General features: G+C 32.8%; 5 protein-coding genes and 1 long non-coding RNA gene across 8 annotated transcripts; 2 read left to right on the forward strand and 4 right to left on the reverse strand.

Moving 5' to 3' along the window:
* The first annotated feature begins 16,060 nt into the window (after nt 1-16,060).
* LOC126686624 (histone H1) lies at nt 16,061-17,459 on the forward strand. The gene is made up of 2 exons (XM_050380760.2): nt 16,061-16,425; nt 16,522-17,459. Exons 1-2 carry the CDS (start codon nt 16,219-16,221, stop codon nt 17,224-17,226), a joined length of 912 nt encoding a protein of 303 aa, XP_050236717.1. The 5' UTR covers nt 16,061-16,218; the 3' UTR covers nt 17,227-17,459.
* Nucleotides 17,460-25,359: 7,900 nt separating this feature from the next.
* On the reverse strand, nt 25,360-32,650 carry LOC126685940 (uncharacterized). The gene is made up of 4 exons (XR_007643754.2): nt 32,220-32,650; nt 31,942-32,045; nt 26,273-26,346; nt 25,360-25,615 (listed from the first exon to the last, which is right to left on the reverse strand). It is a non-coding gene; the product is annotated as an uncharacterized LOC126685940 (long non-coding RNA).
* A 7,262-nt stretch (nt 32,651-39,912) lies between these two features.
* On the forward strand, nt 39,913-45,806 carry LOC126686184 (flowering locus K homology domain-like). Its single transcript, XM_050380230.2, has 7 exons — nt 39,913-40,022; nt 40,591-41,339; nt 42,276-42,525; nt 43,372-43,520; nt 43,868-44,218; nt 44,531-44,725; nt 45,263-45,806. The coding sequence occupies exons 2-7, from the start codon at nt 40,599-40,601 to the stop codon at nt 45,281-45,283; spliced, it is 1,707 nt and encodes a 568-aa protein (XP_050236187.1). The 5' UTR covers nt 39,913-40,022; nt 40,591-40,598; the 3' UTR covers nt 45,284-45,806.
* Nucleotides 45,807-46,049: 243 nt separating this feature from the next.
* On the reverse strand, nt 46,050-49,034 carry LOC126686166 (uncharacterized). Its single transcript, XM_050380201.2, has 2 exons — nt 48,926-49,034; nt 46,050-48,553 (listed from the first exon to the last, which is right to left on the reverse strand). Exon 2 carries the CDS (start codon nt 48,514-48,516, stop codon nt 46,384-46,386), a length of 2,133 nt encoding a protein of 710 aa, XP_050236158.1. The 5' UTR covers nt 48,517-48,553; nt 48,926-49,034; the 3' UTR covers nt 46,050-46,383.
* Nucleotides 49,035-58,682: 9,648 nt separating this feature from the next.
* On the reverse strand, nt 58,683-62,441 carry LOC126653937 (fructokinase-1). Its single transcript, XM_050347940.2, has 5 exons — nt 61,954-62,441; nt 61,499-61,749; nt 61,080-61,371; nt 59,838-59,990; nt 58,683-59,429 (listed from the first exon to the last, which is right to left on the reverse strand). Exons 1-5 carry the CDS (start codon nt 62,308-62,310, stop codon nt 59,043-59,045), a joined length of 1,440 nt encoding a protein of 479 aa, XP_050203897.1. The 5' UTR covers nt 62,311-62,441; the 3' UTR covers nt 58,683-59,042.
* Nucleotides 62,442-63,917: 1,476 nt separating this feature from the next.
* Nucleotides 63,918-67,871, reverse strand: LOC126685730 (iron-sulfur protein required for NADH dehydrogenase, mitochondrial). Of its 3 annotated transcripts, none has more exons than XM_050379663.1 (9): nt 67,706-67,871; nt 67,506-67,629; nt 67,296-67,418; nt 67,114-67,211; nt 66,684-66,810; nt 65,716-65,801; nt 65,000-65,125; nt 64,551-64,770; nt 63,918-64,457 (listed from the first exon to the last, which is right to left on the reverse strand). In XM_050379663.1, exons 1-8 carry the CDS (start codon nt 67,730-67,732, stop codon nt 64,600-64,602), a joined length of 882 nt encoding a protein of 293 aa, XP_050235620.1. In that variant the 5' UTR covers nt 67,733-67,871; the 3' UTR covers nt 63,918-64,457; nt 64,551-64,599. The 3 variants fall into 3 exon arrangements, with proteins under 3 accessions (XP_050235620.1, XP_050235619.1, XP_055962397.1); XM_050379662.1 differs by having other exon boundaries at nt 64,565-64,770; nt 67,706-67,870; XM_056106422.1 differs by lacking the exon at nt 63,918-64,457 and having other exon boundaries at nt 64,461-64,770.
* Nucleotides 67,872-72,089: the final 4,218 nt, after the last annotated feature.

Consider the following 72,089-nt stretch of genomic DNA (forward strand, 5'->3'; position numbering starts at 1 on the left):
TTTGTGCAACAAACTAATAATGTGTTAGTCATGTGAAATACTTAATAAAATATTTTTTATTACAAATGTCCATTTGCTTGTTGTAAATATGACATGGTGCAACAATTGTTTGTGTGAGATAAACTCTTGATTCTTACCTGGTAAGTCTTTTTTTGTTACCGTTGCAAAACATTTCTTTCTCAGTACAATTTTAACCAATTATAAAATTGCTTCCCTAATTTAATCTAAATTTCAATGTCACTCTAAAATTACAAAATCATAATATAAAATTATTCAACTGATGGATTTTTTACCGTCAGTTAAATAATTAAATATGAAAGATTGATTTAAGTTATTTAACACCGATTATGTTTTATTTCTGCAGATAGGAAAATGTAGGCTCACAACTTCATGAAGACCATTGTGCATTGATAAAAAAAAATAGGGGTGTGGGGGATTTTCAACTGTCGATTTTCATATGCCATTAAACCTCCTGTACGGTTGATTCAATTTTATAATCTAAGAAAGTTAAGGTTTTTGAACAAAAAATAAATAAATGCAGACGAGTCCTAACAATGCCAAAAATGAACCTATTTTAAATAATGCGATCAACCATAGCATGAAAATTTTGTTGTTGTGATCAGTGAGCTTATGAAAAAAAATTATTGCCAAAATAATTAAGGTGCTTGCAATTATTTAAATGAGAAAGAGATGGAAGGATGCGGAAATATCTTGACATATGTGAAATATATACAGAGCTTGACAAGATTAAGAAAAATCAATAACAACGTATAGCGCTAATCGGCATAAAAATATATGATTACATCGTTGTTGTTTTAGCTTTTTTTATGTAATATATACATCATCAACAATGTAGAATGCTTTTAAATAACAATATACTATACATCGAATATTGTTATTTAAAAGTTCCATATGAACTCCAAAAATTAAAAGCTCCATATGAATTTATAGTCAATTTAGAAATTAAAATTTCAATATCATAACAATTTTACAAAAAAGAGTAACTAATGAGGTTCAAAAGCTTTGTTCAATGCCCATGTTAACTTGATATCAAACCGTGTTATCTCTTTGATGTTACAAATGTGACGTGGTTTTTTGTTTCCTTGCCCAAAGCATTCCTAATGGTTCGATTGCAAGTTAGTGACTTACACGATTTCCATTAAATTTGAAGGTTGTTTTGTAATATTTTCCTCACACTTGAATTTGCATTATGTTCATCCTAATTTTCCTTATTTTTAAAATAGGAAACTTAAGTATATCGATCACTTTCCAAAAATCGCAAAGTGGTGCATATTGATGCAAAAGTTATCACCATTTATATGACATTTCAACTTGCAGAACATGAAACGATATTCAAAAATAATTTATATGCCGTGTTCATAATAATTGAAAGAAGTTCATGAATGATAACTTCCATCTAATGGTGTTCCTTATATAAGGCAGGAATCAAACATCTATATCCTATTTCATCTTTGTGTCTCCTTACATTTGTAGCCAATATTATCAAACCCGGTGCGGCTATAAAATCGATGACACTGGAAAATTAAGGGTTAAAGGTTCTATCAAAATTAACCATGTTATATATATATTATGTAATAAGAAACGTATACATTAAAATCAAACTATATTGGTGGTCTTGTGTGCATCCACTCGATCCGATATAACCTGGGTTCAATTTGCAGCAATACCATTTAAATCCATTGTTAAATTGATAATGACATTGTTGGTTCCATTGTTGTAGATTGAACCGGACCGGATTTTCCAATTAGTTTACCAGTTAATTGGTCTAAATCAAAGGTTACTTGACTAGTTCGATAGAAAAATAGGTTTTCAATTATAGGGGGCTTAGTCCAATTCGAACTGATGAATGGCCGGTTCATAAATTATCCCGTCGAATCGGCCAGTCCGGTTCAGGTTTAACAACAATTGTTGTAGCCGTTTGCATATAACCACTCGCCATTATGGTTGGCTCACTATTAGATGGTATTTGTTAGGCTTGTGAAAAACCTGAATCGAACTAAAGTTTTAAACCAAAATCGAACGAAAAATTTGATGTGGCTCGGTTAATAGGTAATATAGTGTGGTTTGGTTTAGCAAAAGGGAAATATTTGGTTTTCGATGTTAGGTTTGATGTCAGGACCCAAATTATTGAGCCGAGACCGGTGCTAGGGAATGAGAGTGGTAGCTCCGAAACCCGTAGTAAGCCTAAAACCATTAACAATTTTTCGCAAATAAAAGTATAATATATAATGTATATTAAAATATTTTTGAAAAAACTCTTTCAAATAATATACTTATAGATATTAAAGTATCATATCATAGTTTACAATATAAAATACCATTTGAAGTTACAGCGTCTATCTAATACTGACAACTACTGACTACTGTAGTTTTAGGAACTCATACTTATGCAAGTCTAATGACTTCTGGCACAATGGAGATGGCTTGTCTGATCCGACTTCTAATACATGCAAACATCAGAGTGAGGGGTCAGTATTTGGAAAAATACTGAGTGAGTATGCAACTTATTATCGGTATTATCAAAATATACATCGCATACTCAAACATATATATGTATATCTATCTCGATTTAATATGAAAATAACATAATATTCACAAATAACAGATCCGACCGAAACCTTAATCTTAAACTTGTAACTTATCTTATTTCGAATATTCGAATCAAATTGATCCAAATGGTCCGACCCGGGAGTGTTCACACTCAACCACGTCAGTCGCGACCAATCTCTTAATCTCAAAGTGTGAGTCCAACTCACTGATGGGTCCAACCCACAAGATACGGGGCTCAGGTTACACCGTAACCGAGTTCTCACTCGTATCGCATTCATATCGTATGTGCATTTCGTAATCTCATAGACAATCTAGACACGCTAGACTGACTCAAATACTGGTGATCACACAACCTATTGACACCCAATAGGTAGTTGGTTTCTTCGGATCGCACACTAGATATTCATGTTCAAAACAATGAATATAACAGCATTCATATAATCAAATTCACCGAGCATAACATTTTATACGAGCAAATCATATAAATGCGATGTATTGATAATAATATTCATAATATATGAAAATAACTTTAATAATAATAATACGCGAAAGTAAATTGCCACTCACAGAACTCGCTATCCAAAACTGCATTATCGTCAGACAATCACGTAGGTTCCACGCGTCATTCAATCTCGTAGCTATTCAAGCTCGCCGTCCTGTTAGCTCGTCGATACGTCAGTCACCTATTCAAGTTACACGTAAGTTTAATCTATAAACGTAAACTCGGTGCCTAAACCCTAAGTTATAAAATTAAGTTATCCCAATTCGATCCTATTATGATTTGTAAACTTAAGAACCTTCAATCCCATTCTTACACTTGCTTAATACAATTAGTGGTGTTAAACTAATCAATTAAGCCTTGCTTAATATTCTTATTCCAAAAGCCTAGCTCAAAACGTCAAGTTCCATGTCCATTTCACGCTATCGGAAGCTATTTTTCACTCACGGGGACCCCTGGAGGTCACGGTTGAGGTAGGGCACGTCGTGCCGAACTTGGCACGTCGTGCCCATCCATTTTTAGGAAGGGCACGTCGTGCCCTTCACCATACACGTCGTGCACAGTGCTCTGCACGTCGTGCACCAACACGACGTGCTGAAATTCAGCACGTCGCCCCCCCCCCCTTCGGATGCGACTCAAACGGCTTTTCTAGACCATTTACGATGCTTCAAAACACTTAAAATCCATACTAACACATACCTAACTCCGTAATTATGGTCCAAATTATTAAAATGCATGAACCAAACCTAAAACGAACAATTTACGTGAGTTTAATACGTTTTCACCAAACTCTAACCCTATGCAGCAACTAAATCCAAATTACAGCAATCAAACCTTGATTCTTACATTGTTTTGATGCTCTAGGATGATATACAATCCTTTCCTCTTTCCAACGCAATGAGAATCGTTCAATTCCGAGTCCGAACGAAGAAATTATGCCAATCGCAAGTCCGCTCGCGTCGCGAGATTATGTCGCACGTTGTGAGACATTGTCGCACGTCGTGCGACACCTTCCAACAGCCCCAAACATCATCTCGACATACTTACGACACCCCTAACTCATTTCGACATGTTTCTATATCAATAATACACAAAATTCAACTAAATAATCATCAAAAACGTCAAAAACGACGTGGTTACGATTAGTTCGATTCGAACTCGACGTGGGCAGCCCTTTATTATTAAATTTCAGTACTCAAAATGACAAAATTACCTTGGTTTGCAGATTGAGGAATATGGAGAATCGAATTCCGAACGAATCGATATAAAGAACGCGCGATTTGGACGAGAAACGACGAAACGGCGGCGGATCAAATCGATCTTCATTTTTTTTCTTTCCTTATCTGATGCGCTTCCTTCCTACTAGATCATTCATTTCCTTCCTTATTTCATATATATATGGAAAATATACCATTTTAATCCTTGTCTTATCCATTTGCTATTAATCAACATTTAAACTTTTTTTTGTTCGATTTAATCCATCGCTTAATCACTTAACACTTTAATCATTTCATATACGCATTATTTATATCCAAATAAATAATACTAATCCAAAATTATTATTTTGCGTGAACAATCTTCTAACTTCTATTCCTGAGGCTTAATTGGCTAATTTACATTTTGGTCCTTAAACTTTTCAAAAGTTACAATTTAGCCCAAGACGCATCCGCGTCCAAATTTTAAAAGGTCTCCGATTGGCATGGATCTTTTACCATAGATACTTTAAAACATTTCACGGACCTTGGCGAAATAATTTTTCTTTTTGGGACTTAACTGGTTAAAGTACCACTTTAGTCCCTGAACTCTAGTTTGAGACTTTTCTTGACATTTTTCCTTTTAAAAATTCCAACTTTAGAATTGGAATATGATATTAAATTCCACATAATTACTTTCCCAAGACCTACTAAAAACTTATTCACTTTAATTTCTTGAAAAATATTTCCAATATCGCCACCCTGACGAATTAGGACTAGACACATGGTCCAATTAAATACTTAAATATTTTGGGGTATTACATTTGATTTGGGAGATTTCAAAACTGAATAAACTGGAAAACGAATTATAAAAAATACATAATTTTAAATAATGTAAAGTTGCTCTGTATTTTTAAACACAGTCATGTAATCCGACATGTATAAACCTTACATTTTATCTATTTCCTTCGTTAAACCCTAACTGTATATTTTTAGTTTTGTCTCAAATATTATCTCAAAAGGATTTCCACTCCCATCTTCTAGCTTTTAGCCATCTATTTCTTGTTATTTTGGGTTAATATAAAAAAATGGATTAATTGTAAATTTATACACGAACTTTAACCTAATTTGCAATTACAACATAAATTTCGAAACTTGGCAATGTGAGTAACCAACTTTTCACTTTTGGAAAATCGATACACCAAACACGAAAAACACTAACGTGGACATTGTAATATACCGCCATGTGTCGTTGCGTGATTGGTCGGTGTACCAATTTGCCAAAAAATGAAAGTTGGTTACTGACATTGCCAGGTTTCAAAGTTTATGTCGTCATTGCAAATTAGGGTAAAGTTCGTGTATGCATTTGCAATTAACCTAAAAAAAATCACGAACTTTACACGTTTTCTCATTTTAATCACGCGGTTTAAATTTTCTCATTTTCATGCACGAACTACCACTTTTTCTCAAATTCTTGCACGGTGCTGAGGTGGCCCTCATTCATTGGTGTCAAACGACCTCCACATCACTGAATTACACCAATAGAGCCGTGACACCTCAGCACCATGCATGAATTTGAAAAAAAATGGTAGTTCGTATATGAAAATGAGAAAATTTAAACTACGTGATTAAAATGAGAAAACGTGTAGAGTTAGTGAGTTTTTATGACATTAATCCTGTTATGTTTCATCTTTGTAAAATTAATAGTCTTTATATACTTAATTTTTCTTTAGATAATTTTTAGATCACTAAATTGGATGAGTTCTTCATGAGCTATAATAATGTTAATACTCTTCAAAAGATGTTCTTGCCTATCTTTTTTTCCGATTCTTGTTATGATAATTGAGATCTTTAAAAATTCAAGGTAAATTTCAAATCATTTGCTATTGTTTCTATTTTTTTAGTTTCAGTTGTAATTCTAATTTTTTTTCCTTTACATGTATGAATTAAATTATGGACGAAGAGAATGAACTTCATCTTCCTTACTCGTAGAACGTATTATTCATCGCAAATAAGGTGTTATTTGAGTTTTTTTAGATTGATATAATTGTAATATTTTTACAATATTGATGATTGTAGAACATTATTGCATTTACTAATTCATGTGTATTATGTATTCAAGCTTTGCAAGAATTTATAAATTTAATTAGTTCATTTTAAATTAAAAACCCGAATTAAAATTCAAAAACCGTACCTAACTAAAATTATTTTTTGGTAAAAATGAATTTTAAGTTTTACTTTCAAGATTATGATTTGGTTCAATTTTTAATGATGCGTAAACCGTTCACTTTTAGCTTTTATTATACTATCAAATCGCATAGGTCATCTTACTATTTTTGACGTCCCAAATTACAGGCCGCCTTCTATATATAAAAATAGTTTTGAAATCAAAAGTCACAATTACCCCTAATAAATATGCATTATTATTTTCAAATTAATTAATTGCTTCATGTTTCAATATAGAATAAATAAATTCTAAATACCAATGCAAAATACCCTAATAAAAAATTAGTCATTAATATTTATTTATATATTTAAAAAATTATTAAAGAAACAAAATAACAAATTAGACAAAATAACAAATTTTAACAAACTTAACCATATTTTTTTTAATTGTCGTATTTGTCCAAATGGCATATCATTTTAGGACGAAGAGAGTAAATTGTAACTATTAAATTATAGGGTTAATTACATATAAAATCACCACCTTTACACGAATTCTCAAAAATAACACGACCTTCAAAACGTGTCAATTTAGGGCACCACCTTTTATTTATTTTCAAAAACAACATGAGCACGTTTTTAAATAAAATTTTGCTGACTTGGACACTTAATAAGAGTGCCACATGTCATGCCACGTCAGCAAAAACGCCACTAAAAATGTGCCCGTGTTGTTTTTGAAAAGAAATGAAAGGTGGTGCCCTGAATTGCCACGTTTTAAAGGTCGTATTATTTTTGCAATTTCGTGTAAAGGTGGTGATTTTATATGTAATTAACCCTAAATTATAAATAAAAATGTAAAAGGATGAATTGCAAACTAAATCACAAACTTTAGCGTGATTTACAATTACAACAAAAACTTCAAAACTTAGCAATGTCGGATATCAACGTTTATTTTTTGACAAGTCGAAGTATCATTTGTTTCCAAGTGTAAAATTGTTGAGTTGTAAGCCAGAATTTCCATGTATATTAACACATTGGGTTTTAGTAATTGCCACGTAGGCTAACACATTGCAAATTGAATCGCGAACTTTAGTGTACTTTGCAATTACAACATGAACTTTAAAAATTTGACAAAACTAGACATGAATTTTCCCTTTCTGAAAAATCGAAACACCGTTTATTTTCATCGGATTAGCATATGTGGGAAATCCGGCTTCCAACTCAACAAATTTATATCAAAAAATGAACAATGTTTCAATTTTTTAAAAAGTGAACGTTGGTATCCGACATTACCAAGTTTAAAAGTTTACGTTGAAATTGCAAATCACGCTAAAGTTCGTGTTTTAATTTATAATTAACCCAAAATAAAAATACACATCATATATGTTTACTTAAATATAAAAATATAATAACATGAATAGTTAATAATACTAGAAGTAAAATAAAATTTACAAAGGCAACAAAATTATAATTTACTTTTAACAATTTTTGTTGGCGCAGTGGAAAGTGGGTTTAAAAATTACATTTTAATTCAAAATCAACACTATACAAACTAGGCATTGATCAAATCAACACTAACAAATAGGATCACATATCATCAAATGTTAGTATCATGCAATTAGAAAACAATGAAGGACACTTTTTAACTCGCCCACACAAGTATGCCTCTAATTGAATTTTTATCTTAAAGTGATTGGCTCGAGTTTCTATAATGAGAGACCAAATCCTCAACTCTTGCTTGATCACTTTCCTGTTGGAATGCTTGCAATACTTCACAAAATTCTTTATTTGAATGATTGACGAACAATGCAAGATTGTGCAAAAATCCTACACATGAACTCTTTAAGCATGCTGATAACTTTCCCTAAAACTATCACTTCTTATCCCTTTGTTATTTATTTCTCCAAGAGAATAACAATGCAAGATTAATAATATCCAATCTTTATTATTGATTAGTTTAACGTTTTAATTATACATTTTAGAATATGTTTACAGTTTCGTAAAAAGCAATGTAATAAATAAGGAGTAAAGGATAAAAAAAATCTGAATTTGGCACGAAATATTAAATACACCTAAGTTTATAAAATTAGATCAAATTATCTCACAACTTGGAAAAACTGGATCAATCCACCCCTCGGCCACTCTTGCCCTCTCTCAACCCTTTTTGAAACACACTCTTCATGAAAAAGTCTAAAATAACCCTTATTTTTTTCCATTTATTCACATTAATACTTAAAGTTTTTTTGTTTTTTTCAAGTTTTAAAACATAAAACAACCGATCACCTACGGTTTCCACCAACATACCACTATCGACCGACAACCGCCGCCGGAAAAAAATTCGGCGAATTTTTTTTCCTGTTCTTCGTTGAAGAATAGATCTCATACGCGGGATCTGTTCAACGATGAACAGATCTCATACGCGGGATCTGTTCAACGATGAACAGATCCCACGTCTAGGATCTGTTCAACGATGAACAGATCCCACGTCTAGGATCTGTTCTTCGCTGAACAAATCTCAAGTTGGGGTATATCACAGGCAAAGAGCAGACTCATTTTTCTCCGGAGAAAAAAAAAATCCCCGAAATGTTTTATCCGACGGCGGTGGTCGGTGTCCAATGCGGTTTCCGGTGAAAATTTAGGGGTAAATTGAAGCGGTTTTGCAAATTTTAGGGGGCGTTTTTTCCACTATCCTAGGGAGATATCTGGTACGATTTGCCAAATTGTGGGTCTGTTTGGTCCATTTTTGTGAACTTGGGCTTTTTTTAGTACTTCGTGCCAAGTTTAGTTTTTTTTATCCTTTACTCAATGAACAAAAGCACATTTCCTAAAAATAAAAAAAACAAGCACAAGAATACAAATAAACGTAATTAAAATTTATATATATAAAAAATGGTTTAGATGTGAATATTTCTTGGGTTTGTTTTGGGCCTAAAGAATAAATTAGAGGAAATTACACCATTTATAAAAAAAAATGAAAATAATTATAAAACTACATGTTGACTTTTTTCATTTACAAAAATATTAATAATATTTACAAAAGTACAAAAAAATAAAAAATAATATCAAACATACGGTGTATATTGTGGATATAATGTCAGTATATTAATAAACTAACATTATATCAACATTATACCAAAATTACACCAACATTATACATACTGAGATTTTATTAATATTAAATAAAAATTTACCAAAATTACATCAAATCGTTTACTAAAAAATTGAATTAATAATATACCAAAATTATACCCAGTATACCAAGAGTGTACACATCAAAATATAATGAAATTTTATTATTACATCAACATTACAATGCATCACATACTAACAATATATTAAAATTATACCAACAATATACAATTTTTTAGTTCATTGCCAACTATAGTGAAAAATACATATTAAACAAAATATACATGTTATCAACTAAAAAATATAAAAAAAAATTTATAATCGATATACCGAAATTATATCAATAATAAACCACATATAATTTTTAAATTATCTGATTTATAGTTTTAATATTCCAAAATTATACCATAATTATACCAACATTATAAAAATCGTACTTTTGTAATTAATTTTCATTTTTTGGTACTTTTATAATTAATTTAAAATCAGTCGTATTTTTGTAAATAAAAAAAGTTTACATATACTTTTGTAAATATTTTTAAAATTTTAGACACTTTTGTCATCGTCCCAATAAATTATGGGCATTGGTCTATTTCATCATATCCAAATGGTTTTGAATTTAAACTTGTTAAAATGCATATATTGGATCATAGTGTAACACATGGGCTGTAAATTATTAGGATCAAATTATTATATATTATATATTCTTTAAGTAAAGCTGAGCATGGGCCGGTTCAGCCCGTGAACCGGCCCAAAATCGGCCCGATCAAACCCGACATAGGAATCGGGCAAGAATCTGCCCGGTGGAAGGTCGGTTTTGGGCGGTTCAACTTCTTGAAATTGGACCCGTCGATTTCGGTGCTGAACTGTGAGGTCCAATTCCAATTCAAAAAATCTGAATATTTTTTAAATTTAAATATATTAAAAACATGTTTAAGTATAATAAAGATCATTTATTTAATATTATGGACTTCAAATATAATAAAACTATATTAATTAGGCCCATGAATAATAGTCCTCTTATATATGGATATTATAATTATTTATCTTATATTGATACTTGAGTTTTATCTATTTTTTCGGAGGGGTTATAAGAGCATGGATTGCAACATTAAGGTAATTTTTGAGCCATCTCCCTACTCTTAATAACAAAATAATAAAATATTTCACATTACTTAGAGCTTTTCTACTCCAATGGTATATCTTGTGCCAATGTTAAAATTTAACATTTAAGTTGAAATATATCTCTCCATTGTACTCCTATTTTCCGTGCTAAATTTGTCATGTGCTAAACCTCATGCTAAATTCAGCATTAAGTTTAACATAAGGCAAATTCGTATCCATGTCTAAAATAATTATAGATTTGCCACTGTAATTATATTCACGTGTTAAACTTCAATTTAGCTATCATTTTTCCATCTCTCTCCTTTCTTATACGTTGTTTATTTTTTCCTTTTACTTTATTTTCTGCTAAAGAAATTTCTCTCCGATTTTATACTGTATATAAAAGTACGGAGCGACTCATATACACTAATGTCCTTAATATTATTTTAATTATTATTGAACAATAATAATTTTATCTATATATTAGCTGAATTAAACTATTATAATTAAAATAGTCATCTACTTTATAGAATTGTGAACCATATCTATCATTAACATAGCATTTATTAATTTCCTATTATAAAAAAGAGTTAATTACTAATATAACTTTTGATTCCATTATTTTAATATGATCATTTTTTGCTATGTTGTTTACATTAATGATTTGAAAATATTTGTGATTTCAAAATGTTAAGTTGTAGTGTGTGGGAGTGTATGTGTTACATCTAATTGATTAATCTTTTGTTCCCAAATAAACAATTAAAAAGAGAAATTAGCTAGATAAACAAACTTAACTTATATGTATTATTATCTTAACCCTAACAATAATTATACGTTAATCAATAAAAGCTCTAACTATTAAAGGACATGATATTTGAAATTTCAAATACTATTTTAAAAGTGGTGGATAAGATTATTTTAAAAAATTAAAAATGGATTAGTATTTAGGTTAGGAGTTTTAGATATAGAAGAAAAACACGAGAGATTTAGAGTGTTTCGAATCACAAACTGATTCTACTCCACTACTCAATTAAAAGGTTGAGATTTGTAATAAATTCACTAATAGGGATGTTTTAAACTTAACACTTAACTAATTATAAAGTGTGTGTTTTTAAAGCTAAACATAAACTCGCCAAGTGATTTTTTAGGCTAAACACAAATCCACAACACACTAAATTATAAATTAAAGTATTGATTATCAACAACAACAAAAAACAATCAAATAGTTGATGCAATAAATATAGCAAGAGTTTAATTGAATATTTGTAATTGTTGTTGTTCTTTAGAGTGTTTTGCCACATAAGTGTGGTAGATGAAGGGTATTTATAACCCCAACAACCTTCCTTCAAGTCCTATAGAAGAAGACAAAACTTTTATTGAGATCGGCTATGCCGCGCCCGTTACAGGCTTGTCGCGCCCGCGATATTCACAACTTTTCAATGTTCGGCCAATGAGCGTTAGCCATGTGTCACACATCTATTAGGGCTTTCAAAAATAGTTGTTGGACCTCCAACTATAATATTTGTCGCGTCCTCTACCCTCTACATAAAGTCGGCATTTTAGGTTTTTGGTCAAACCATTTCTCGCGCCCTCTGCTCAGCATGTCGTGCCCTCCACCCATATGTCGCGCCCGCGAGACATGTTTGTCATAGGCGCGAAAAACACACCAGAACTTTAGAAATTCCAAATTTTTGATTCTTGCTAGATGACTTTGAATCAACTCACGATGGTTTTAATAGGTTTCTACATATTAATAAGCAATATTATAATTTTTAAATTGAATGTCAAAGTCAAAATCATAGATGAAAAAGGACTTGGTCCAGCAATATTGATTATAGAGAAAATGAAATAAAATAATTATAATAAATTCAATCCAACTCATAAGTAATTGCAACGAATTTAATTAATAATATTACACTTACTACTACTACTTTACTTATAAATGTAATTAACAGTCTTAATTCAACTTAAAAAGATATTTATTAATCCGACAAAAATTCTAACTAATATAATATTAATTATATATAATACATTGATATAATTATAATAATAATTCTAAAAATTAATAAATTGATGTATAATATTTATTTTTAATAAAAACTGTAATTAATTTAATCAATATTTAATATAAATAAAATAAATTTATGTATTTATAAAAAATTTAATTAATAAATAAATTGACGAGTCAATTTACGAGCCACGTGCGTAAAACGTAAGTGCGAATTTAGTCAATTAAAATGGATAGTACCTTTTATGAGCACGTGCTAACACGTTTGTTTATATATCTTGGTTCACTTTCAAGCTTGTTTTTTGTCCATTTTTGTCAATTTCATCCGTTTTTGCAATGATCCAGACTTGCAAATTACAAATTCTTCAAACATCAAGGGATTTATGTAGTTCTAAAGCAATTATGTATTTTCAATTTTTAATGTTTGTAAGGCTGTATGCGATCAGAGCGTTTGTATTTATAGCATACGCATTATTCCATAATTTACACTTGTAACTGCTTTCATTTTAAGCTAATGTAAATTTCTATGTTGTTTTCAGGAAAAAAAAAGGTAAAAGTGTTAATTATGACATATGTGGGTGTGCCTCAGGATTATTTTCTTTTTATTTTATCTCGCACCCCAATATTAAAAATGTCTAAGAATACAGTAACATTTCATTATAAAAATCTTTTTTCAATGTTTGTAATTCCATTACATATAAAAAAATGGTATTCATATTTTTTATCACTCAAAATATATTTCTTTTTTATTTTTCTTTTTATTTTTCTTATTATTAGTCTACAATGCCCACCCACCCTATTAATTTTGGAATCCGAATGGACTTAGAATTATGATATGGACTTGGGTCGTGGTTGAGACTTACGAGGCTCGTGTCACAACTCAAGTTAGGATGAAAATTTGAGTCAAGGTTGGAACTCGAGGCCGAGACTCAAACTCGATATATAGACTCGAGTCAGTGTTTTAGTTAGGACTCCCTCGAGGTTGGGATTCAGGTTGGGGTTTAGGATCGAGAGTCAGGGCGACGTCAAGGTTATGACTATCCACTTGGGTCGGGTTAAAACATGAGATCGGGGCTCAGGTCAGAGTAAAGTTATCGGGTCAGCCTGTGAATCGGTCCGATCAAACTCGTCTTGAAATTATAAGAAGGTTTGTTTCGTACCCATTCTAAAATTTTTAAACTATAGATTATAAGTTTCGTTCAAAACGGGTGTTTAAAATATGTCATGATATTGAAATGTATATGATATCCATAAAAAAAATTATAATGATAAATGGAGGGAAATATATTACAGGGTCTAGGAAAATGTTCTCATTTATCCACAATAATGAGTCGTTCGGCAAATATACCATTATTTTAAAGTATTGTCAGTTTAATCCATAATTTTCTATCATTGTCAAATTTACCCACAACTTGTTAAGAGATGACATACGTCCAAGCGTACAAAAACTGCCTTATTTAGCATGTACAATGTCGTGCTTGTCATCTAAAAACTAAATATGGATATATTTGACAACGCTTGCAAAATATGATAAACTAAATTAATTTTTAAAAAAAATTATGGTATATTTGAAAAATGATACATAGCTGTGGATAATTAATACATTTTGCCTAATATTTTTTATATTCTTAATATGTTTGAAAATAAAAAAGTGACAAATAAAATAAGATAGAAAAGGTATTATTATAAACTAGTACTTTGAAAATATAGTGTTTCATGTATTTTTGGTCATATCATATGATTCCTGTTCATATTTGGTCGATGAACTATATATTTATAAATATATAATTGTCATATTTTAAGTCATATCTAATGTTGGATAATGAATTTAATAATATAACATCTTTTAGATTCATATTATCACAAATATTAATTTTAATTCTCATAAGTATTTGTATGTTTTGATGATTAATTGATAGTTGTTTTTATGTTATTCTTTTTATAAACTTTCATTTGAAAGCCATTTATAAATTACTTGTAGGCAACAAGTAAATTGCATAAATTCATTTAAAGACGAACCAAGCAATAAGTAAGCCCTTGTTTATACAAGATTCCAAAGTTGTTTTTTAAATAGTTATCTAGTTATATCAAAATTTTATTGAGTCGTTATGGAGAAATCCGATTTAACAACCAATAATTATGTTATATAGTAAATTTGAAAGATTAATCGATTTAGCAACTTAACCAAATTGATGATTTTATTACATTAAATGTGATATGTAGTTTGATCGATGAATAGTGCAATGAGTATTAGTACAATGAACTTTAATTGTTTGATATTGTAGCAATGAACTTTTTTTTAAAAATGTAATGAGAATGAAGAAATTGAACATGAGATTCTCGAATCGAATTACAATATTATTTATTGGTATAAATGAATTTATAATTAACAAACATATGTTGTGTATCCTCTCCTTTGAAATAGTTTTGATGAAATAGTAAATAAAAGTTACTATGCTATACACATTTAAACGATCATATGATATGTTGTAGAACTTTAAAATGGACATCGTAAGATTTAAATTTCAATGTATGATTTAATGTAAGAGTGAATGTTTAAGTGCTTGTGTATATGATAGAAAGAAACATAAAGTTTTTCAATAGATTTGTAGAAAAAAATCACAAAAAATCACACATGTGTATATAATTTGATAGTTTTTTAAATTACTTGATTTGTTGTTGATGTTAATCCATATTTCATGTTTTACTTGGTAATTAAATAAATGTATAAGAAATCACAAAATGATTAAACATTTTATTTTTCCCTACATACATAACCATATGTGCATTAATGTACTTACTATATTTATAATAGATGTTCAACTTTAGTGTCATTCCGAGCATTAATTCGGCACTCAAAACTTATCGGATTTCCGTGTTTTTTGTGTTGACACATTCGTTTACTAAGCTACTACAATCTAATCCAAAAAAATCTAGAATTAAACACAAACATTCTTCTAAAATCACTAAGAACCACAATAACATCAAACTAAACCCTACTTTTGACCTTTGTGGCTTCAAACTCAAATATCTCCTAACCTACTTAACTTCACAAAACGTGCAAATACTCATCGGAAAGCTTATAAAATAAGCTACAATTTCCAAAAAACCAAATTAAAATCCATCAAGTAAAACTCAAATTACAGGGGAATACATTGAGCTTAAAAACACACATAAACTAAACTAAACAAAGTTCATCCATTGCTTCTACCCCCAATCCATTCACCCTTGCTTATGTCTACCATTCTCAACCGTAGATAACTATATTATCCAAGGGATATTATTTAAACTTGGCAAAACAAGCGATCCGCGTGCTAGGGCTATTAGCCAATCAAATATCAGTTTTTGGATACTCTCTCTCACACTTGACTATTTAAATCTCCGTTCATTTCGTCATGTTCTCACACTAAAAAAAAATCAAAATCATCTGAATATCACCCATTGCAAATCTGTTCTTGATTGTACAATCAAGATCCCCAACATTTCAATTTCATTTCCCCAAAACCCTAACCCTAACCCTAATTTTATAATTCCGATCAATACAGTCTAAAATGACGTCAGAAGTTGCAGATATTGCCATCGATACTGTACCGGAGCCAGTCACCTCCGAGGCGGCGGAGGAAGCTCCGGTGGAAACCACCACCACCACCACCAAGTCCAAGTCGAAGAAAACTAAGGAAACCAAAGCGAAAAAACCTGCTGCTGCTGCTTCTAAGAAGCCACGTGCTCGTAGTGCTTCTCATCCACCTTACGAAGAGGTTTGCAATTATAAATTCCTGTATTGTCGTTTTGGTTAATTTATTGTCGATTTTCGGTTGGTTATAGATCTGATTTTGGTTCGGTTTGTGTTGCAGATGATTAAGGATGCGATAGTGACACTAAAGGAGAAAACCGGTTCGAGTCAGTATGCGATTACTAAGTTCGTTGAAGAGAAGCATAAGAATTTACCGCCGGCCGTTAAGAAGTTGATTCTGTATAATTTGAAGAAGCTTGTCGCCGCCGGTAAGCTTGTTAAGGTTAAAGCTTCGTTCAAGCTTCCTCCGACCAGGTCATCAGCTGCTGCTAAGCCGGCGGCTCCGGCTACTTCAGCTCCGTCAAAGGCCGCTAAGAAACCAGCTGCGAAGGCTACGAAGTCGAAGACTGCGGCTAAGCCAAAAGCTAAGCCGAAGGCTAAAGCTGCTGCTAAGCCGGTTAAAGCTGCACCTGCTAAGAAGCCGGTTAAAGCTGCACCTGCTAAGAAGGCCAAGGCGGCTCCGGTGAAGGCTAAAGCTGTTGCTGCCAAGGCAAAACCGGCTGCTAAAGCTAAGCCAGCTGCTGCACCTGCTAAGGCTAAGGCGGTTGCTGCTGCGAAGCCTAAGGCGGCTCCCGCTAGAGGTAAGCCGAAGGAGAGACCAGCTAAGGCAGCGAGAACTTCGACGAGAACTACTCCGGGGAGAAAAGCTGCTGTTGTGTCTCCGAAGAAGGCGGTGTCAGCAAAGAAAGCACCGGCGAAGAGTGTGAAGGCGAAGAGCGTTAAGTCGCCGGCGAAGAAGGCGACAACAAGACGAGGAAGGAAGTGAAGAGTGGTGATATGATAATTTCGGTAGCTACAGTTTGTAGGGGTAGTTTTGTAAATTTGGTGGCTTTAGTGGGTGTGTATGTATGCCCATTTAAACAAGAAAAGACATCGGATCTTAATTTTTTAATTTCTTTTCTTTTTAAATTTTGTGTTTAAGGGATTTGACACAGTATTAGTGTAATCACATCGCTCCGACGTATGAATTTATGAGATCAATTTACATTTTCTTGCAAATTATTTCTTTTATTAATTTAGGTTAGCTTGTATGATCGGAACTGTAACAGACGGCGTTGACCGGCAGTTGTTGGTTAGACAGATTGATGTCGTAATAACTACATTTAGTATCACATGTTTTGGCATGGCGGACAGCCCAAGGCAAGTTTTCCGTTCCGTTAACTCGACCATGTTAACCGAAAAACAATTCAACCCTACCATCAATTGGAATGCGATTTTTTAGGTTAAAATTGGGTGTTTTTTATTCTAGGGTTTTGGATTTTACTCTTATCCTGCAGCTTTCTCTTCACGCCATTGTTGATTTTAGGTTCAGTTTCAATTGTTCTTCACTTGTTAATATTGCATTGAAGTAAAGTAAATTTAGCAGGTTGCTTTTAACTTTGTTTTGGAGAAATAGAAGCAAGAGGTACATTTCAAATGGTTCTCGTCCTTTTCAACTTTACTTATAATCCAAGTTGAAATAGAAGCTGGTAAATTTGTGGGCCTTTGAACCAAGCGTATAATTTTAGTTTATGTTTACTTTTCTGCTTGTAGTTGATGCCGTTGCCAGTGTTTTTGTTTGCAGGAAGGTGGAAGCTGGGAGCACTCTCTAGAGACATCAACTTCATTGCTAACGTAACCAGAAGCGAGTGAGTTCTCTTAAATTCACACAACTTTTGGTCAATAATTCCATACATTTTTTTATTTTGTGACTCGATGCGATGCAGTATATGCAAGTCCTTGTTACTTTTGTTTCGTAAATTTGGATAGCAGCACTCTCTCTAAGTTCAACTGATTAACAGGTAATCCTACAATTTCTTCCTTCTTTTCCTTTTATTTTTATAGAGAATTTGAACTAAATTTTGTAGGCTAGAAATACTGTAGCCACATCAGTCATGTTAGTTTCTTCTTATGTAAAGTTGTCTAGTTTGGAATCGGGCTTAGAGTAATCTCCATGAAAGTGTTCATCAAAATTCTTGAATTTTAAGCCCTCCACTACATGTACACCTAGGGAACCCTTATTAGCATTTCCGCATAAGGATATGTGACCCGCAAGCAGAACGCTGATTGAAATTTTTCGAGAGAGAAGATATCAACTATGATGATTTAAATAGTCAATAGAGAATGTCTACGTAAATGGTAATAGCCTAATAGGTTCTTTTATTGGGCTCATGTGGATTTGCTTTGCGATCATCCTCTATTGTTTCCAGCTGTGCTAAACAAACTTCACATAAATATGATTTAGAAGAGCATTTATTAGGACTCGTGCATTCTGGAAGACAGAAAACCTGGAAATATTCTGGTGATGTGCACTAACTGGTCATGTGACACGTCTTTATCCCATGAGCTTATAAAGATATCAATTTATATCCACGTTCGAACATATTACTTTTATCAATAGCGATACCGAGAAGATGCTGAGTTATTTAAGCATGCTTATTTTCAGTCTATCTGCATAATTAAGTATAGTAATTGCTTAGCAACATTTGAAGGTTGGATTCCATGCAAAAAATAATAGGCAACTCTTACTCGGTACTACAACTTCATGTTCTTGTGGTAGGATGCAGAGACTGGCATGTTCCTGGTAATATTCAAGTAGTACATATTTATTTATGAGTTCACAGAAGTGAAATGCTAACAAGTTATGCGGAGAGGCAATATCACTAAGTTGCATTTCGAAAAAATTGGCACGTGTAGAAAGTGGACTTTCAGCTATCAGTTATGTGTATATTGGGATAGATGTTAGACATCATGATACTGAAAAAGTGTCAAATTCCCTTGGCAACGACGTTTTGGCTCTAAAATCCATCCAGGTTTAGTAAGTAGGGCAATCATTTATTATATAAACCGGGGGTCAGTTATGTGTATACTGGGATAGATGTTAGACATCATGATACTGAAAAAGTGTCAAATTCCCTTGGCAACGACGTTTTGGCTCTAAAATCCATCCAGGTTTAGTAAGTAGGGCAATCATTTATTATATAAACCGGGGGTCAGTTATGTGTATACTGGGATAGATGTTAGACATCATGATACTGAAAAAGTGTCAAATTCCCTTGGCAACGACGTTTTGGCTCTAAAATCCATCCAGGTTTAGTAAGTAGGGCAATCATTTATTATATAAACCGGGGGTGTGTTTATGTGCCCTGGTACTTCTTTATATTCAAACTCGTGAACAATCTAAAGCTTCTAAGCATAGTAAATACTCTCTCCGTCCCATTTAATAAGTTCAGTTTTGTTTTGCATGTAGTTTAAGTTAAAAGAGTAATCAAAATTTAAATGAGACTTCGTAAGTGAGACATCATAAAAGTGACAATGTGACTTCTTAAATAGGACAGGGGGAGTAATTTTTATGACTCTCTCTCTCATTCTACAATCGCTATTTTATTTGAAACTTCACATTACCCTAGTAGATCGACATCTATAACACATGTGGCACCTAGAATGTAAAGTATGATATCTTAACTTTGTTGAAGAAGAATGTATTAATTAATTGTACGTAATGGAATATATTAGCTGAGGATGTTGTTGTTTGATATTTTCTGTAAACAGTTGGGAGCTCTTAAGCTTTTGACTCTGCAATTTAGTTTAAATGGCATGTACTCTTGAACTGTAGCTTGACATTACCCTTTTCGAGCTTGTTGGACTTGGATCAGTGATCTGAGACCCAGAACAGACATGTTACTTGGGCATGATTTCCAAAATACAAGGAAGAAGTGTGAAAAATCAAAGCAATCTATGTTGGACTTGGTGCGTATTCAACAACTTCCTCACTCTGAGCACCATAGGATACATATGGATTTAAATTTAAAGCTCAAGAAAAGTTTAATGCATATTCTTATGCATGCCTTTTCATTTATGATTGCAAGTTTTCAACTGCTGTGCATGAATGTGGTCTCGTACGTATTCTTATGCATGCCTTTTCATTTATGATTGTAAGTTTTTAAATGTCTGATTAAGAGTACTTTAATAGCCTCAAATATATGGGAACTTCTGCTTTTTTAATTTTTCTACAATTATAGAAAAATCATGTGATTCACTTTTTTAGATACGATATTTGTTCATTATTAGTATTTTTGGCAACTCATTTTATTACCTTATTTGCTGTTACTTTTTCTTTATGATTAAAGATAACCAACTTCCCGTCGTTTGTTAATGGTGCGTCCGGCGATTAAATTCGTTGTAGTAGTTTCTTGAATTTGAATCCCTATTTAATGAATTATTTATAAACTTACTTTGTATTTCTTGCCTTAGATGGTTAAATAATTGTTCATGCATACCCTTCATTTTGTGTGTGATTGTATTCTTTTTTCTTTTAGATATTATACTTGCTGAGTATTTCCTTATTATTTTTGAAGGTTTACGACTGGCATTTCACAGTATGGACAAACAATTGTGGCTGTGGGGGCAAAGTACTAGAAGAACCAGGGAAAATATGACTGGAAACTGTAACTACATTCTTGGCGGTTACATTAACATCTGAAAGAAATAAAAAAATGCTCCTAAATTGAGCTAAGCGCTTAAGTAAGTTTTCTGGTTGACTGTTTTTGTAAATCTATTTATGAAATGATACCAACTATATCATGCTATCTCCAGAGTTGTGAAAGGTCAGTATGTGTATTTTCCAAATAAGCTTATCAATCATTATAACTGAATGTCACATATTCTAACTCTAGGTTCTAGCATCGCATTTAATTTTTTTTATTCAACATACCTACTTTTATTCCTTGGTTAGATTACGGAAAAAGTTTATTTGTGTTAATAATTTTGACTTGCTGGCTATTACTTTTCTTGCACTTGATCCTTTTATAAACATAAAGGACGAGTTTAGAAAAAGACATGAATACAATCTTGTACGAGTTTTTTTAGAGCTGATGATGCATCCCCATGTGCATTACTCACATATCATGTCTCCAGCTTCATTCAAGGAGACAAATAAACTACTGTCTGAAAATGATAGAACAATGTGTCAATTAATCCGTTGAGGAGGCAATTTGTTGAGTTTTTGTTTGATATGTAATATGAGAAATATAGTTGGTGCTGAACTTAGAAACTTATTAACACTTGATAAGTTTATAGTGTTGGAAACAGAGCTCTCAGTAATAAGTTATATCTTATGGCTTTGATTTGGCTGCTTATGTTTCTTCTAGCATAACAAGTTAAGGCTACTCATATTTCTTATTGTCAAAATTATGCAGGCAGCTTCAAGTTCTTTGATATGTATCAGTCCTGTGAGGACTGAAGTTGCATAAGGTTTCCAATCAGACAATCAAATAACAGTTTGATAAGACTCATCATTTGTGCATTTTAAAGTTTGAAACAAGTATGAAGAAATATAATTTGTTGACTATGGAACTGCTAAGCTTGAAAATGGATTCATGAAAAAAGGAGAGGCTCAAATCAGGTAGTTTCCTCTGCTGTATTGTCTCATTTTAAATAAAACGTAAAAATAAAGTACAAAGCTTAAAGGTATTGCTAGAAGAGACTATATATTCTCATGTACGAGCATTGTACAAGTTCTCTTAGTTTTAGTCGTAATTAAGTTTATATTATGGTTTTGGCTTAGGTACTAAACTGCAGCTTGGCTTATGAGCTCATCAGCAAACTCCTAGCCAAGGTTGAGCCAATGAGATGACTCAGACTTGACAGATTTTTGTCGAAAACATGCTGATATAGTCAAGTTGAGTCGACTAAATGTACACGGTTATAAATCTCTAAGAATTATCCACGCATTGATGAATCAACGAAGGGATTCAAGCAAGTTTTGTCGCATTTAACACTTTGTTGTCCGGTCATTTCTTGACAATGCATCCGAAATTTGTCAAGCAACTTGACAAATTGTATCAAAAACATCATGGGGATATATCACCCCCTTAAACTATGCAAAGCCGGATCAATTCACCCATCATTTTCCACCGGAAATCGCTCCATTTCGGCAGCCGAGCGCTGCACCCATTGAAAACCGCCGCGGACACCGGATACCACCGACCTGCCGCTACCGAACAGCGTTGCTGGGAAAAAAATATTTCGGATGCCATTTTTTTTGGAAACCATGGGCCTGCTCTGATGAAGAGCAAACCCATCATCGGCGGCGGCGGTTTCAAAAAAGCATTCCGGCACCGAATATTTTTTCTCGCCGGCAGTGGTCGGTACTTGCATGTCGGTGGTATTAGCTGGGTGGAGGGATAAAAAAAGTATAGTAAAATTCCTAAAGTTGAATTTATAAGAATTTTTTTTATTTAAATCTTCAAGTACTAAATTAAAGAATTAAAAAAACAGTAACGACTACTTTAAACATTTTACCAATTTTTTCTTTTATGGAGAGTGATTCAAACGCAGGCTGTGAGTGGGCGAGGGTGAGGGAGGGGTGAAATCGATCCAGTTCTGCCAAGTTGTGAATTTGTTTGATTCAGTTTTGCGAATTTGGACCTTTTTAATACTCCGTGCCAAGTTCAGGGTTGATATGATCCTTTGTTCACCCTTATTGACTAGGGTAATTGTAATAAAATATCTCAACTTTTGTGTTTTTTTCTGATTTAAACACTTTCTACCAAACGTGGCACTAACTTTCCAGTCTTTCTAAACTTTTTATTCTATAACTTAGAGCCATTTTGAGGCGTTTTTCCCGTAAAATGATGTTGTTTTGGCCGTTTTTAATGACGAAAACGACATCGGATAAGGCATTACAAAAATGAAAATCGGTTTTTTTAATGTTAAAAGTTGAAAAGTTGAGATGTGGTACCATATTTAGTTAAATGTGCTTAAATCGAAAAAAGAAAATGCGAAAGCTGAAGATATTTTATGATAGTAACTTTATAATAAAATGGCCAAATGACTAAGAAAGGCAAACCTTTTATGAAAATTTCACAAAAGTCCAAATTTATTAATTTTATCCAATTTGTCATGAAACACAGGATTTCGTTTCAATAATGTCCATCGCGCCCTTCAACACGCCTATCGTGTAAATTCATATCAGGGCCTATAAATACACCCATTAACCTGACCTAATTTGTTTTATCACTTTTATTAAAAGTCTAGCCGACTCTCTCAGTCAAAAACACTCTGAAACATCATATCGTTCGTTCCCTTCCATCGCTTTTGGATTCAGTAAGTTCTCGTTAGTTTTCTTGTTCATTCGATAACGTCACTGTCGTCTATTAGCTCGTTCTCTTTCGTTTTAGCATCGTTCTGAGTTTGGTTTCTTCATTACGTCAGTTAATCTCTTTCTCAACAATCCTAAGGCGTTGGAATCCATTTCGGTAAGTTCAATCTTTCTATTTATGCGCTGTTCGGTTCATCGCTTTTGTATGTACGTTGTTGCCGATTTCTGAACTTGTGATGGGCATGAATCTTGTTGTGTTTAGGCGTTAAATCTCACGTGTGATCTGTAGCGAATCATCTCTGGAATTGTAGAACGTTGTAGTTTGTTGTTCGTTCATTTGGAACGTTCAATCCTTGCTTTAAAGCGTCAAAACGAATTGTTATTCATAAGCTGTTGGCTGTGGTTCTTGGATTTGTTACTGTCATTCTTACTCTATATGATATGATGTTATGTATATATTGCTTTGGAGATTTGGTTAACTGATTTACAATTACATAAATATTGAATCCTTTACGTAAGTTTCGGCATATGCTTATAAAATTGTTTCATTGTTTGAAACCAATGTAATTGTTGTTTGGCTAAGGAATTAATGGTTTGAACCTTTGTCCTTGTCGTTGGTTTGGTTCGGTAATTTTGAACCAGATTGATTTGGCTGCCACTATCGCTAATTACAGTAGTTCTTAATTCATATTCACTTTAAAACTGAAAATAATTTGGGCTTTAATTATAATTGTATTGTTTTAATAATTATACTCCGAAAACAATATTTATATTATAATCCATGCTCAAATAATTACTTGGTTAATTATAATTTATAAAATATCGGCTCGGTGTGCCAATTTGACTAAAGTTACGTTTCGACTTTAAAACGTTTTCTTTAACTTAATTTAGTTAAGTAATTGTCGGTAACTAATGGTTACCTTTGGTATAAAGCTGTTGAGTTCCGCTTTCAATTATAATTTATTATTTTATTAAATTATTATTCTTAGAATTATAAACTGTGATTTATTTTTTGATAAAATGGTTGGGTCGGGTAAGATTTGGGTCGCCCAACATGTGAGGTTAGTTTGGTAGTTATCGGCAACTCAGCTAACCCACTATTTGGAAATTGTTTGGTTTATTATTTAATAATTATTTTAATAATATTTTCCGAAACGATTTTAAAACAGGAACTTAATAGGCCTGAATGTTTATGATTTGATAATTATTTGAGTTTTATGTTACTCTGTGTGCTTTACCTTGACTCGTTGTTTGTACTACTCCTATGTGGTGTGTAGTATTTTTTAGAGTTAAAGTCTGTGGAAGCCTAGCTCTCGGGACTCGGTGGAGTAATTTGGTGTTAGTTCAGCTTCCGGGACTCTAGTTATGGATTAAGTGCGGTCGATGATAACTAGGTGTAGCTCAGCTCTCGGGATCAAGCCTTTTGGATTAAAGTATATAAATTAGAATATTTGTGGTTTAGGGTTCCAATTATTAACCGTAATGCTTATATTAAATATTTTTAACGGTTTTAAAGGTTTTCCACTTAATAAATGTAAATAGTGGTATGAACTCTATATCCGCAGTAGTATCTATGACACAACAATCACTTAACAGAGTAATCACATAGTATGCAAATGACCTTAGTTTGAAAACAAAGCTCCGACACCAAGTTGTCACGACCCAATTTCATGGATCGCGACCGGCGCTAGGTTATAGGTAATGTAGTACAAAAACCCGTAGCTAGACGGATAACATACAAACACATAAACCTGCAAGAAACCACTGCTCGGGGAACCGAGACTCCAACCTAATTCTAGCAGTTCATAATAATAATGGTTAAATAATAATGCTCGGCCAATTCCGAGACTCCAACATGGCATAAATAATAAATAACCCGAGTTAACATAATAATGCCAAAGCAACAATAAACCATGTCGGGCCAATCCGACAACAAACTAGAAAAATAAAGACTTCTAGTTACTACTGCAGTCTAAGAATGAAATCAGTTTGACATTTTTATTAAAAATAAAGAAAAACCTCCGAGAAAAAAATAAAGAATCGAAGACCAGCTGACTCGCTCAAAATCATAAACCTGAAAAATGGGAAAAACAACAGAGTCAGATATACTGAGATAAGTTCATACCACTATTTACATTTATTAAGTGAAAAATCTTTAAAATAGTTAAAATATTTTATATAGGCATTACGATTAATATTTTCACAATATTCTAAAATCTATATACTTTAATACAAAAGGCCTGGTCCCGAGAGCTGAGCTACACCGAGTTACCACCGACCGCACTTAATCCATAACCAGAGTCCCGAGAGCTGTGCTACACCGAGTTACTCTATCAGGTCCCAAGAGCTAGGCTTCAAACGAGTTACCCCAAATCACAATATATCTTACCCAGATCATTACTGGTGCGCACGCAGTCCTAATGATACCCATTAGGTAACATGTTTCAACTGAGAGTTATAATGATAAAACCGTTTGAAATATACGTTTACAGTATATATATATATATATATGTATATATATATATATGTATATATATGTATATATGTATATATATGTATATATGTATATATATGTATATATGTATATATATATATATGTATATATATATATATGTATATATATATATATATATATATATATATATATATATATATATATATATATATATATACACATATAACAAAATAACAATTTACTTAATAAAACGGTAAATAATAAATATAAATTCACTGCTTGCTTTTCCCGTGATAACTGGCAAGCAACCTTATCTTGGTTCGTCTCTGAAACATGAACGATCAACGAGTCTAAACAAATATAAACAATTATTAAAACGGATCATAACTCTAGAGAGTTCTAGACACTACATAGGACTAGCACAAATAATAAGTCAAGATATAGCCACACAGAGTAAGGACAATACTCAAATAAATTATAATGCCATAAGCTATTCGAGTCTATTGAGTTCCTACTTTAAAATTCGATCTAGAAAATATTATTTAAATAATAAATTAAATTAATTTCCAAATAGCGGATTAGCCGAATTACTGATAACTACCAAGCTAACCTCACATGTCGGGCGACCCAAGTCTAACCCGATCCAAACATTTTATCAAAAATATACACACCACAATTTATAATTCTATAATAATACTTTTGATAAAAATAATAATTAAATATTAAACGAAACTAAATAGCTTAAAATACAAGTAACCAATAGTTATCGACAAAATTACTTAATTACAATAAGTTAAGAAAATAATTGAAAGCTAAAACGTAAATTACCCAAATTGGCACATCAAGACAAAGTTTAAATTAAATAATAATTACCTAAGTAATCATACAACTATAGCTTAAAAATATGATTATTGTTTTTCGATTAGAATTATCAAAACACTTTAAATAACAATCGAAATAATAATTTAAAAGTCAAAACGACGATAGAAAATCCGGTTTAAAAAAGTCGATATTTAATCTATAATCTTTGATTAATAACCAAGCCAAAGTAAATTTAAAATCTATTGGCCCAACATTGGTCCAATTTCACTTTGAAATCAAAAGGAAGCCCAACATTCCCTAAACCCATCACTTTGAAAGAAGAAGGCCAATTACCGCCCAAAATCAAAAACAAGTCATATTCTTCCATAACAAAACGAATATTGAAGTTTAACATAATGCAGTAACATATTAAACAAGAAACTCAACCCTATACTCAAGCCAACGAATCATATTCAATCAAACTCTTGATCCAATATAATTCTATTAGGATTTTTTCTTCTTTTGAAAAGATAACCATTTAAAATTCATCGATGAAGACACAAAAAGAAAGTAATATAACAAGAGTGATATAGGATATTTCAATTTTTGATCTAAAAAAAACTAACAAACATCTCAAGATACAAGCAATAAGTAGATCGAAGGAACGACAAATTTAGACACAGAATCCACATATATTTGACCAAACGAGAAGCAAGAGTTTCATTGGAGCGGGTAGTTGGATTTACCCTTTTTTCCAATAAACCGGTCACACACACGACCCGCTTGATCCGATGAACCTTAGTATTTCCGATCATCTTTATCAATGATATTCTTAGAAGTTAGATCAACAACCTTACAAATCTTAGATCTACAAGAAATTGATTCTAAAGTCTGGACAATCACTAAAAATTTTTAAACGATCGAAGAAAACAAACCATAAATTAAACAAACAAGTATAAAAACTCTTTCAAGAAAAGAGATAAAATCCATTACGAATAGATAAAACTTCACATCGAAGAGATTTATTGAAAGGAAGACTAAAACTATAACATATTTATTATTTATGGGCGGAGAAGAGGTGATTTCCGATTAAAATCGAAAAATCACCTTGTCTCACCCTTCAAAAGATGAAGATGGAGAAGAGTTATTTTAAAGAGAAGGAGGAGCAAAAAATTTAGAGAGTAATTGCTTTATTCACAAGGTGAATAAGAAAATTACTAATTCTATTAGGACTACTATCTTCTACTCGTTGGTGACTAATAGGGATGGCAATGGGGCGGGATGGGGATGGGGATCCCCATCCCCGCATCTATAGGGAATCCCCATCTCCGTCCCCATTTAATTAATGGGATAAAATCATCCCCGTCCCCATCCCCATGGGGATCCCCGTTTCTCGTACAATTAAATATAATTTATAAATAATTTTATAAGATATTTAAAAAAATTTTTATAGAAAATACTATTATTTTTTATAATAATATATATTTATAATTAAATAGAAACTAATAAAAAAAATTAAGTTAAATTATTTAAAATTATAAATAACATACTAAATATTATTTCCCCATCCCCGTATCCATGGCGGTAATTGATGGGGATTTCCCGCCCCATTAGAGGCGGGTCCCCACGGAGAACGGAAAATCCCCTCCTCATTGCCATCCCTAGTGACTAACTATAGATTTTAAGTACCGTGCCTTGCAAGGTTAAGAATGCGCATAGGCAGATGGGTAATACTTTAATAATTTTAACTTTTTAAGGTTTCTTCGTTTCTTCAATCAATTTGGTGTTCAATTGGTGTTTTAGTTTTCTGGATGAAATTCCTATCATTTTTGTGTGATATAAAGTAAACTGAATTCATTATTTTTATCCGTGGAATTAGTCATTTGACAAATCACATAAATTTTTAATATTCTTTTAACTAATTTTTTATTTTACTATTTGCTCGATTTTTTAATTATTCTGCCTTACCTACTTCTACAATTAGAGACAGAACTAGGGTAGGGACAGACACTTTACCTCAATTTTTTTTTAAAAAATTACATTTAATATAATTAAATTCATATATTTTTTTATTAAAATTTCTACCTTAAATTTAAAAAATAATTTCTTTTTAGTCTATATTTTTTGTAGCATAAACTTTTTAATTTTTTTAGTTAAATAGTGCCCTACCTCCTATTACGGTCTAGCTTCGTCGTTGTCTACCATTGTCTAAACCTAAAATATTTTACTAGATATATGAGATTCTTTTATGATGGAAAAAAGAAAAGCGTTCCTAATAAAAATTAAATATGACTTTAACAAAATGCTACTCTAGTTAATTGGTAAATGTGAGATCTTAATTAAATCTAAATAGTAATAAGTAATATGAACAATTTAGTAAAAATATATAAATTTCTAACGATATATTTATTATTTTTTTAATCTACGTAAAATAATCAAATGCGACAAATATTATAAACCAGAGAAAATATTCCATACTATTTTATTAATGAAAACAAAAAATGTATTGGAATTGTATAAATTATAAAGCCACAACTCAAGCCAAAGAAAAAAAAAATGTATTGCAATTGTATAAATTATAAAGTCAGAGAAAATTAGGATAAATACTCCATATTTTAAAATAATATGATTTCCTACCTTAAAAAGAAAATATTTTACTATTTTAATGTTTTCATTTTGTTACTCTAACACCTATTTATATTATTATTATATATATTTTTTATTATTATTTTATCCTAACCATATTTTTTTTACTCTTATGTGAAAACTGTCATTTTTCTCTCTCTCTTTCTATTCCTTTTCTTCTTCTGCTTTTTTTTTTCGCAATTGTTTTTTTCACTTTCTTCTTCTTTATTTTTTTTATTTTTGTTCTCTTCTTCTTCATTGTTATCATCACTCCGCCGTCGCTCAGCCGTTTTTCATATTTAATTTTAGCGTTTTTCCTCAAATCGTGGTGATTAATAAGATTTGTTTTAACTTTCAGATCTAAATAAATTACTCTGGAATTTTCTCAACTTTATATTTAAAAATCTGAATAAAAAATGTTTTTATACACAAAAAATGATTTTCTGCAAAAAACAGATTCTGATTATCATATGAGTATCATCAATGCATTATCATGTAAGTATCATAACACTGCAGAAAAAATCAATTTTTTATTTTAAAAATAGCATATGATTATCATGTTATTATCACTACATTATCATGTCGTTATCAAACCACTGCACAAAAAAAAAATCTGTAAAAAATAATATTTGATTATCATATCGTTATCATAATATTATCATGTCGTTATCATAATATTATCATATGATACCGAGATGATAATGTTTGTGTTACCTATATGATAACACTATGATAATATTTATGATAATGTATGATAAAATAATGTCCGATTATCATGTCAGTGTCACTATATTATCATATTATTATCATAACACTACAATATGATAATTAGATGATAATAAACTATGATAAGTTTATGATAATTGGATGATAATGTTCGTAAAAAAATAATTACATAAAGATTCATGATAACCAGATGATAAACAGAATGATAATTAGATGATAACAAAGTAAAATTATAATAATTTTAAAACTGAAAGTAAAAATATAAATCTGAAAAAATCATAGAGTATTTTCACTTTTTGAGGTAAATACGTAAACATCCAAAAATAATATATTGGAATTGTATAAATTATAAAGCCACAGCTCAAGCTAAGTCAAAAAAAAAATGTATTGGAATTGTATACATTATAAGGCCACAGCTCACAAATTTGTTGCTTCGATTAACATGCAAGTCTAGGTGATGACTTTGTTTCCTTACCTAATTTAATCATTCACATTATCTTGAATTGCCCCCTCAAATTTGACCCAGAGCTATTTGCATACACTTATTTTTTTCATGAGGTCCGACCCTTATACTTGATGTAAAATATTAGCTAAATATTATAAATTTGAAAAATATACTAAAATATTCCTTAGTTTGCTTCTTATATACTCAAAACTCTTTTTTGTTGATTTTTAATAATTCTATAATAAAAATTGTACTTTAAACTATTAGGTCATATTTTAACAATAATTTTATATTCAATAAGTCGTCTAGTTGTATATTTATCAAACTCATTCAATGTGCATAAACCATATTTATCATAGTAATTAATATGTACAAAATGACACTATTTTTTTTTCTTTTTTTTATATGGCATAAAATTTATGAATTAAAAAACAAATTAATGCTTAACACATGAAAAAAATGTGAGAAAAATACATATAACTTTCTGGTTATAACCCTAAACCTACAAGGTAGAATTTAAATTTAATTTATATGTACAAATATATACACGGACAAAACGTTACTTTATGACGGGGAAGACATTATTTATAGACCCCATCCATCTTTTCTCTTAAAACTATTTTGGTATCTTTTATTAAAGCTCTCATCCAGTGAGTCCTGTCAAATCCCATAACTTTGGTTCCATTTACTCAAACATTACTTTCTAGTTCTACACGAGAATCACAAGAAACGCAAGTAAATTAACATATTGACTTGGCGTCTTATTTAAAAAATTAATCGTGTTGAGTCGAAATACTGTCAGATCGAGCTCGACTAGACTCTAGAATATATAGTTTGAAATTTGATACGAAATTGATTGAGTTGTATTTTAAGAGCGCGAGTTCAAATTCGATAGACTAATTAAAACTCAAATCGATTTAATTCGATTATTTATAATGAATATTTTGAAATAAATTTATGATATAAAAATATAATAAAACTCGATTGAACTTTTAAACTTAACGACCCAAATATTTTGATGCCCAAAGTAGTTCGAATTCAAGTTCGACTTGATATTAATCTTGTCGATTTTAAATAATATTTTGAGTCAATTATGAATAGCTCGCTTGTCCGCTCGACTCTATTCTACTTCTCTCTGGTCTTAATTACCCCACAATAAATTTTTAAAATTTACATGTATACTATAGTTTTAGATTTTCTAGTTTTAACTCGAGTAATTCTAGTTTTCCTTTTTTGAAATATATTCAATTGTAATTTGACCCACATGAATTGATAAACCAGACCCACTCGGCAGATATATGAAGCTTATCATGAACAAGAGCAGATATTGAAGAAGATGAACTCATACCGATTTACACGAGGCCAGCCAGCCGGCCGCCAGTTCTGGCGGTTGAAATATTTATAATTGCTTAATGTTTCTATCAAACCACCACAAAAGAAAAGCTCCTGCAACTAAAAATATGAAAATATTAATATAATTAGAAAATCTAATTAAGAACGAAGAAATGAAGAAGATTTAGAACATCAAATCAATTATTCATTGAACAACAATGAAGTAGTCACAAAATTTAGTCCGGAACGAACAGTTAGGGATGAAATTCTAATTGACGATTTTTCCATACTAACCAGAGCGGAATTAAAATTGTAAATTTTCTCTAAATAAAATTCCGTTCGGACCAAATCCAACTAGGACGGGCATATGAATCCGCCTGTGAGTACCTCCGCGACTGAACAGGAGTAATATTTAGTAGAATACATGTAAATAAAAAAAGGTAGTTGGGGGGAATGAAGCCTGGTCCGAAATCATTCAGTTAATATAAACTATAAAGTTTTTGATATTGAAGAGAGCTTCAAATGAATGACATCGAACCAGACAACATTCCCCTCAACTGTTCATACATGAGATACAACAGATAGGGTTAGAGATAGAGAGATAAAGATTAAAAAGAGATGACTTATTATTGGTTTTGAAATTTTGTTACATCCATGCATTTTATTTATATTTATGGGCTGTGTTTTTGTACGCAGGAATTATTTATTGTATATAATATAATAGTATAATATAGTTGCCTTGAGTCACATGATATGAGTCTACTTTCTACACTACCCCTTCACACACATAGGTTTTGTTAGTTTATTTATAACCGAATTTTCTACTAGAAGTATCCAAATTCTTGGTTCGAGTGGTTACACAGAGATCTAATTGAACCGGTAGCCACCGGCGTACTGATTCAATTAGTTCACAACCATATGAGTTAAATTGTAAACAAATTAAAAAAATTAGATCTAGTTTTTTTTATTCGACTACAGGTTCTAATGTAGGTTGTAGTGGTTCAATTACTGATTCAACCTCCAATTTAATCCAGTTGGACCAAATTTTAAGTCATTAGATTAATTGGACTGAGCAGTTATTTGATTCTCGGTACAACTAGTTAAACCGGCTGGTCTAGTTCATTAATCACCACTTAATTTTTTATAAATGCCATAAAAATCAATAAATTTGAAAAGGTTATTATTTTAAAATTTACTATCATTTAAAATCACACTCCAACTTTTTGGTATAGGAAAGTCTAAATTAATCATCTCATTTCTAGAGATGATAGACTATTTAAAAAATTATTTTTTTCAATGTTATTTTTATCAATTCATAAGTGCTATTAGGTCGTGGAATTGATTCCTCCGACAAATGCTTCCCTACCCCTTAATTTTTTTAGAAAAAGATATTTATAGATATAAGTATGAAGTCTATATAGATTTTAAGAAATTTTAATTTAAATGGTGCCTAAATTCTTGGGTTGAACAGTTTAACTTACCTTTTTTTTTATCATCATGCATTATTGGTCATAAAAGTTATTAGGTGTCTTCTTGATGAATGACGGTGAGGTCAACTTAAAGAGCTCCTTTATATATCCCCAATAATTTTCAACACCCATAAAATCATTCCCAAGACATCAGCTTATGACTAATGCAATTATTCCTTAATTACATTAATGCAATGCTACTTTTTCGATTTTGATAAAAAAAATACTTAAAAAGAAAAATTAGGGCGCTAAATTTTAAAAAATATATTTTAAAAACATTTAAATAAGATTGCAATTAAAATGTACTTATAAAAATTAGATCAAAATCAACGTTTTTGAAAATTTAAGATATAAATAAAAAAATTAAAAAAGTTTGGTTTTTGAAATGACGATTTCTTCAATATGTTTTAGTCAATAAACCGTAAAGCGGAATTCGCTTAATTATAAAACGATTAAACAAGCGTATATAATGTAATATAGGCTCGAATTTCGGGTGCAATGCTGCTGTTATTGTTTATTTCAGAATGTGAAGCAAAGGATATGTCTTTTGCTTGCCACTAAGGTAAAGGGTGGAAGAAGAAGCTTCATCAAATGGGGGCACATGGAGATGGAGCTATTGTTTTGATGCCAAGCTTCAGTCCCAAGCTTCATATTGATACGTTCACTTGCTATAAATTCTCCATACTAGTAAGTAAAGTTGCTTTTATAAAAGAGAGAAAAGCTTGCTAAATTTAAATTAGTGCGGGTAATTGATTCTCGCGATATCCAAATTCAGTGGCGTAGCTAAAAGCTATTATTAGTCGACGGGTGAACCGTAAGAAATAAATTGTAATTGGCAATTTTTTATACTCTAAGTCGAAATTCAAAGCTATGGGTCTGTGAGAGGCTCCGCCAATGCACAAACTTTAATTTGATGACGAAACTTTAAAATATTCAATTTGGGTTATTAAACTTTAATTTCATATCAACTGAAGATTTTTCGGTAAAAATTTCATACACTTTTGCTTATTTTATCTAATTTTTTTTTACCTATACATACTTTCATTTCAACGATTTTTTTAAACAATATTATTTATATCTCGCAAGTTTTCTTGCCGAAAAATTGTTTTATATATGTATTTTTGTAAGAAATTTTTTTATCGCAATAAAATTGAAATTTAATCACTAAAATAAAATAGAACAATAGTTTAAATACTTTCAAAATCAATTGTCCAAAGTTAGTGCAGTTAGCATATTACTTTTTTTAGAGTGTTAGCAAATTGTTTTTAAATAATTCAACTTTCAAAATCTTCAGAGGACAGAATATATATATTTTCGTCGTCAATTACACATGTTATGCACATGAATCCACATCATTTCTTTTCATAACTAAAAAGTTTCAATTATATATCCTAAATTAAGAATTTGGACATTGATTTTGACTATTGACATATTATAATTTTCAATTACATAACCTAAATTAGGAACTTGGAACATTATAAAACTTTATGAAATTATATGAAAAAGTATTAATGTTTTTTGATTAATTAGGATAAAAAAACTAATTAACAGCCAAAAAAGAAATCATAAAACTATCAACCCATAATTAATCAACAAAAAATACAAAAGTTTAGCTACACTACACATTCATTAATTATGAAACTTATGAAACCTTATAAAATTATAGAAAAAATCAAACAACAAATGCAAAGTTTATTTACAATACACATTAAGTAATAATGAAACATTATAAAAATTTAAGAAAACCTATTGAAATATTTCATCGAACATATAGTGTGCAACATTAAGAATGTAAAAATGAGATCAAAAACTAATAAACAACCTAAAGATATTATAAATTGTTAATTTATAAGATATTAACAACAAAATTCAAAGGGGAGGCAACCTGTTTTTCGTCAGAACCGATTTCTCAACTTCAGCCTAAAGGTGTTTACTTTTTTTTTAAAAGACGGTGAAAGTACATGTGCCCCTAGTTGATCCATGGGTTTCCGTAGGGGTGTAACCGAGTCGAGCGGAGTCGAGTACTGAAAAGATTGAGATTGACTCGTTTAATTTTGAGTCGAGTTTCGAGTTAATTTATCGAGTATTTATCGAGTTTATCGAAAGCTCGCGAGCTTAACGAGTTTAATCGAGTCTTATTATTATTTAATAAATTTCAATAAAAAATAAAAAATTTATAAAAATTTAAATACTATATTTCTTTTTATATATAAATAAATTTATATTACCTATTTTATGCATATTTCTTAACGAAAGATATATGAATTAGATATTTAAGGTTTAAAATTAAAATAACATCATGTCAAATTAGCATAGAAGTATATAAACGAGGTTACTCGCGAGCTTTCGAGCCGAGTATCACTGAGATTGAAATTGACTCGTTTATTAAACGAGCCTTAAAAATTCGATTTCGAGTAAGCTTTATCGAGTCGGGTTTCGAGTAGCTCGCGAGCGAGATTGACTCAGTTACACCCCTAGGTTTCCGAGTGTGGAGCCAGCGAGTTCAGTAGGACAACGTTATTTTGAATAGGTTGTGTTTGATATGAATGTAAAATCTTTTTTATTTATTATTCATTTTTAAGACCATCATATATACACACTGAAAGTGACTTCGGTTCGCCAGTTCAGACTCTATTCCTCGCTTTACGTTAGCACAACTACTGCTCGGTTGGGGGAAGGAAAAGGCCCTAGGAAGTCTTCCTCCACTAGTAGTTTTTTTCGAAAAACTTTCAACAGTTGAGTATCCGAGTTCGCAGCCCAATTCCAGTGAAGGTGCCCGTCGACGAGCCCTCTAACCCGTTTATGTGGGCTTCGATTCAATAGCACAGACTAAAAAAATGCTCTCCGAAAAAACATAAAGAGTCTTGTAGAGGAATATTAATTTAACACTTATATAACTAAACTAGCGAGAAAGTTTAACCTAACAAAATTATAGTAAAAATAAAAAATAACTATAGACATGGTTACATAAATTTTTAAAAATCCGCAAAAAGAAAAGAAATAATAGACGTTGTAATATCTTATGAGCATATCTTCTTTGGTGATGGTACTAAAGACAAAAAGAAGTGTGACTGAACCAATCGCTTAAAAATAAAATTGAATTTAAAAATTGTAGTAGAGAGGCAAGGTGAGAAGAGAAAATGAGAACATACAAAAAAAAAGAATTAAAAATTTAAACTAAAAGCACAGTAATAAAACTGACTTAAGTGGCAATTTGCCTCTTCAACTTGTAAGCAATTGGCAATTAACACATAATTAATTTTGTAGGCAAATTAGTCACGAACTTGTTGATTATGAACAATTAATCCCATTTTGGCAATTTTCCCCCTCAACTTGTAAGCTAATTGTTCTCTAAATTGGCAATTTGCCTCCTCAAATTGTAAGCCAATTTGCCCAAAAGGAATTTATTGCCCATAACTATCAAGTTCGTGATTAATTTACCCACAATATTAATTTATATGTTAATTGCCCATTGTTTACAAGCTGAGGGGGCAAATTGCCACTTAAGTCGTAATAGACTAGATAAAGAAGTAAGAAAAATTGAGAAAGAATGGGATGGTTAGTATTCTCTTTAATTCATAATATTTATCGCTTTTGATAATTGTTTTTAATTGATAATACTTGACACTTTAGAATATCGAGGAAATAATGGTTAATACTTTTCCAAATTTATCTCGTTCAATAAATCAAAAATATAAAAACACTAACAAATATAAAAATAATAATAATTAATATGAATAATTTAATAAAACTGTATGTATATTAATTTTTTTTATTTGTATGAAATAGTTAAAAGCGACAAATATTATAGTAGGGGAACAATTGTCAGTTAATTATTATATGACATTTTCTTTGCAATTAAACATAGAGATTAAGTTTCAAATCGAGCCCAAAAAGTGAAATGGAATGATTGCGTTATGTGTCAAATGCAGATTTAAATACACATTTTGATATAGAAAATAGCATAAAAGTCAAATAAAACCTTTACTAAGATGTAGCATTCTGTTTCTACATTTCAAGCAAGATTCTTGAAATGCGTAGTCATTATTTTATATGTTGAAGTTAATGATTCGTAATATGTATTACTATTAGTCTATTACTATTATTATATGTATTTTTACATTAGTATATGTATATGAATATAGTCACGTAGTTGATTCATAATTTTCTTTTTGATTTCGAATTAAGCACACAAAATAAAGTTTAAAGAACACACACACACACACACACACACACACACACACACACACATATATATATATATATATATATATATACGTAAAAACTAAAGTCTAAACTGTGAATCTAATAATAAACGGTTGAATTTGATGATTTTTTTATATAAAAAATGTCAATCGGATCATTTTTCTGATTGAAAAATGTGAAATCATTTCTAATTTTGATAATTGAGAATCACTAATTTTTTGATTAGGGTATTTATATTGGGGATGCGCCTTTTCCCTTTTAGTGTGGTTGGGTTTCTTGATAGCTAAATTACAATAATTAAGATAATATATGTACCAATGTCTTAAATAGGTCCCTCTAATTTGCACTGAATTGTCCAATGTGTTAGAAAAGGACTTTTCTAAAAGTAACCAATAAATTTAAAAGCAAGATTGAAGAAACCTTGTTGAAACAAGGAAATGAAATGCTAAGAACAAGGATTATGATTTTGGTGCCCATATGTTTGTCAAAAGCATCTCCATATTCAATCACATTTCACAAGTAAACAACCTACCTTCGTCTCCAACAAATAGGAACGCATACATATGGGCAAGCAAACGGTATGAATTTCCACAATTAAATTGTATGTGCGGTCTAACTTTATTATGAGTTAGGTAGTATCGAAATAGAAACGAAAAACATAAAATGACAGAAAATAAACACGAAAAATAATATATTTTTTTCAAAATTGTAGACACGAAATGTGAAAAAAAGTGTAAATAATATAAATATATAAATATATTTATAAAAATTAAATATATATATATATATATATATATATATATATTATTAGTACATTTACGATAATTAAAACTCCCTCCGTCCCAATAGAGTTGTCCACTTTGAGAAAAAATTTTGTTACAAAATACTTGTCCACTTTAAAAAAATAACTAACTTTTACATTCAATTTTTCTATATTACCCCTATTTAAAATCCACTAATGAGTAAATTGAAAGTAAATTACAAGTGGACTTTATATTAAATAGGGGTATAACAAGAAAAGTAAGGAAATTTTTATAAAATCCATAAACAATAATTACTTTTCTTAAACTGTGTGATAAAGGCAAAGTGGACAACTCTATTGGGACGGAGAGAGTAAAATATATCATTTAAATATACTAAAAATTTAAATTATAACAAATAATAAATTATCTACAACTTTATAACTATAATTTAAATTAAGTTTTTAATTCTTATGTTTTAGATAAAGGGAATAATAAATCATGTGGATTGTTGTTTTAATCTTTTTATTTATAGGTAATTTTTTAAATTTTTTTCCAACTATCTAATTTTATTAATTACCTAAACGGCCTAAAACTGTTTCGTATGAGTTTTTTAGAGTTTCCGATTGTTTAGATTTATTTAATTATTGTTTTTAGAAGTTGAATGATAATAATGAGTATAAGTATGTTAAATAATCATTTTTTTAAAAATTATAGATGCTTTTAATGGTAAAATGAAAAACATTTGAATTATTTTATAAAAGAAAGAATTTAAAATAAAAAATACGTTATACACAAATTTTAATAAAAATAAATTAATTCTGAAAATTAATTAATAATTAATGAATACAATAATTTTTATTATCTTAAAAATTAAATATTTTAAATAATATTAAATTCATAAAAATAATATATTAAACGTTTTAATAAATAATAATTGTGATAAGTTTTTGAAAGATTATAAAAATAATTTTGCTAAAAAGTTATTAAATGTTGGAAAAAAGCATACAATTATACAACTATCAATTTTTTTTAATTTTTTAAATTTTAAAACTATACAATGACTTTTAATTTTTTATAACTTTTTTTAATTTCTTTCGTATAGATAATTGATGTGAGTCAAATCAACTTTAATTTCTAATTATCCCACCGAGTTCAAGTTTCAACGCTAAAAAAATCGATCAATGACTAAACAAATTACATAATATTAAAAAATTTATACAAATTTTACTATTAATTGATAATATTTTGTAATATTTAAATTACAATTAGAATATAAGATTAAATTAATAAAAAAATAAGAATAGATGAAATGATTTTTTTCTTTTGTCTTTTTTTTTTTAACAAGTAAGCCTCAATTAACTGTAAAAAATAGATGAAAATTTTGGTTACGAATTGAAGTTTAAGGACTTTGGTGGGAGAGAGAACAGAAGTCAAGGACTTTCGTGCTATGAATTAAAGTTTAAGAACTTTGATGGGAGAAGGAAAATAAGTTAAGGACTGTATATGAAAATTACCCATTCTTATTTTTTTTGGTTGAAATAAAAAAAGCGGGTGAGTTATATACCCCGCCACAATTTCAAACAGCATTTGCTGCTCTTCTATGTTTTGCATAAGTTTTTCAGCTCAACACACGCTCTCTGTGTGAAACAAAATCCAATTCGCGCGAAAATCGATTCTCTGTAAGTTTACTTTTGCTATGAACAGCGCCATTAATTTCTCGTTTTTGATCGATTTTGTTCTTGTTAAACGGATTAATGCCGATTTTACTTGCCAGTATTTTTTTATAGCTACATTTGATGATTCATTGCTTCGTTGTTCTTTTTAATATAATTTTATTAAATTTCTGATTTCTTTGTGCTTAAGTTAAATTTAATTGAAATTTAGGTGAAGTTCTTTAGGTTTTCTTGTTTATTTTGGTTGAATCATAATGCAGTTAGTTTGATTCTGTTTAATTTGTTGTTTTTGAAATCAGATAATCTTATCTGTTCTGTTGTTGATGTTCAGTGTTGAATGATTTTTGATTGATGCTGCTATATGTTGAACGTGAAATGTATTATCTATTTGTAAGTTTCTTTGAATATTTCTTGTTCTTGCTTGATTGCACGGTAATTACCGGAGTAAAATATAGGAATCAGAAGCCTACTTCATGTAACATTTTTTTCTAGGTATGATATGAACACGGAATAGCATTTTCCTGTGATTTTTTGCATTTGATGTAAATGTAAGTTGATTTTTTTGTCTACATAGCGCTTAGTATGGAAGAGGACATACATAAACCTGATGGAGATGAGCCAGACGACTTGCAGCTGAAAAATGATGATACTGTCGATGCACCAGGGGATTTTTCATTATTAAATGAAGCTGCTGATATACTGGAGAACTTGCAGCAGTTGAAAATCGACGATGGTGATGTTTTGCGGGATTCGCAGTTGAAAGATAATGTTGATGCCCCTGAAGACTCGAAGTTGATAAGTGATGCCAATTATGAACCGAAGGAGCTGTTGAAAACTGATGGTGTTGATGTGCCGAAGAACGCCATGAGAAACAATGTTGTTGATGCATCAACGGGCTTGTTGTTTAAAAACGATGTTGTTTGTGGATCAGAAAGTCTACAGTTGAAAAATGATGTTTGTGCAGCTGACGATTCACAGTTGACAAAGGATGCTGTTTGTGAATCAGAGAATCTCCAGTTGAAAAATGATGTTTGTGCTGCTAAGGATTCACAGTTGACAAATAATGCTGTTTGTACACGGGAGGAAATGCGGTTGAAAGATTATGTTGATGCCCCAACAGAAGAATCTGGCCATAATTTAGCATGTGATGAAGAAGCAAAGTGGCCTGGATGGCCTGGAGAAAGTGTTTTTAGAATCTTAGTTCCTGCTCAGAAGGTTGCTGCTCTCATTGGCCTGAATGGAGTGTATATTAAAAGAATGGAGGAGGAGACAAAGGCTCGGATTAGAGTTCTGAGGGCCCCTCTTGGATCCTTGGAAAAAACAGTAAGTTTTCTTTTCAAGTTGCATTATATCACATTTTAAGATGAAAATCTACAGCAGTTGATATTGTTCTGTGCATTGATGGTAGCAGATGAACTAATTTTTGACTGACATATACTTTTGTCACTCTGATGGTGCCTCTTTAGTGTGCTAATGCAATCTCTTTATCTGGTTAACATGTATTCTAGATTTAATGTTTGTAAAACTTGGCAAGCTGATGTTGCTCTACTTTTAATTGTTTAAGTAGCACTAATAGTGATGAAAAACTGGCATGGAAAAAATATTTTATGCCTTATTCATTGGACATTTTTTTCTTTATCGTCGAAGTATACATTATAAGAACCTCTTCACTATTTAAAATGTTTTCTATTGTCTTTCGTTAACAAGGCAAAATATACAAGTGAATTTTTTTTTATTTTTGGAATAATACAAGTGGTTGTTACTACCATAACTATTAAATCCTAATGGGTAAACACCAACAATTCCGCATTGCTGAATTCAAGGCAAAATGGAGTTTAAGTTTTTTTTTTTTTTGAGAATAAGACAATTTCATTAAATCAAATTCAAAGCAGTTACATTTGTGAGATTTTCAGGAAAGTGACAAAACCACTCTTGATAGTGTAAATTTAGCATAAATTTGCATTCCCTCACTGTCTTCATATGGTATTACGGAAGTTTCTGGTGCCAATAATAATTTATGGCACTCTGTCATTTTGAGCTCTAGTATTGATGCAGAATTTTTCAGGCTGCTAAAGTAGTATCAAGAATGGATATTAAGATTATTTTAACCTGTAATTGATGTTTCATAATGGTGCTCATCCCTTGGAACTATCAAATTCTATTGCGTTTCTGACTAAGTCAAAACTCTTGCTGGAATATTGCACTAGCATTGTATTTAAACCTTCATAGTTTCTTAACATCTTCATGCTCTTCTCAAAGGTTATCATTCATGCAACAGAAGAGCCCGGCAGTGATATATCTCCAGCCATGAATGGTTTGCTGAAGGTTCATGGACGAATTATACGTTTAGTTGATGATGCTACTCATGCTCCACCAGGTGCCAGGGGAACAGCTATGACCAGGATTCTGGTGCCAGATGCTCAATGTTCAGACTTGATAGGGAAGCAAGGCTCCACTATAATACCTATTGAAGATGCTTCTGGTTGTATGATTAAGGTTCTTAGAGCAGGTACTTGAGCTAAATAGCATTCTTATGCAAATCTACTAAATATTTATTAGCATTTGCATCTACTATTACTAAATCGTATTGTTATGAGCATACTTTAATGAAGTGCACATGTTTGCTAAGAGAAAGGAAAATAAATAAACAGAAATAGGAAATGAGTTGAAGTTGACCTACTTACTGAAATGGAGGCATTTCACTGTGGCCCAATGTCTAAGTTCCTAAGTTGCATTCTGCATTGCTACAAATGTTTATAGTTCCTCATTATTTAGCTGCCAAAATTAGGTAGCAGGTAGAACTTTAAAAACTAAGCCAAAAAAAAAAAATCAACCATATAAAATTGTAGCATTTCATATCATATGCTATTTTCTTTGGCTGAAGAAATGCACTTCACCAGAGGGTTTAGAAAGTGCATTCTTGGTGGGCATATATAGTACATTGATGCACCTTTATAGACTGTTTGAAAAACTTTTTTATGAGGAAAATATTGTGTGTGCCTTATTGATATTTGGCTCTTCATATTTGTTGTCAAACTCATTTGTTCATATCACATAGCAGGGTACACCATTATCATATGTAATCAGTAAGCTTGAGTTTTCCTTCCAGCTACAACATTCTCCCCCTAAACATTTCATTTGTTGGTAAAAGTCTATTTGCGAAAGACAAAGAGTTGAACAGTCAGAAAATTGACTGCTTTGATTACAAGTGGATATCATATTTTTGCTACCTTGTATTCTTTCAATCAGCTTAAGAAGTATTTGAAGTGCCATGTCAATCAGTGCCGTTAGTGCTACTGATTTTTTTTGTTTTTGAACTTTTAGTGCAATTGATCGTTAATTCACTTCATTGCAGAACACCTGCAGGTCGCAGCTTTGCGAGATGATAGGGTGATTAGGATAATAGGTGAGCCAGCAGGCGTGCACAAAGCAGTTGAACTAATTGCTAATCATCTTCGGAAGTTCTTAGTTGACCGCAGTGTGATCGAACTGTTTCAAACACAAGTAAGTTTGTTATTCCTTCCTCACCAAGGCAGAATATTAATTTGAAAAACCATATATTATATATAAGCTCAAGCTGAGTTACTTAACTTGACCCTTTTCCATTTGAATTTTGATTATTGAGTTTATTATTGGCAATGAGTTGCTTTGTTTGATTCACAGGGTAAATTGACAGTGAGTGGGTTACTGTTTATCTTATATGTATGTTGCATAGATGAGAAACATCAAAAGTTGAGATCTTTTGGACTTGGGTAACTTTGCAATATGAAGTTTGTAGAGAAGTGGTATATGCATTGAGAAATGTATGATATGGACTTGTATTGATAAATTAAACATTTTTTTGATATCAGATGCAGGTGCCAGAGATTCAACCGAACAAGTGCATGTCGCTAAATCAATCAGGAGACCATCCTTATGGCGTTCCAGAGAGCTCTGGTGTAGGAGCTGACTATGGGTCCAATCCTCAATCTTTTATAGCAGACCTTCCATATAGTGATTATAATCTACATCATACACTTCCTTCTGATAACCAACTCCGTTCTACCCGTCGTAGACTTCCTTTTGAGAACCCATTCCATCCTACACTTTCTTTTAAAGAACAACCCCATTCTCCACTTCCTTTTTATAACCAACCCCATCAACGCCCTCCCATGTTTGCAAGTGATACTTCTATAGGCCATCATTCATCAGCGCTTGAAACGGTGGGAACTCCTTGCTTTAATCTTGATTTATATTCTTAGTTGTAATAACATGTCAATTAGCAAATTATGGCAACTGCTGCTATTTACTCAACGCAGCATTATGCAAGATAAGGAGGCTTGTCGTTAAATTGATAGTCTTTCGTTAGGAATACTTATGAGTACTTATGCTCTATTTAAGATGTCAATTTAAAAGCATTATCTTCGGTTTTTCATTTTCAGTGTCTGCTACCATTCCAAATTAAATTTATTAGCTGGAGCAGAATTAATGTCACCGTAGTTGAATATTTTGCACTGTGCGTGTAAAATTTGCAGGTCACACACCGCATGCAAATTCCTGGGTTACATGCTGAGTCTCTGATCGGAATATCTGGTGGCAATCTCAGTTTCATACGCCATGCCAGTGGAGCATCTATTGTAATAGTGAATAGAACGGGCATACCTGATGAGATGATTATTGAAATTAGTGGATCTTCTTCCGAAGTACAAGATGCTCATAGGCTGATACAGGTATTCCTACAATTTCCTTAATTTCTTAAACTTAAAGTGGCTTGAGGCCTAATATAATTAGCTCAACAGTTGATACATGTTTGCTGCCGCTCCTCAAATAATGGTGTAGTAGAGATAAAAAGAGAGCCATCCACTTTACATGCTAGTGTTCTTGTTGTATTCTTGGGTTAAATATTTTTGCGGTAATCAAACTATAGTTTTTTTACAAATCGGTCAACATATTAGATACAAACATATTGGAACTGATCATAACTCTTTAAAATAGTAGTATCAATTATAGTCGCACCCGTTTTCTAAAGCATGTGAAGAGCAACCGTAAAGATATTAAATACAAATATATTTCTTTTTTGAACACTTAAATACAGACATTGAAATTCACATAAAGATAAATAAAAAAACACAGAAATATGTTGAAATTAGCACGGGATATTTTATAATTTTTTGTACGGTTTTTTAATACGCTCTGGTTGGATGTTGTTGATGAGCAATTAGTTTTGTCAACTTGTTTAATTTACCTACTTTCTTTTTGCGATGCAGAATTTCATTCCTTATGCTTGAGGTAACAAGCAGGACCAAAACCATGAATACATGGTGCAATGTATGGCCCCAATTCCAAGTATGGTAATTGAGAAGTCAAGCTTCCATTTTAGATTCGATTTTGGAGACGACACAATTTGAATGTGCTCTCCCGTCGTTGGATCTATTAAATTTTTAGTTGTGTAAAAGATTTGTTGATTCAACGGCTGGAGAGTGCGTTCCCATGATTTTCTTATGCGCGCGTACTCTGACCAATACTCGGGTAAATATGTGATATAGTTTCTGGTATAACTCTCCAAATCAATACTCTTGGGTACATATATGGTATAGTTTCTGGATATAGAACTTGATTTCATATACCTTAGGTAGTAACTGTTTACTTTGCGCACATTGGATGCAACATTTGTTTCGAGCATTCTGTAGTTCGATGTAGCCAGTAAACTGATAGCCCGTGTAAATGCGCTTAACGCTAAATGAGCATCCGTCACGATGATATACTAATGACACACTGCTTGTTGTTAAGGAAATTAAATTCCATTGTCAATGTCATTGTCATTTTCCGATGACTTCAAGCTCTTATTTTTACTGAGATACTCAATTTCACTGGTTAGTTAGCATCTCATGAAAGAACTTGGTTTGAATTAATTTTCTGTTGTCAGTGACTGCTAAGGTTAAAAATTTGTTTCTAATTAACCTAAATAGTCTAAAACTGATCTACTGAATCTGTCGTATTGAATAAAAAGATATGAAACAAAATTGATATACGATTATTTTAAAGAAAATGATGAAATTGGACTACTCTAATTGTATTGGGTCGCCACCTTTTCAAAAGAATTTGGTTAACAATATACAAAATCTGCTATAATAAAAGATAAATGACTATGCAGCATGGAAATGGGACATGGATATGGGAAAACAGTGTTATTTTTAAGTTTTTTTATGTTAAAGTGAAGTTGTGTTTGGAACACCAAGTTTCTGACATGTTTTTGAAACGGAAAACGTTGATGAATGAAGTGTCCGTGCTACTTAATAAACAGCAAAAGACCAACTATAAGAAACCAAAAAAGAAAAAGCTACGTTATACCTCTATAAAGGAATATGCCATGTTTCTAAGGTATTACCTATATCGGAACTGCACAAGTTGTTCTAAAATGTCCAGTCTGATGACAACGGCTGCAATGCACAGCTCGTTTAACACGACCACCGCCATCTTCAGCTCGCACTCGCTTTTTCCTTGGTTTTCCGGGCAGTGGTTGAAGTGATTTCGGAGGCCTTATCGCAATCTCAACATCATCGCTATATTCTTCATTCCAAAACGCTTTGTCAGGAATCGGATGTATGGCTTGTGAATACGCCTTGCGATAATTTGCCACTGTGAAAACATCCTCCGTATACTTGTACACATTTTGCCCACAAGAGATAAGAGCAGCTACACCATGAACACAAGGTAGACCTCGTAATTGCCAACCCCGACAAGAACATGTACGGCATCGAATATCTACTGTATGTGATGCGAAGTTGTTACAACTCACTTCAAACTCAGCATCATTTGCTTTCACAACTTGACAACTTCGCGCAAGCTTAATAGCCTCGAATACTTGCCTTTCAGCCGATGGAACAAGCATGCCTGTCCATTGTAAGCTCATTTCACGACGATCACTAAACCAAGTCATCAGCTTTCTACGAATATGCTCCATCATTTGGATTACCGGAAGTCCAGATGTTTCAAGTATCAGAGTGTTTAGCGATTCAGATAAATTAGGCGCAAATTGAGCGAGTATCGTTCCTTCAAAATATGCGACAGCCCATAATCGTGGGTCAATACATCTTAACCAGTAGACTGCTTGTTGCGACATGTTTTCAATTACTAACATTTTCTGTCCAAATTCAGTTGGAGTGAGAGCGGTAGCGGCTTCCCATACGAGATTAGAAGGTACTGAGTTGAAATCCTGCACGAATCTGTCGATAAGTTGATTAATGCAGAAACCGTGAAAAGCCGTTGGGAAGTTAGCTTCTACTCCATCAATGATACCGTTTTGTCTATCGGACAGAATTGTAAGTTTTGGCATGTTTTCAGTGTTGGCTTCAAGCAGATTATGCAGCTCGGAATGAAACCACATCCAATTATCCACATTTTCATCATCAACCAGCCCAAATGCTAGAGGAAACACAGCCCCATCTCCATCAAATCCAGTGGCAAACAGCAAAGTTCCATGGTACTTGCTCTTTAAAAGAGTTCGATCAAGTACAATAAGATGTCTGCACGCGTTCAAGAACCCGTAAATTGATGCCTGGAATGAGATAAATAGTCTCTCAAAACAATCATCAACAGGATTTCCATAGACCACTGCAATGCTTCCGGGATTCGTCCTTACAATCTGATCACAGTACTGCGGAAGTAGGCGATATTCTTCCTCAAATGATCCACGAACACTAGCCATAACCCTCTCCTTCGCTCTCCATGCTTGCTTATACGATAACGTGATCCCATGAGCTCGATAAATCTCTTCAAGTATCTCCTTGGGAGTGGAATGTGGATTTTCGAGAAGGTGAGTTTCTACGGACTCCGCAACCCATTGAACCGATGCTTGTTGATGACCAAGATGTCTAATTCCACCGCAAGTATGTTCCTCATGAATAGTCCTGATTGTGAACGTAGGCAAACCCGGAAGCTTCGCAGCATGAATCCGCCAAGGACATCCTTCAGTTGCACATTTCGCTGTGAAACGAGTCTTGTCAGACTTAATTGTATGCATCTCAAACCGAAAAGCAATAGCCGCATCACGAAACGCTCTTCGACAGCTATGAACATCAGGAAACTCTTGCCCAACAGTCAGCTCTACCGGTTTAAAGTAAGGAACAGAAGAGCTTCTAACAGCCAACGGCATCTGATAAGTCCCATCAGATACAGGCATCATACTCAACTCGTCGTTCTGACAAAAATCGCGGTACTCTACTACAGCAGAATCATGATTCTCACTGGCTAAATGACTTTCATCCTCTCCCCCATTGCTATGGTTTTGAACAACAATAGCCTTGCTATCAGCTGGTTCATCACTGGTCTCATGAGTGTGCCCTAACCCCAAATCTTGAATATAATCAATAGAAACATCAGTATGATCAGCATCAAAATTATGATGATCATTGATTATGTGAGCAAAATCTGAATTGTGAATATCCCCTGATTCTAAATATTGATTCTGCCTCAACAATGAATCTTGATTGTCCCCAATTATCAAATCCTCATTCTCCATATTCAAAATCCAATATAAAATTGAACAATATATGCCCCTATCAAGAAAAATCAAATAATCAATAAACATTATTTTATTTTAACGCTTATATCATTTGAGTTATAGTTCATCGATAATAAACATTACTCCAAAATTTAAAAGAAACACAAATATGCTATATCAAAACTAAGGACCTGTTTGGATAAAAAAAAGTGGCAGTTTGAAAAATCTTGTACTGTTCTATAAGTTATGCTATGGTAAACTCAAGTACATGAGAAGAAGCCAAACAGAGTATAACTAAAAACTAAAGAAAAAGCACAAAACAGACACATTACAATAAAAAATTGGGGTTCTTTTTGGAAGAGAAGAAGAAGAAAAATTTACAAAATTAAATAAATTAATTAAAGTTTTTGGCGGGATTGGGAAGTACCTGCAAAGGAGAAGGGTAGAGGAAGAATTTCAAAGGGCAAAAAGGGCTAAAACTCTTCTCTCTCTAACTTTTTTGATGAAGGAGATTTGATTTGATGGTGAAATTTTTGCGGCTTTTATAAGTTCAAAATCAGAAAAGGTCGGGTACCCTTTACTCTATTTTGAGGGTATTTAGGTCATCTTTAAACTCTTCCCCTTTGTGAGATTACCCCACTAACCTTTCGGTTTACCCGTTCCATTTGTATATGTTTACACTTTTATCCGAAAATTTTTTTAATGACATTTTTCTTTTAAATAAATTTGGTCACTATCATTAAATCTATAAATATATTTTGTCCTATTTAAATGAATTTTTTTTCTGTTTTATTTTAGATTGGTAACAGTTTAGAATAAAAATTTATTTAGAATAAATCACTATTACATTGAGGAGAGATTCTTAGATAAACTCAGTCCACCACATCATCCGTGGACTAAGCCTATTACATAATAACATGTCATTAAAATGATGCAATTTTGTAAATTCGTTTATTACTTATTTACACATTTGAATCGTAATATTATAATATTGCCATCATTTTAATGACGTGTCATTATGTGATAAGTTTAGTCCACGAGTGATGTGGTGGACTGAGTTTACATAAGAATTTCTCTACATTGAGTGTAATTTACAGGGCAATCTTTAATAAGATAACTAAAAAATAGCATAAGATTTTATATTTTCTGAAAATACTTGTACATGAAGTACAATAACTCTTCTAAATGAGACATAGAAAATGTTACTTTTAACATAAATTTATCTACAAACAATTAAAATAGGACTATAATTTTTTATTATTATAGAATTGTTTTAAATTGATTTTTTCTAAAAAAAACTAAAGATTATTATTGTACAATTATTTTAAATTTAAATATTTATAAATGAATTATTGTTCATAAATTTATAAGAAATTTATAATGCAACCCCCATGATAAATTTATATAGGATTGTTCTAAATTAATTTTTCCTATAAAAACTAAAGCTTATTATTGTACAATTATTTTAAATTTTAGATATATATAAATAAATTATTGTTCATAAATTTATAATAAATTTATAATGCAACCCCCATGATTGAGTAAATTACTAGATTTAATTATTTATTACTCACATTAACTCATGGAACCTATATTATATACATGCTATTTATTTATTTGAAAACCATATACTTAATACTTGATGGATACCGAATCCTATTCTACTTATAATGGAGCCGAGTCGCAGGAGATCTATTCTCAGACGACACCAGACTCCCGCCCAAAAGGCCGAATCCACCGGATCCGCCTTGACTGGAATACATCATTCGACATCATAAAGACCGAATCCATGAGGACTCGGACAAAGCACGTCGACCCCGGGATTCGGATAAGATCTCCAAGATCTACGCATATTCGGAGTATCTGTCCTATTTGGATACAAATTCCAATTTAGGAAGATAGCCTCCAACTTAGGAAGACGAGACTATTTAGGAATATCTTCCTAAATAGGACTCCTGTCTGAATAAGGAAGGACACTCCTAATTAGGGTCAAACCCTACTAAATAGGAATCACTCTCCTATTCCATATCTACTAGGTATACATTCAACTACTATAAAAGGAGCTTGAGGTATGCCTAAACACACAACTTATAGAAAATACAATTATTCTCCCTTAAGCCTAAACTGACTTAAGCATCGGAGAGCTAATCGGACAAACTGTCCGATTAGCCATCTACACTGTTTTGCAGAATTAATGCCGTCGAGATGCCGGAATCCATCAATTGGCGCCGTCTGTGGGAAAAGCTTAACTAAACTTCAAAAGAAGGAGCTTTTCTGAACTCAAAAACAAATCTCATTGAAGAAGATGACTTCTGAAAGAGTAAACCTGAAAGATCAAACGACACAGAGAAAACGAAAAGCAACAGAACTCTCAACTCCTCCTCCAGTGACTTTTGACGGAGAGGACTTCGGGAGAATAGCCGAAGAGCACAACGAAGCTCTGGTAGTGGCCATGATCATCGAACACTGGAACGTTGAGAGAATCCTAATCGATGAAGGAAGCGCAATAAACCTGATAACAAAAAAGGCCTACGAAAGCCTAGGAGGAGACCTAGCGGAACTAAAGAGAAATGCCACGCCTGTGGTAGGATTTGGGGGCTTGCCAATTAAGCCCAATGGAACAACTACTCTCGACGTCAAGCTAGGAAGGACAAGGAAAAGCGAGGAATTACCTACACGGTTTAGCGTCGTAGAAATCGACCTGCCGTACAACGCGATACTGGGGAGACCTTTCCTCCACGACTCAGCCGCCGTGACAAGCATAAAGGCGCTAACCATGAAGATACCGACGAAACAAGGAATTATCACGATACAAGGAAACCGAGCCGAGGCGAAAAAGTGCTACGAACAAGCAATAAGAGAATCAGGCGAAGCAATGGCAATAGAAGAAATCCTTAATCACGACATCGAAGAAAAAGAAACAGCACCCGAAGGCGAAACAAAGAAACTCCAACTCGACAAGGAGAAAAGAGTAAATCTCGGCGCAAACATGAACCCAAAGATCGAAAGCGAAATCACAGCCATGCTGAAAAACAACGTCAAAACCTTCGCTGCTAACGCATCAGAAATAGTCGGAATAGACCCCCACGTCATTACTCATGATCTAAATGTAGCAGAAGCGGCGAACCCAGTGAAGCAAAAGAAAAGGAAGTTCTCGGAAGAAAAACAGAAAATAATCGCTGAAGAAGTAGAAAAACTGGAGAAAGCAGGATTCATACGAGAAGTCCACTACCCCGAATGGGTAGCTAACGTAGTTATCGTAAAGAAAGCCAACGGAAAAAATAGAATGTGTGTGGATTACACCGATCTAAACAAAGCGTGTCCTAAAGATAGTTACCCTCTCCCCGATATCGACCAACTAGTGGACTCTACTGCTGGACACGCGATGTATAGCCTAGCCGACGCAGCTCAAGGCTACCACCAAATCCAGATGAAGGAGCAAGACCAAGAAAAAACTTCATTCATCACGGAGGGAGGAACTTACTGCTACACGGCAATGCCTTTCGGCTTGAAAAATGCTGGAGCAACGTACCAAAGACTTATGAATTTCATGTTCAAAGACGAGATAGGAAAGCGAGTCCAGGTGTATGTAGACGATCTAATCATCAAAAGCGAGAAGGAAGAAACCCATGCAAAAGATCTTGAAGAAACATTCAGCATACTGAATAAGTTTGGAATGAAGCTGAACCCCGACAAATGCACGTTCGGCGTACAAGGCGGGAAATTCCTGGGATTCATGATATCTCAAAGAGGAATAGAGGCGAACCCCGAGAAGATCAAAGCAATTATGGACATGAAGGCACCAAGAAGCATAAATGAAGTTCAAAAACTCAACGGGCGAATCACAGCACTCGGTAGATTCATGTCTTGCTCAGCAAAAAGATGCTTGCCTTTCTTCAAAGCCCTCAAAGGAACACAAAAATTTGAATGGAATGAAGACTGCGAGAACGCCTTTGAAGAAATAAAGAAATTCCTCGTCACCCCACCATTGCTAAGCAGACCGCTGAAAGGGGAGACACTATACCTATACATCAGCACCACGAACGAGACCATCGGGACAGTGCTGGTAAGGGAAGAAGATAACGAGATGAAGCCAATCTACTACATTAGTCGAGTCCTGAAGGGCGCGGAGACACGATACCCCGAGATCGAAAAAATGGCACTTGCCGTACTGACCACAGCTAAAAAGCTGAGATACTACTTCCAAAGTCACAATGTTGTAGTAAGGACAAATCAACCATTGCGAAAGGCGATCCAACGACCAGAAACCTCCGGAAGATTAGTCCACTGGTCCATCCAACTCAGCGAACACGACATAAGATACGAACCTCGCCCAACTCTGAAAGCACAAGCTTTGGCGGACTTCGTAGCAGAAATAACTCCAACCGAGACCGGCCAACCCAAACCAGCCTTGGTATGGGAACTCCACGTAGATGGAGCATCAAATGAAAAAGGAGCTGGAGCAGGAGCCATCCTCAAAGGACCCGACAAAATCAAGATTGAATATGGAGTAAACATCCAATTCGCCGCCAGCAACAATGTAGCTGAGTATGAAGCCCTAATCGCAGGCCTCGGCCTCGCATTAGAAATAAGAACGGAAATCCTAAAGATCTATAGCGACTCCCAGCTGGTGGTAAATCAAGTCAAGGGAGAATGTCAAGCCAAAGAAACAGGGATGATCGAATACCTGAGTCAAGTCAAAACACAGCTTCAACAGCTAGAAGCACAAGGAGGACAATGGGAAATCATTCAAATCCCGAGAGAGGAAAACACCGAAGCCGACGCCATCGCCAAATCAGCGTCAGAACTCGGAGATCTATTCACTAAAATGCAGCTAAAGGAAATTCTCGAGTCACCAAGCACCAGAAAAACAGAGGTCATGGCAATCGAGGAAGCCGACTCCTGGATGACTCCACTGATCAAATATCTAGACTGCGGCGAGTTACCAATAGACAAAGTCGAAGCCATTCGCACCATCAGAAAATCTGCCAACTACTCTTTTCACAATGGAGTTCTTTACCGAACCTCATTAACTCATCCATGGTCTAGGTGTGTCTCGCCTCAGACAGGAGAATCCATCCTAAAGGAAATCCACGAAGGAATATGCGGCGCGCACGAAGGAGCAGTCACCATAGCAAGAAAAACAATACTCCAGGGATACTACTGGCCAACCATCAAAGAAGACGCAAAAGCATTAGTCAAGAAATGTGATAAATGCCAAAGACACGACAACATCAGTCGTGTACCGGCAGTACCTCAAGGATCAATGGAAAGCCCATGGCCGTTCGCCACTTGGGGGATTGACATAGTTGGACCGTTCGAAACGGGAAAACATCAAGCGAAATTCCTAATCGTCGCAATAGAGCACTTCACAAAATGGGTAGAGGTAGCACCTGTCGCAACCATCACCGCAGCCAAAGTAGAGGAATTCTTCAAGAACGAAGTAATATGCCGATTCGGCATACCCCACACTGTAATAGCAGACAACGGCAAACAATTCAATTGCAAGCGGTTCAAGGCATTTTGCAAAGGACTAATGATCAATTTGAAATTTACTTCGGTGGCGCACCCCCAAACAAACGGAATGACAGAAGTCACCAACCGAACCATAGCACAAGGCATAAAAAAGAGACTTTCTCAGTACAAGGAGAACTGGGTAGAAGAATTATACAGCGTTCTATGGGCATACAGAACAACTCCTAGAAAAGGAACTGGCGAAACACCTTTCAGGCTCGCCTACGGCACTGAAGCAGTAATTCCAGTAGAAATTGGAATACCCAGTATCAGAGTAAACTATCTAGAAGAAGAAACCAATGAGGCTAGAACAAGACTATGTCTAGACCTACTAGAAGAGAGAAGGAATGAAGCGGTAGCCCGAGCCGCTACATACAAGAAGCAAGCCGCAAAATACCATAACAAAAGAATGAATTTTAGAGAATTTCAAAGAGGCGATCTGGTCTTACGAAACGCGGAAGTTGGCAGAGGAAACGCAGGAGTAAAGAAAATGCAAGCTAATTGGGAAGGCCCCTTCATCATAGAAGAAGCTACTGGCAAAGGCGCATATAGACTAAAGACAATAACTGGGTCCATGGTACCCAGATATTGGAATATAGAACACCTGAGAAAGTATTATCAATAAATTCAGGGCTTGTACTTGTTTCCATTTTTGAAATAAAAAGCGATTCGGCGAAACAAATCTTATAGGCTCGCTCGAGACCTAATACATACAACTTAACAAGAATCGTTTGAATCTTAGTTAAAAAATAATTTAGACTCGTCCGAGTCAAATAAATAAAAGGATCCATTCGGACCTACAAATAAATTACACCAGCAGAAGTTTAGATTAACTTCTCAAAATAACAAACGAGTTTAGATTAACTCTACAAATAAAGAAAGGCAATGGTCAAAAGATCATTATATTAACAGAAGAAAAATTACAAAGGATCCGCCCACGATCCAATACAAAAAAAGAGAGGCGAAAGCAACAAATACTAAAAAGCAAAAAATACAAAAAGGAGAAAATAAAAACTAAGCCTTATTCAAAGCGTCTTGCTTCTGCTTATCAAGCTTCGCCTTCACCTCCTTCGCTAAAGAAGCAGGATCCAACTGATTGACTCCAGAAAGATCGACGCCAGGATTCTGCTCCCGCAGCTTTGCCCCGATCGCCAACCGGTATTGAGTCATGACTTGGGAATAAAAGCTCCCAGAGTCACCCAATCGCCGGCGGAGACGCCCCTCTTCTTTCTTCAGATCATCCCTCTCCTTAGCGAGAGCACCTGAAGAAGATTGTAGAGACTCGACTTCCTCGGACAAAGTTCGAACCCGAGCCTCTAAAGCGGAAATCTCCCGAGTCTTGGTAGATACGGAGGACCTCAGCTGTTGGATCAGACCGGTCGCCTCGCCAGCCTCCTCCTCCATCTTTTGTTTCTCGGAGAGCCAGGATTCGGAATCTCTCTGGAGTTTCTTCAATTGATCCACCGCATCCCTTCGGCGGCGCTCCAAAACAGCGATGGACTGGACCACCTGCGAAAGAAAGAGAAACGCCGAAAAATAAGAAAAATGCGAAAGAAAGGCAAAACGCCAATCAAAAGGAATGCGAAAGATCTCAGAACAGAAGACCGAGTCTAAAAAGATTCGGATAAAAATAAGACCAAGTGCCCAAATAAGGCGACTCGCTCAAATCAAAAGAAATAAGGCTACAGGCCCAAATCAACGAATCACAGGCAACTCACCCAAATCAAAGGAACAATCTTAAAAAGGAAGGCAGTCCGACTGAAAAGAATTAAAATCAAGGAAAATCGACGAAATAAATTGAATGACCTGATCTCAAAAACGGGCATATATACCCTTTGAGATCAGTGTATTTGTGGAGGAGTTTGAAGGACTCATATCTGTCCAAAGAAGAAAATAAAACTCTCAAAATGAAAAAGAATTGCAAACAAGAAGAGTCACCTCGAAGAAACAATTACTCATTAAAAGAGTAAACATCAGCTGGAATAAAAGATTTCGAGCAATGAAGATAAAGACAAGCACAAAGAACACAAAAATGTTGAAATCCGAAAACCAAGAAAAGAAGAATGAACATCAAGAATAAAGAGGAATAAACGACTTAAAATCACAACCAACGAAGATCAAACATAGCAAAACAAATGGAAAATAAGGGTCATGCAGCAGTAAAGAAGAATACATAGGAAAAACGAAGAAGAATCGGACGAGTACTAAACAAAAAAGGTTCAAAACCCTGAAATAAAAAGAATAAAAAGAATTGCCCAATACAAGGGCTTCGCCCACTAATGAAGATTCATATAGTATAAAAGCTTCACCAAATGATGAGGAGTCGCCACATGAATTTTGCCTATAAAAATATTTACAAGAAGACAATAAGTCTCGCCGAGAGAATGAGCTTCGCCATAAAGAATCGCCGAGAAGGATCTCAACAAAAAGGAAAAGGATAAACAAATAAAATTAAAAAGGCCGATGGATCGAATCACAAAATTGATTGGAAGTTAGAAGAAAATTGAAGAAATTTAAAGAACATAAAACAATCAAAACATGAACAAAGGAATACCTGGAGATAAGGCATCAAAATAAATCAACGAGATTCACCAAGAGTCTCGCCAATAGAAGAAATCAAACACGAGAATTAAAGATTGAAGATGAGGCAAAGCTACTTTCGTACAACCAAGAGTAAAAGATGAAAAATGAAACAAATACAACAGTTTAAAGACAAAGGAAGATAGAACAAATGGACACATGTCCTACCTTCAAAAAATAACGAATAGATGAACGACACATGGCGAAAAAGGAGAAAAACTGGAATCTTGCTCGAGAAGCAAAAAGGAATGCCGGGATACAAAACGACTCGCCTCAAATAGAGCTTAAATACTCCAAGGCATAAAATACCATAACTTCAGCTCACTTGCGGGGGGGCTAATGATGGATACCGAATCCTATTCTACTTATAATGGAGCCGAGTCGCAGGAGATCTATTCTCAGACGACACCAGACTCCCGCCCAAAAGGCCGAATCCACCGGATCCGCCTTGACTGGAATACATCATTCGACATCATAAAGACCGAATTCATGAGGACTCGGACAAAGCACGTCGACCCCGGGATTCGGATAAGATCTCCAAGATCTACGCATATTCGGAGTATCTGTCCTATTTGGATACAAATTCCAATTTAGGAAGATAGCCTCCAACTTAGGAAGACGAGACTATTTAGGAATATCTTCCTAAATAGGACTCCTGTCTGAATAAGGAAGGACACTCCTAATTAGGGTCAAACCCTACTAAATAGGAATCACTCTCCTATTCCATATCTACTAGGTATACATTCAACTACTATAAAAGGAGCTTGAGGTATGCCTAAACACACAACTTATAGAAAATACAATTATTCTCCCTTAAGCCTAAACTGACTTAAGCATCGGAGAGCTAATCGGACAAACTGTCCGATTAGCCATCTACACTGTTTTGCAGAATTAATGCCGTCGAGATGCCGGAATCCATCAATACTCATAATTTATTTATTTTGAAGATATATATACACTCATAATTTAATTAAAAGTAGACTTAGGTGGCGTTTGATAAAACTGAAAATTAAGTGCTAAATTTTAAGTGCTGAAAATAATAATTGTTGAATTTTTTAAGTGCTGAATTAAATAAGTCTGTTTGATAACTACAAGTCTGTAGTTACTGAATATTATTAAAATTATTATATTTACATATTATTAAACCTTTAAAGATTAACTATTTTAAAAATAAATTACTAAATAAAAATTATATATTATTTATATTTTTAAAATATAAATATATAATACATAAAAATATTATGAGTATTACATATATCATAAATAAAAATAATATAATTTTAGTTGCATATATCAATAATTAGTCCTTAAAAATTATAATTATGTTTCTATTTAACTTGAAAATTAGCACTTAAAATAAAATACTAGTTTTTAAAATTCTGAAAAAACATTTAAATCTGATAATTAAAGTTGTGCACTATAAACAGAAGTTCAATTAATATTAAAAAGCGGAAATATTAAATAAATAACATATAAACTATAAAAATAAAAGTAAAGATAGAAAATAGAATTTTTATAATGAAAAATATAGTATTTTGCAATTTGAAGTGCTGATCTAAATATAATACTCATTGCGAAATTAAAAAAAATAAAAAATAATAATATATGTACAATAAAATATTTTTATTCGTGAGTAATAATTAAAAATTAGAAAGATATAAAGTTTATTCAATGATAAAACTAATATTTAATAACTTAATATTTTCTGTAAAAAAAATAAGTTAAAATTTTCGACTTATTATTTTAAGTGGTTTTTGACTTAACTGAATAAATTAAGTTGAACCTTTTTGAGTTATCAAACCAACATAAAATAATTAAGTGCTTAATTCATTAATTTTAAGTAATAAGTTAGGTTATCAAACACCCCCCTCAATATTATGAGGACTGAACATACCTGGAAATTGTACTCTTCTATATTAATTTCAATAGATGTGGAAACTGCTTTTATTTATGTAATTAAAGAAATTGTAATCTAATTTCTCATTTAGCAATTCAATCTACTTCAGCAATTAAAAATAAAGATAAATTTTAATCTTAACAACTCAAAGAAAATGTTATTAAACTAGAAAACTTCATTTCAAAAAGCTAAATAAACAAAAATATAAATTACAATTTAATCTCAAGCTATTTAAATCGACAACTTGAGAAGAATAATGGTGCAATCTTTACATGGTCATGAAAAGAAAAAACAAGAGCTCTCTCTATGCTGAATCTTCATTTAAAGACATTAACTTAGTAACTAAAAAGCCTAATAAAAAAAAAAGCCTAACATAAAGAAAATTATACATACCTCTAAATATAAAGAATAATGGTCCAACCATCTACCAATGATAGTTTCAGCTCTTGATCGCGGCAATGTTCTGCTCTACTAAAATACGGAGCAAACGAGACTAAATGGATTAGCTCTTTCAAAATCATATTCATGGCAAAAGTACATGTTTCCGACAATGTCAAGAGACTACTTCTCCCTTCAGCTGTGCAGACTCGAGCTTGGGCAACAACTCGGAAACCACCTCTTGTAATGCAACGCGATTTAATCGACTGTTGCTCCCATTTATGACCATTCTAGAAAGAAAAGTAATTTCCTGAGCATTCAAGTTTTTTAGTAATAGTGCATCCCAAAATTCATCATCCTCGTTAATGTTTGATTCCCTCACAAGTTCTATTACTTTCTGCAAGGTTGCAACATTTCGACCTGCACCGCAGCCCATGGCAGTTGCGGCACCCACTGCATTTGCAATTGTTAACGTATTTACCAAAGGCAAATTTTGTATGAAACCAAATGCGATAGCAGCTACATAACTGTCTCCACACCCAACTGTGTCCATGACATTCACCTGATCACATTTCAGAATATCAGCCGTTTGAGTTGAGAGAAATGATTTCGTTGGAAAAATCTTGCATAGTAGCTTGAGAAAGGGGACAAAAGGAGTATTTTCAAAGCTAAGGGCATATTTCCATTTTCGTAAACACTTCTGAAACTCCAAAAATTTATATTGACAACCTATTCTTATAAAAAAAGGCCATTTCCTTGTTTTTTCTTTTTTAAGCGTTTCATGTTTCAGTGTTTTCGATCCCATGCAACATAGGATGATGAAAGCAAACAAACATGTGGTTTAAATTTGAAACGCACATTCAGGATTCGCGTACTCATTCCTACTGAGCCGGAAAAAAGCATTTCTATAGAGTAAAGTTGACACTTCAAACATGCATAAAATAAAAGAAAATTTATGTGAATATTATACCTTGAACGCAGGAGCACAAGATATACTTGACATAGTGACCAGAACTGAACCCTTGGGACCCATCTTCACAATCACCCATTTTGTATGTAATCCATTTCTAAGCAACTCCTGCCCTGCTAATATTGGGTCTCCTATGCCAGTAAGTGACTCAGCCTGAGAGATCATTAATACGTAAGAACAACATTATGTAAACAAGTAACTGTTTCCGAAAAGCAAAATTTGCAGATGGAAGCACTCAACATGAGTCAAGAGAGTTAATAATCATAATTAATACAATTAAAAGCAAAACTGAGAAAGTAAATCTACTAAGAAGTTGGTAATACATAATTAGCTCAGTGATAAAATTCTGATCTAGGAATCTAGGGTAACAGTGGGCCAATGTTCTTCTGACCCTTGCCAGAGAGGATATTAAGGTTCGGATAAAGAGAGTCCATCGCAACTCGCAAACCATGTGGTTAGTGTCATGGGAAGATCCATGGAGTTTAACCCAATGAAATGGAAAGTTCAGCCAAGTTCAGCTAGTATTTTAGGGGATGGGCACAGAGTGTTGTTTCATTTGGAGAAGCAAAGCCTTAACAGTTTGTGATAACGTCCTTTCATACAAATCCAGAAGTTTCCGAATAGAAGCGAACATTCAACAGTCAAAAATAAGATAATTGAGGATTAAAAAGGATAAATAAACCCCAAATAAATAACATTTAAGAACACACTGACATAACAGGTGCTGCTGCATTCATAAAATTTTAGCAGAACTGCTACAGCAGTCATGAACAATTTTTTTTTTTTTTTCATATTTTTTGTTCAGAAAAAAAAAAGAATATACAAGATAATTTTAGGACACTATTCCAATAGTTGGTCCAATAGTTCTTCCCCAAAACATAGCAAATACAGAGAAAATAACAAACTTGTTTATTAAAATCAAAAACAAAAGATTATGTTCTTGCACATATATCCTTAGTTTTAAATTTCATTTCAAGAAGAAAACTAGTTTCGGCAAGAGACTCGGTAATTTTATATATTCAACTAAGCCTTAATGCCATTCCAGTTTAATTTGGGCTACAATTCTAGAAAGATACAGAGCCATAAGATCATCTTCAACCACTCTTTTAGGTATTTGCATTATAAGGACATTGCAAATATGATTTTTTGTGTTGTTTTAGAATGTACAACTGGTTTCCATGAAAAAAAATTCAAGCATTTTAAAGTAAGTTGAAGATAATGTTAAATGTACAAAGAAAATACCTCATCAGACGTTAGAAGAAGAACATCGCTCATCTTCAAGAGATGATGAAGCGCTTCTCGCTCTTCTTGAGTTCCAGAAGAAAGACTCCTTCCACGTGGCCCAGGATCAAAAAACACAGATGTCCCAACTTCAACAGCATAATCTACAGCCGAGATAATCAAAGCAGGAGAGAGTTCATCAAAGCCATAACCATTGCAGAACAGGACTTTTGATTGCTTAATAGCCATCTTTACTTCTCCTGATAATTTGCTCAACCAGACAAAAGCAGGCTCCTTAGAAAAATCAGCTCGACTGCAAAGCAAAAGAAAAAAATCATAATCCCTCTATGATGAATATTACATAAGGATGACCACACACACACGTGGAAATAAAGTGAAGTATCGGCTGAAAAAATAGGAAATTCCATGAAGTATTTTACCTACAAAAGCCATGCCTTTGCCGAGGGTCTACAAGAACCCAGCATAGAAGTGTCTCGTAAAAGGAACTAGAACTGTCGGTACCATCAACATCTTCACTCATGCTAACCATTTGAATCCCCTCATCACGAAGCACACCAAGGAGGAACTCCCCATAAATTTCATCGCCTACATGACCAATTGTGGCACAACGAAGTCCTAATCTCGCAGCTGCTATGGCCATATTGCAGTTACCGCCAGCTTCCCAATACCGCTATATCAAACAACAGAACCAAATCAACCAAACTAATTATGCAATTAGGTCAATCAGAGATTAAATTTCAACTAAATCCATGGTTCACTAACTAATCAAACCCAATCTAATTGACATAAAGAATAGCAACAATGTAGCCAATGTAATCACTCAAATGCTTAAAAGAAACATAAACAAAATCCGAGCAATAAAAATGAGAAAAACCTTGTCAGGAGGAGTAGAAGCTAAGCGTTCCATGTAAGCCTGCCGAGCGGCCGGAGAGCGAGGGGGCAATTCGGGAACATTAAGAACAATATCCACGCAGAGATTACCTAATGTAGCAACATCGATATTTTTAACACCAACGCTCCTCAATTTCCAATCCTGAACGACGCCGTATTCTGCCCGGCCAAGAGCGGTAGAGCAGCAGCGGTTAATGGTGCTGTTTGAGATGGTTAAATGTGTAGGGTTTTGAGGGGAGAAGGGATGAAAATGTGGGGAAGAATGAGGAGCATGGCAATTATAGTGTTTGGATGGTGGGAAAGTGAATGGGGAATTTAGGGTTGTGGTGAGACTATGCATTCAGTAGTGAAGATTAAGAGACTGTTAAACAAAAAACAGAGAGAGAGAGTTGGAGAAGAAGGGTTTTTGTAATGGTGGTGAAGTTGAGAGACACTGCAAATTTCAAAAAGTTATCGTCGTTTTCTTTCTTTTTCTTTTATAGTTAGTTGCTGTGGGGATTTTGGAAATCATCTTTCTCGAGAAATTCTTACGTAGACTCGGTCTACCACGTCATCCGTAGACTAACCTATCACATTATGACACGTTATTAAAATGATGACAATTTTATAAATTTGTTTTCTACTTATTTACACCTTTGAATAGTAATATTACAAGATTGCCATCATTTTAATGATGTGTCATAGTGTGATAGGTTTGGTCTACGGATGACGTGTTAGACCGAGTCTACCTAAAAATTTCTCCCTCTTTCTCATCCATTTATTTACCATTTTCTTTCAATTACACTCTATATGGGTAATTTTACATCAAGTGCCTTTGGATTATTTTTCAATCCCAATCACCCCTAAATTTTAATTTACGGTCCAATAATTTTTAAAATTTTATTTAATATCTTGACTATTTATATCGTTACGCATACGCTGTTTTGTCGTTTCCGTCAATTTTAACGACATGACATGCCAATAAACGCATAATATTTTAAGTTTCACAGTCGCATGGCAATTTAAAATGTTCATATAAACTCTGTTGCATTGCCACATCATAAATTAATATGATCGGCGCATGAACAACTGAATTATTATCGGAATAAACCTTATGGATGATTTGGAAAGAAAAAATTTCCCTGCTACGTAAGAAATATATCTAATTTGAAATAAAGGATTGCACTGGTACTTGAATTTATAAAACAGTATCATATAAATTGGCATATTTTAATAAGACTTATCCTTTTAAAAAACCCTCACCTTTTACCCCCAATTCGTTTGCACCCTCACGTTGTAAAACCATCAAATATACCCAAATTACGACCTTTCACTTTCAATTACACCCTCAAGCATTAAATTGATCTCTTTTCACTTGAAAAAATAGGTTTATTTTTGTTTTAAATAAAATATTAAGTCCTATTTTAAAATATATGCTAAAATTTAAAGTATTGATTTGAACATTTTTCAAGTGAAAAGAGGTCAATTTAATGCTTGAGGGTGCAATTGAAAGTAAAAGGTCGTAATTTGGGTATATTTGGTGGTTTTACAACATGAGGGTGCAAACGAATTGGGGATAAAAGGTGGGGGGATTTTAAGGGGATAAGCCTTTTAATAATTAATCCATAACTCTTCAACATATGTTTAGATATATACAATCTTATATTTTCAGTGCTAAGAGCTAAAAACAATCATGAAAATAGTAAATATAAATGTATTAAAAGTAATATAAAATATTACATAAAAATATAAATATATTGAAATTATCATAAAATATTAATTACATGAAACTATTTTTAAGCTTGCTTTTCAGATGCATGTAGGAGTGGATGCAACTAGTATTATTTATAAAAACTTGGACTAAAATGTTAAAATATGATAAATTTGATTTATATTATTCCAACCCATAAACTCAAAAACCCAAACGACTCTTAAAATTTGCTATATTTAAAGAACATGTCACTACCATTACGGTTGGTAAAGTTTAATTAGTGTAATCTTAATTGAATAGAAGTGCTTAATGTAGACAATGTTGATTTCTGTTATGATCTACAATAACACATTTAGATAACACTAATCCACTTTTAGGGGTCTATTGTAAATAAGAATGCAAATTCCCATTTCCCCTATGCAAGTGGAGAATATATACCATGTACATAATTCTGACCAATAATATTTCCTTTTGTTCTTCAAGGAGAAATCACCAACCATTCCCTAATCCTCTTTGAATCCTGCTTTGCATTACAAAATATAGAAAAAGCAAAGGCATAACGACACAATATGTGGTATGTGCTTGTAAACCAGTCAATAAAGCACAGAGGATATATTCTGCTTTCACAAACTCATCCTCCACTGAAACTGTTACATCTATAAGTGAACGGTTCGCGCTCAATTGGGTGCAAACTGATCGCCGCCTTTCTGAGCCCTACAGAGCGGAGCTACCTACCGAGCATCGAGAGTAGTTTCAATCCTAAGCAGGTCTAAAGATGCATCAATCTCGTCCCAAAACTGTGAAGGATAAATGTATCAAATTGGCATCTAAGAAACATCGGTTTGCTATCTAGAGCAAATACAAAAAGCATGACACTGTACATCCATTACTTTGAAAATTGTACCATAGTTAGGCGATTGTTCTCCAGATTGCTCATTTTCATAAATTGATCTCTGGTTGAAAAGTTTTCTCCTTTGCCAATTCCTCGAGTCTGTTAACAACATTTTGCGCTGCATCACTATATGCTTTGGAGACTGCAGAATCAGGTGATGATATTGTTATAGGGACGCCTTCATCGCAGCTTTTTCTAATCTCTACTTCTAGCGGTATCTGCAATATGAAGCATATCCATTTACGGTCATGTAAAAACAAAGATTCATGTTATACTCGTGCACTAACTCGCACTGCGTTAAGCATTTATACCAGCATGAGCTAGTTGATACATCTTATGACAACAAAAACAATGTGACAAATTAGAGTTCCTAGTTTCCCACATATGAATATGATCAACAGTTCACCAAAATAAGGACATTTGAAGCAACATAAAATATTTAATTACCTCACTGATAAATTCATAACCCATTGAAGCAGCTGTCTTCCGGGTTCCTCCTTCCCCAAAAATATATGAAGTATCACCACAATGTGGGCATTTGAAGCTGCTCATGTTCTCTATAAATCCCAAGATCTGCAAAAACAATCAAATCATTATTTCTAAGAATCCCCGATAATCTGTAACATTTAGAGTATTAGAATCAATTATGGCAACTTTCATGTCATTTCAAAGTAAAAGTTCACAAAATAACAATATCAAACTTTTCTTTGACTACTAAGAGAGACGGCCATAAAATACGTGAAATTTGAAAAACATACTTCCCTCAGCTTAACATTAATCTCCCTAGATGTAGACACTGCTCCACAAATGAAATTACATGCATGACAAGAGATATCCATGCAACTACACATGCTCACATGTCTAAAATGAATATAAACAAATTAGTTCACCGATCTATCCTTTCAGTGAAAGGGAAATTATTTTATTCTCCTTTGCGATACATTTACGAGAAAAGCTTGTAAGAACATGATGCTTAGCTGAAATTATAGATACAGTAAAGTAGTCACAAATGCTAAATCAGAAATCGCGCTTTTATGTGCCACGGCCACCCAGAATAATCTTCATGGTTTAAGCCAAGGTCTTAAAACAGTTACCGAAACAGTCTACCAAGTTACTAAAGGAAACTAACATTTTTCAGAAATTTGGAAAAGATATCACCATACAGGAACGTGAACTTTAGAGAACATTTGAACTCCTCTGCGTGCATCTATCAATGCAACATCTTGTGGAGTTGAGACAATGAGAGCACCTGCCGGCAAATAAATAACAATTAGAAATATATATAATTTCCTCCGTTATTTATATTCTGTTCACTCATACAAAAGAAAAAGTATTCCAAGAGTAAATTATATTCTGTTCACTCGTACAAAAGAAAAGTATTCCAAGAGTAAATATGAAATAAGTATTCTCAAAATCAAAATAAACCCAAGAGAAATATTCAAAATTCCCAATGTTATTTACAAAGCTGCCAAAAAATAAGGCTTAATGGCAAAAAAAAACCCAAACCTTTACGACTTGTTGCAATTATATTCAAACCTTTTAATTTTTGCAATAATATCCAAATTGCATTATTTTGTTGCAATAATATCCAAATTGCACTTTTTATGTGAATTTTTTTGACTTTATTTTCCCATTTTTGGGACTTTTACTATATTATTATACATCAAAACATAATAATAGCCTAATATCTTAATTGAAAACAACAAGTTTAGCCATCAATTTGACTATTATTGCTACAAAAAATGCAATTTGGATATTATTGCAACAAAAAAATGCAATTTGGATATTATTGCAAAAATTAAAAGGTTTGGATATAATTGCAACAAGTCGTAAAGGTTTGGGTTTTTTTTACCATTAGGCCAAAAAATAATGGAAACTGATTTCCATTTGCCTAGGGTGTCAGAATGAGCATATTGCTATACCAGGAAATCATCAAATAAGATAACAACAGAACATTACTGTAGCTATATAAACAGAAGAAACACAAGCTTAAACTCGAATAAAATGCTAGAGAGCATTCAGCCAGTGACATGTCATCTTGTTATGTTCATAATCAAATTGGTAAAAAAATGGTTAAATACAGTATACAGATTAGATAAAAAGAGCTGAATGAGACCAAAAACTCACCTACCCGATAATTGCAGGTTTTGACTCATAGTTAACTGAGCATCGCCTGTGCCAGGGGGCATATCAACCACAAGAATATCTAGATTTCCCCAATCAACTCCTCTCAGCATTTTCTCAAGAGCACTCATCACCTTCCAAAAGGCAAAAATTTCAAATGAATTTTTCAGAGCTAAAATTCATTAGATAAACAGCATGAAAGCAGTAAATTCTAACTGGCAGTAACTGTCTAAAAATTAAGCAACAAACAGAGGCTGCTCAAATAACTTTTGTACATGTAAAGTAAATTTACAAGTCAACACACCATTTTTACCAGCATTTTCATTGTTATTTATGTAAAACCACTATTAAAAGAAATCGCAACTACATGCTAAGTTGACGAAATTGTTCTATAATTACTATGCAAAAGCAACAGAAAAAGTTCAGAGATTATATACCATTGGCCCTCTCCATACAATAGGAGCATCCTTCTCCACTAGAAACCCAATAGACATACACTTGATTCCGTAATTCTCAATCGGTATCATCTTCCTGTCTAAGAAACCAATACTAGCTCCAGTTCAAAACTTTTATTAAACCATTCAGCAATCAAAATTTACACAGTTTCAATAGATATAACCTGCAGTAACATCTGGTTTCCTATCAATCTTCATCATTGTCGGTATCGACGGTCCATAAACATCAGCATCAAGTAATCCTACATTTAGTCGGCACTTATTTGCTAGCGCAACAGCTAAATTAACTGAAAATTTTGAAATTAACGAGCTAATTTAGGGTTAATTAATTGATCGATAAAACAGAAGAAGAAAAATAAAACAAAAAAAAGTACCGGCGGTGGTTGATTTTCCGACTCCGCCTTTACCGGAAGCAACGGCGATAACATCCTTAACACCTTCCAGTCTCAGCTTCGATTTATTAAACGGCCCCGCATAGCTTCTTGAACCTCCCAGCCTCTGAAAATGGCACAAGAAATCAATTCAATTTTAAAATTAAATGCAATTCAAAATTACAGAACAGTGAATTACATACACTTAAAGGTCGCAAAAAGCCCTTCATTAATGAATTTATTTAATTTGTTCTTGTCTTTGAAGCTGATCGGAATTTATGGTACTAGAGAGGTTTTAATTTTAATTTTTTAATTTTAATTTTTTGGGGAGAATGTTGTCCAGAGACGATGAAAATGAAAAATGTCGGGCTTGAAAAAGGGCCGTGAGCTTTTTGATTTGAGAAAATCACAAAAATATACATATTTAAATAGAAAATAACCAAAATACACATCAATCTAATAATTTACATTGATACCAAAAAAAGGTAAAAGTTTACATATTCTAACCAAACCACTAAATAGGAGACATGTGTCACACTCAAAGCCAAAAGAAAAGGTCAAAAACGTGTGATTTTTTGGTCAAAAACGCGTCTGACGCGCGTCTGAAATGCGTCTGACGCGCGTCAGAAATGCGTCTGACACACGTGGCTGTCACATGTCAGCACGTGTCATCATGTCAATTTAATATCAACATGTATCATATATGTATCTGTTATGTATCACAGCTACATATAATATATTTTAAATTAAAAATTATATGTATCACATGTTTTAAGAACGCACAAATTATATTACAAAATAGTATATTATATATATATATATATTGTTTCTAATATGTATTCGACATATGTATTTGAAAAACGTATCTTTCTATTAAATATTTGATGCTTGTCCCGATTTTTTTTTCATGTTGCACGAGTTTTCACTTTTTAGCTCAATATATTATTTACATCCATATATTTATGATGTATTGGCCATATATCTATAGTGTATTGCAAAATATAGATGATACATTTAAAATTTATTTTATTGAAAATTGTGAGTTGGAGACCGATTCTAGAAATTATTATAATCAATGATGTATAATAATATTTATTTCGTTAAAATAATTAAAAAAAGATAAGAACATGTATTTACGATATATCATTGGCGTATCTATGATGTGTCCAATATGTATATATGTGATATATACATGAACAAACTGAAACAATAACAATGTAATATATTCATAAACAATAATTTTTTTAATACATATCAGCGATGTATTACAATGTATCTATAATGTATCATTCATTTTGAAATTTATTTTGTTCAAAATAATCTTCTGAGTTGGAGATGGATTTTAAAAATTATAATCAATGGTGTATTCAAAAAAATTATTTCGTTAAAATAATAAAAAAAAGGATAAGAATATGTATCTACGATGATATGTATTTATAATGCATTGGCGATTTATCTACAATGTATTAGTGGTGTATATACAATGTATCGTTGATGTATCCGACATATAAAAATTATATAAATTATATATAAAAATTGCTTCTAATATGTATTCGTTATATGTATCTAAAACGTGTCTTCCTATTAAGTATTTGAAAGTTTGCTCCGTCCTTTTTTTTCATGTTGTATGAGGTTTTGCTTTCAGCTCAATTTATTGTTTATATTTATAATGTATTTACGATGTATCGGCCATGTATTTTCAGTGTATTGAAGATATAGATGATACATCAGTAATGTATTAAAATTTTATTATTAATTTGTCTGCTCTATATCTATGATGTATCGATGGTGTATTTATAATGTATCGGTAATATATTACGATTTATCGATAATGTATCGGTCAGTTTTAAATTTATTTCGTTAAAATAATCCAAAAAATTTAAACATGTATCATCTATATATCTACTATGTATCATCTATGTAACTGCCTCTGCAAATGTCATACTTTACAAAAAATGCTCTCGAGGAGCAACATTTTATTCAATTAAATTCAATCTCAAGCAAGCCAAACAGCTAATATAGACTTAACTTCTGTATTCACATTATATGCATGCCCATGATTTAACATCCACTAAATGTATAATGTTATCCCAATAATCAATACATGGAATCACACACTTTTTAATTGCTCAATTATTTAAACTTCATTGTGCCATAAGAAATGCAACCATGCAATAGATCTAACATTTGTGCATGCATATTCTAGCGTTAACTTCATCAACTCTGATAAGCCCAACCATTGTTTCTAAGTGCCATAAGGAACTAAAGTGGATTCCAGAAAAAATAGAAGAAATAACCAACTTACTAGATCAACGTAATAAACTGATAGATTGAAAAAACACAATCCTTGAGGCAAAAGAAATGTAATGACAAAGAAGAGCGAGTCACTGTAGACCCACAAGCTTTAACCTTTACCCATAATAATCCATCAGCCGACACCATAAACAAAATCCAAAAATTGCAGCAAAAATCTAAACATTTTAACAGCAAATCGTTGCAAAAATTGCAGCAAATCCGTCTTTTCCTTCCTCCTTGTTTTTGCGTCTGCTTCCGTAAAATCACCAGCAACCGCAACGTCCCATCAGGCACCAAACCACCTCACCGCTTCTCGTACTCCACTCTCCGCCGCGCCATCAACTCCTTTCTCCCTTCTCTTTGCCGGCCAAGCTGGGTTCTTTACTACAGATATAAGTTTGGCGATAGAGGAGAGCGATAGCGTACACTATAGAGATGGTATGGTGCTGTTTAAGGTCAAGAACTGAAGTTTATGTATGAGCTGGATATTAGCAACAATTGGTTCGCCGGAAAGTCTTTGAGAGATATAAAAGCAAATGGGTAGAAAATGAAATAAATTTAACACGTCAGCTAATTTATGTAAAAGTAACTTGGTATAAGAGAAAAGATTAGGAAGTGTTGGTAATTGGGAAAACATATACCGCTTTCTTAATTAATGTGTAATTTTCTCTTTTGATTTGACCTTGTCCAATATTCGGCCTTAGGGATGGCAATGGGGCGGGGTGGGGACGGGGAAGCCATCCCCATCCCCATCCCCGTGTCTATGGGGAATCCCCATCCCCGTCCCCATTTAATTAATGGGGTTTAAATCATCCCCGTCACCATACCCATGGATTCCCCATCCCCATGAGGATCCCCGTTCCCCGTACAATTAAATATAATTTATAAATAATTTCATTATTTTCATAAGATAATTAAAAAAAACTAATTATATAAAATACTATTATCTTTTATAATATTATATATTTATAACTAAATTGAAACTAATAAAAAAAATTAAATTAAATTATTTAAAATTATAAATAACATACTAAAACTTATACTAATATAATATAAATATGCATAAATATAAATCGGGTCTCCATGGGGACGGGGATGGGGATCCCCATGGGATGGGGACTATACTCCCCGTTCCCTTCCTATTCCCGTGGTTGGGGAATGATTTTCCCCCATCCCCGTACCCATGGGGGTAATTGGTGGAGATTCCCCGCCCCATTCGGGGCGGGTCCCCACGGAGAACGGGGAATCCCCTCCCCATTGCCATCCCTATTCGGCCTTTTCAAAAGTTTAATGTGTTGATAATAGGACAAAAGGTAAATTCACTCTCTCAATTTAGTATGAAATATCAAAAAGGTTAAAATTTGTGAAACTTGATAAATTCAAATTAGAACTATGCCAAACCGGATCGATCGGTTTCACTACCCTGACAATAAAAGAGAGTGAAATGATTAATTCAACTTAATTGATTTTAATTAATCATATTTAATACTAACTAACCCCTAATTGAAATACTAATTAGCTTAATTAAACCATATCAACTAACCTAATTAAATATTATCCTTATGTAAAATTAAAATTTTCATCATTAATAGTTAGGGCTACATTACTACTTGTAAAATTAAAACTTTCATAATTAATAGTTCGAACCCACCATATAATATTGAACAAAGGTCAATTCACCTCCTCAATTTGGCACGGAATATTAAAAAAGTCCAAATTCACAAAATTAGATCTTTTCAACCCATAAATATGCACAATTGAATCGGTTTTCCTCTCTAACTAAAGGAGAGAGTGAGATTCTCAATTTCACGTAATTAACTCTAATTAAACTTTTCATTATAACCCCAGTTCACACTCTAATTAAAATCGAATTAACACTAATTTAAGCTAATCAAATCTAATTTCATTTTAAGCATTTTTATACTAATTGGAGAGTATATTCACTATGGGATAAGAGTGGAGGAGGTTGTCGGATGGGGTGTTTAAAACATTTTGCTATAGTTGTGGACTTTTTTATATTTTTTTTTGTTAATTTTGATCTTTTTGATTTTTGGTGTCAAAATGAGACGGTAAATTGACCCTTTGTACTTTAAAGAGGTCTGACCTGAATCCAAAGCAGGATAAAAACTAGCAGTGCCTTGACATTAAGAAAAGATGCTTCCAAATATGTCAAACAAAATGTTTAGTACACACTAGTATTTATGTGCAAAGACAAAACAAGTGTTTGACAAATCGCTTACGAACCGATAATTTATACTCCATTTGTTAAAAATTAATAAGCATTATTTTAAA

The sequence above is a fragment of the Mercurialis annua genome, linkage group LG6 (genome assembly GCF_937616625.2).
Source record: "Mercurialis annua linkage group LG6, ddMerAnnu1.2, whole genome shotgun sequence".
In the NCBI taxonomy this organism is placed as follows: domain Eukaryota; kingdom Viridiplantae; phylum Streptophyta; class Magnoliopsida; order Malpighiales; family Euphorbiaceae; genus Mercurialis; species Mercurialis annua.

What these genes read in the sequence shown, in the direction of transcription:
- LOC126686624 (XM_050380760.2), top strand. Translation starts at nt 16,219, where the DNA reads ATGACGTCAGAAGTTGCAGATATTGCCATCGATACTGTACCGGAGCCA. An exon ending in CTCATCCACCTTACGAAGAG is followed by an intron (nt 16,426 to 16,521) that starts GTTTGCAATTAT and finishes TTTGTGTTGCAG; the next exon opens with ATGATTAAGGATGCGATAGT.
- LOC126686184 (XM_050380230.2), top strand. Translation starts at nt 40,599, where the DNA reads ATGGAAGAGGACATACATAAACCTGATGGAGATGAGCCAGACGACTTG. An exon ending in TTGGATCCTTGGAAAAAACA is followed by an intron (nt 41,340 to 42,275) that starts GTAAGTTTTCTT and finishes CTCTTCTCAAAG; the next exon opens with GTTATCATTCATGCAACAGA. An exon ending in ATTCATCAGCGCTTGAAACG is followed by an intron (nt 44,219 to 44,530) that starts GTGGGAACTCCT and finishes TAAAATTTGCAG; the next exon opens with GTCACACACCGCATGCAAAT.
- LOC126686166 (XM_050380201.2), bottom strand. Translation starts at nt 48,516, where the DNA reads ATGGAGAATGAGGATTTGATAATTGGGGACAATCAAGATTCATTGTTG.
- LOC126653937 (XM_050347940.2), bottom strand. Translation starts at nt 62,310, where the DNA reads ATGCATAGTCTCACCACAACCCTAAATTCCCCATTCACTTTCCCACCA. An exon ending in CTTCTACTCCTCCTGACAAG is followed by an intron (nt 61,750 to 61,953) that starts GTTTTTCTCATT and finishes TGTTTGATATAG; the next exon opens with CGGTATTGGGAAGCTGGCGG. An exon ending in TTCTTCTAACGTCTGATGAG is followed by an intron (nt 59,991 to 61,079) that starts GTATTTTCTTTG and finishes ATGATCTCTCAG; the next exon opens with GCTGAGTCACTTACTGGCAT.
- LOC126685730 (XM_050379663.1), bottom strand. Translation starts at nt 67,732, where the DNA reads ATGAAGGGCTTTTTGCGACCTTTAAGT. An exon ending in TTGTATGGAGAGGGCCAATG is followed by an intron (nt 66,811 to 67,113) that starts GTATATAATCTC and finishes GCCTTTTGGAAG; the next exon opens with GTGATGAGTGCTCTTGAGAA. An exon ending in TCAAAACCTGCAATTATCGG is followed by an intron (nt 65,802 to 66,683) that starts GTAGGTGAGTTT and finishes ATTTGCCGGCAG; the next exon opens with GTGCTCTCATTGTCTCAACT.